The sequence below is a fragment of the Myotis yumanensis genome, unplaced genomic scaffold, assembly GCF_028538775.1.
Source record: "Myotis yumanensis isolate MYYU_CA2020_CCGP unplaced genomic scaffold, mMyoYum1.0.hap1 SCAF_6, whole genome shotgun sequence".
NCBI classification, from domain to species: Eukaryota; Metazoa; Chordata; class Mammalia; order Chiroptera; family Vespertilionidae; genus Myotis; species Myotis yumanensis.
The window spans coordinates 92,987,083-93,057,047 of NW_027223757.1; the positions used below are offsets into that span (position 1 = coordinate 92,987,083).

Sequence of the window (69,965 nt, forward strand, 5' to 3'; positions counted from 1 at the left end):
GGGGCCTGCTCAGCGCCCAGCGCACTGTAAGGCCCAGCACGTGATGCCGAATGAACAGACCCGAAGAGGGAGACCCAGAGAGAGGAAGTGACCTTGTGCCCCAGGCCCCTGCTGCACCAGGAGACTGTGCTGGATGCTGAGGGGACAGACACGTGGACAATCAGAGCCACTGCTCTGAGGGAGGCTGAGGGGGTGGGGGCAGGGGTGGCGTCCTGGGGGAGGGAGCGCCTGAGTTCTGAAGGAGGAAGCCAGCAGGAGCGGGAGAAAGGCCTCCAGCAGCAGGAGAATGTGCAGACACAGCACCGCCAGCCCCAGCCGGAGCTGAGAGACTTGGGGAGGCAGGAGGCTGAGGGGCGGGGGCATGGCTGGGGTGATTCCTGGAAACAGACAGCGGTTGGATTAGCAGTGCTTGTGCCCTGGGCCACAGGGGCTTGGGGTTTTAAACTTAAGCTGCAGGGGCTCCCTGAAGTGTTACCAGCAGGCGAGGTGCGTGATCGGCTTTGTAACAGACTGATCTTGGTGGCTGCCGGCCACACAGAAGAGGGAGAGGCCCGGAGGCCGGACTGATCAGTCAGCCACCCAGGCAGAGCTGGGCTCTGAGCCCAGGAGGTGGCAGAGGGGGAGGTCCCTGGAGACTGTGTGGGCAAGGAGGGTGTGTCCAGGTGTGTATGTCTGAGCAGCACCTGCTGGGACGGGGACGGAAGGATGCACTGGAGCTCAGGGCTGTGGTGGTAAGAGTAGAACCTCCAATCTGGGATGCAGAGCAGGGGGGCCCTTGTGGAAAAAGGGTTCAGATTCACAGGCAGCAAGAGCAGAGCAGTAGGGCACCCGTGAAGCGGCCTGGGGGAGGGGAGGGTGCAGGGGGCACTCTGGCTCACAGAGTCCCGCAGAGGCTCCAAGTCCACTGTCATCAACACCAGCCGCTCCTCCAGCCCCTGGGACCCTCAACCGCCACTCAACCATCTTCACCCGGCCTGGTCCCAGTGGGAGGGGAGAGGAGCAGGCGCTAGAGTGGGGGCCTGGTCCCAGAAGAGGGGTGCTCGGGATGGTCAAAAAGGGGAGCAGGGGGCCTCCCTGGGCCCTGGCCACCAATGTGACTGGGAAATGGCTCCCCCCTCCCGGTGCTGGGAACAGGGGAGGAGCCCCTTGCAGTGCCCTGAGCTGGGGGACCCTCCAGGCCTCCCGACCGTCCTGGGAGGCGGGGATTTTGACGGGAGCCTGGGGCCCCTCCCCACAGTGAGCCAGGGACATGGAAATTATGTAGAGCTGCTCAGCGGTGCTAGCCAGAGCCGGGCCGACCATGATCTGATTAGGGACGCAGGGAGGCCTCTCTGCCGGTGCCCGCGCGGAGCTGGGAAAGGCAGCGAGGCCCAGGGCACCTTGGCTGTGCCCTCAGTGTCCGGGCTAATGAGGCCCGTTGGGAGGGACCTCCTTTGTTTTCAGAGAGTCCTGCCTCTGTGGTGCTCCCAGTCTGCTGAGAGAAACAGGGCTCGCGTGCACACACACGTGGATGCACACACATGTGCACACGCACATCCTGGACAGAGACTCTGAACAGTCCCCAGGAGATTAGCACAGATGCAAATGCTCTGGGACTGGAGTAGAGCGAAGGAGACACAATCCAAGGTCACCAACCAAGGTCAGCCTCCTGGAGGAGCTGCTCACAAGGGGAAGGAGGGACCGTCACAGCAGGAGCCGGGAGGGCATGTTGGCGAGGGAAGCGGCTCTTCGATGGTTTGGAGGTGAGACCGGAACACACAGACACCTCATCTCCCACCACCCGAAAGGACGCCTGCTCGGCAGCCGCTGGCCTCGGCCCCCTCTGCGGGGGTGTCTTTCCCAGCTGCAGGAGGTGAGGGGTGCTGTCCCCCCACCATCCACACCACGCCAGAGGCCAGTGCCACCTACGCCTCCCGGAGGCTCCAGCCGCTGCCCAGCTGCGGGCGCTCACCCTCCACCACCCGGGTGTCAGCCCGAGGTTGCTGGCCACAGGTCACAAAAAGCCCAGCCATTCACCGGAGGGAGTTTAACTATTTCTCTTTACTTAACACCAACACTTCCAGGCACATGTGCAGGATATTTCCAAGGGTTTACGAATCACCGCTTGCTTTTATCCTCACAAGAACCCTGTGAGGTATTGATATTATTACTGTTGATGTTACAAATGAGGAGGCTAAAGCAGCTCTCCTAAGGCCACAGGCTCACTCCCGATGCCAGGAGGCCGGGGACCCCGAAGCTCAGCACCCTATCTGGGACCTCCTTCTGCTCACCGTTCCACGCAGCTTTCTCACGTGCCCGCATGTCTCCCCTCCTGGTCACAGGTGGCTGCACGTCACGCACGCTCCCTGCGGTGCCCAATGTGGGAAGGGGGCTCGCTCCTAGCATCTGCTCTCTTCCTATCAGGGAAGGCAGCCTTTCCCCGCGTCCTTCCTGCAGACGCCTCTCTGTGACTTATTGATCAAGATCGGCTTCTCAAAGGGTCACATCCTTTCATTTCCCAACATTTTTGAAACCAACAGGGGAATTCTAACAAGTGTTAACAGAGTCCCCAGAGGTGCCTTGGCTTTGGTGGCTCAGTTGGTTGGAGCGTTGCCCCAAACACCAAGTGGCAAGTTTGGTTCAATCCCCTGTTGGGGCACATGAGGGAGCCAACCAGTCAATGTTTTTCTCTCACATCAATGCCCCCCCCCCCCCCCCCCCCCCCCCGCCCCAAGCTCAATTCACAGTCACGACTGACTATGATACCTCTGGGGGAATGAAATTGGAGCGGTTTGGCTGTGGCCTCAGGTTTTGGGCAGGAAAGAGCAGGGCGGATGGGTTGGGAAGGCAGGCTGTGGGGAGGTGGGGCAGGGCTCTGCCCGGGAGTGTGAAGGGTCTGGGCCTTTATTTAAGGCAGCGCTACCCGGTGGGAAACAGCCAAGAGGAAGACGACCCCAACCCCACTGTACTTTGCAGATCTCGGCGACTGCTTCCGCCCGGCGGAACCTAAGTCACTTCCCAGCACCTGGCTGCAAGGGAGTCTTGGAATGCAGGCCTAGATCGCCAGGCTTGCAGCACTGGCAGGCACGCCAGTGGAAGGCGTCCTTTTTGTACCTGAGGTCCACTTGGAAACGCAGGTCAGGTAATGTCCCTTCACGTTGCTAACCCATCCATTGCCCCCGGGAGAGAGTCCAATTTCCCAGCCTCCATGGGTGCTTCTCTGTCCTCCCGATGTGACCACAACTACTCACGGTCTGGCTGTTGCCACACTGGGTCCCTGCCAAGCCCCTGCCAAGCCAGGCCGGAGTCCCCTCTTCACCTGACCTTAAGACTCAGTCCTGAACGCCCCCTCACTTCCTCCTGCCTGGCCCACGGCGCCTTCTGCATGCTGGTGGGTGGGTTACGCATCTCCCTCCTCTCTCACCCTCCTCTGCGGGGCTCACATGTGCCAGTGATCCTGATGCCCACGGCACCTGTGTGGCACCTGGATAATAACAGTAACCACTGGCAGGGCACGTATTGTCGCCAGGTAAGGGCTTTATATTTGTCTTCCTACAGCCCCCTGAGGCCCTGCGGAGGCTGCTCCTGCCCATCACTGCCCCGCCTCCTCCTCCCTGGGCTGAGGACCAAGAGGAAGAAGCAGGGCCCGAGAAGCAGGTGCCGGGCAGTGGGCGAGGCAGGGGCCGTGCGGGAAGGGAGGGGTCAGGGCGGTCGCAGCTGCCCGAGGGCACGGGCTGTGTGGGCCCCGGCAGCCTTGGGTGGTGGTGGGGTCGACACAGAGTGGAAGGTCCGGGACAGAACCGTGTGGCGAGGACGAGAGGAACCTTGGTGCTCATCTGGCCCGGCCCCTGCGAGGAAGCAGCCGGGAGGGGTGAAGGGGCATCTAAAAACCCCGGTGTTGGCTTTTTTCTTTCTTTTTTAAACTCCAGAAGATGGCTGTGTGGCGCGCGCTCAGCCCAGACCCACATCTGGAGCCCAGGAGGCCAGGGCAGCCCCGCGTCCTCCGACACGTGCCACCATTCTAACTGCGCACGCCATGCACAGGGAGCACAGCCCGCGTGTGAGCGACGCGTTAATTAATGAGCCAGCCGCTCGCCGAGAGGCGATGGCGTAATTGCTGTTCGCGGTGGATAAATGCTAATTGAATATTAAGAACATATTTGTGCAGAAGGAGTCACTTAGGAGCAGCCGTGCCCTTTGTCAGCCAGATGTTTGGGCTCGTTATGGAGGCTGAGTCATTGGCTGGAGGCGCCCTGGCATTTGGGCGCTGCTGCTCCTCCGGGGAGGGAGGCAGGCAGCCCTGGCAGGTCTGGCTCCCGGCAGGGAGCGGGGACGTCGCCACACACAGGCCCGGGAGAGAACAGCGTCAGCAGGTGACAGACATGCATGAGGTTTGACTGGGGCAGTTCTGGATTTAAAACCCTTCTTTACAGCCCTCCCAGCAGCAGGCTCAGTGCTGCCAGCGAGGCAGGCAGGAGGGCCTGTCAACCCCATCTGCAGGTGGGGAAACTGAGGCTCCGTGGGAGGAGGTGATGCGCTCAGGATACCAAGCCACCGAGTCCTAGTCTCCGAGCTTCCAGCACAGCCTCACCCCCTGTGGCAGGCAGCTCAGGCCTGGGCTCGGACCCCTGGGCAGCCGAAGGGCGACGGCCACCTTCCCTGGGCCTCTGCGGTCCCTGAGCCTGGAGGCTGACTGGCCCTCCCCGTGGTTCCAGCTCTCCTGACGGCTCTGCCCGCCAAGGCAGGGAAGTAAGGCACACAGGCTCTGGACACAGAATTCTTGGATTCAGATCTCATCTTAAGCTCTTACGTGCTGAGAAATCTGGGGCAAATTTCTTAGGTGCTTTGTTCTCTGTGCCTCAGATCCCATGCTTATAAAATGGAGCTACTAATAGGCCTACCCTCGTTAGCAAGGGCAGCCGACAGCCCGAGTGTCCAATACATACATTTGAAGCGGCTCCCCCTTCCCCGCCCAGGCCAGCAACACAGAAGCGCAGCATTCGTGCTGTTCGGTGGGGAGGACGTGGGACAACCTGTCCAGTGGCACCCAGAAGCCCAGCGACAGGGCTGGGAGGAGAGCAAGCAGGTCCCTCCTCCGCAAGAGCAGGCAGTACTGCCCACAGCCCACAGCCGACAGCCGCTGGGGAAGGGCTGATAGACCGAGTGGACACGCAGACAGGAGGCCGGAGGCAGCGCCTGCAGAGCCGGATGAAGCCCGGCCTGGAGGCCGCAGGGGCTGGAGGAGCCGCCCTCCCCGCTGCCCCAGTCCAGCCTCCCAGCCACTGGCCGCGGGAGCTCCAGGCCACAACCGTGCGGACTGGTCATCTGGGCTCCCCGAGGCAGGCCCTGCGACAAGCGCGCAGATCCCACAGATCAGCTCTAATTGGGAAGCGATCTCAGGGAGTGAGACTCCATCCCTCCCATCACTTTCCAGGTGCCCCCAGCAGGCCCGCAGGGCGTCCTCCACTGGAGGGGCCCCGGAGGAGAGGGGACGGTGCCCAGCCTCCAGGAATCCAGTCTGATGGGTGGACCAGCCCCGTCCTGGGCAGCTGTGTCCTCTCCCTTCCTGACAGGGTGGCAGGGTCTGAACCAGCCACACTGACACTTAGGAATGTCCGACCAAGGGCTGAGCGGGTGGCGGTAGGGGGGCGCGAGGAGGGGTGCCTCTGTGAGTGCGAGGAGAAAGCTTGTGTCGCCCACCCAGAGGGAATGGGCCGGGTCCTGGGGACAGGACAGGCCATGCCAAGAGGGTGAGGCCAGCGCAGCAAGCGCCAGGGGCCACCTGTCTCTCACCGCAATGGTTGTCATTACGGACCCATCTCCCGGGTTGGTGGGATCTAAACGAGGTTCCCCTGCCCAGGACCCCCAGGAGGCACCCCAGAGCTGGCACAGCCCCTGCACCCGGTGGGACAGCTGAGTGATTGGAGGTGATGTCCTAAGGGCCCCTCTGTAGGCGCCTCAGAGGGGCTCTATCTGAGGCCTGCGCAGCCTGGGGCGCGGGTCGGGCAGCCAGCGGTGCTCGGGCCAGACTGCCCGAGGCTGGCCCCTGCGGTGTGTTGGGCCAGGTCCCGGCCCTGCAGCCTCCTCACCTCAGGCCCTGTCTCAGGCCAGCTCACACCAGCTAAGCTCTCCTGGGAAGCCAATGCCATCAGAAGTGCCCCGGGAAGCCACTCGCCCCGGGCGACAGACGGGCCTATTTATAGGAAGAACCGTGCACCCTGTCAGCCTCCAGCTCCACCTGCCTTCTGCTCCCCGCGCCCGCCTGCACCGGCTGCTGCTGCCTATATCAGGAGCCTGGCAGATGGAAGGAGTGCCCCTCCCCACGACCAGGGCTCTGAGAGTGCCAGGGCAGCAGAGCCACCTTCCTGGGCTGCCTGCACCTGCCTCAGAGCCTACGGGGGACTCAGTCCCGCTCTGATTCTGGGGGAACAAACCAGGAAACCCACAGAGAGGGGTGCAGAGGCAGGGAGCAAGGAAAGGGAGGAAGGAACAAAGTATAGGCAGGGGTGAGGGACTAAGGAGCAGGGAGGAGAGGTAAGGGCTGAGAGGGAGACGTGGGGAGCAGAAGAAAGAGGAGTCAGGGGTCTCAGTGGCCCACGGTGAGTCTTGCCAAATAGGAAAGGCGCCCTCTGTGGGTTGATGAATTAGAAAAAGGTTTTAGTCCAGTGTGTCTCTGTGTGAAGAAAGACAGCCTTCTTTCCAGAGGAACTGGCCCCATGCCAGGTCACCCAGCGTGGGGAGCAGGGCGTGGGCCTGAGTGCAGCCTCTCATGACCTGAACAGCTGTACCTGGCAGCCTGGTCCTGAGCTCCTGGCAAGTGGGGGGCTGAGGGAGACAGGCCTGAGCTGAGAGGGGGGCTGCTGTAGGTGGACCCCAATGCTCTGCCCGCCAGCACCAGGTCTGACCACCCCAGAGCAATCCATTTCACTGTGTTAGAAGCTGATAAGCAGTTCTTGCCACCTCCCAGCTGAGGCTCCTCATATCTCCCAGGCTCACCAGGGAGACCCGGGCTCATTAGGCAATCACACGGCATGTTGCCCAGCCAGGCCGAGAGCAGCCGGAGAGGACCCATGACAAGCTCCAGCCTGGTCTCCCTGGGGGTGACGTCTAGACCTCTGGCCCCCACTTGCGGCATCAGTGGCTACTGCCTGTCCCAGAAGCCCTGGAGGCAGGAGGAGCCTCTGGGTCAGCATTCCAAGCCCATCTGGGCCCTTCCTTGCCCCCTATCTTCATACACCTGCACCGTCCTGGCTGCTGGGGGGGCGGTCCCCCAAAGCCTTGATTCCTGATTGTGTTCTATGGCTTTGGCACTCTGGAGGTGTCAGAGACTGAAGTGCAATTTGCATTTTAATAAAGAAAGTTGTATTTCAGTCATTTGCATTTAAATAAGGTGTTCTTCCTCCTTCTCCCTCCCCTGCTGGCGGCACCTTTGGGAGAAGAAGGCTCCCCAGGCCTGTTCCCTGCACACCCTCCTCAGCCAGCTTCAGCAGGGTGATGGAGCAGCGGGATCCTCCCCCATTACTCACACTCCCTCCACAGAGTTCTCCAGCACACACACATGCACATATATGCACACATGTGCATGAGCATAGCATGTGCTCCCACACACCTCATGCCACCAGGTGTACATGCACACACGCACAAACACCTACACTCAATACACGCTCATGCACACACACGCACATACAAACACTCATGAGTATGTATGCACACACACTTAGTACACACATTCACACACATGCATAAGCATGCACAAACACCTAGCCACCCAAAGTGACGAGTTGCCCTTCTTGCCCTGCAGCTACCCAGCCTGCGTTAACCAGTCCTCGGCCTGTAGGCACCCTCTGCCTCTGGACTCCAGTCAGGAGGGATTGGATGCTTGGAGTGGGCTGTGAGGCAGCCTGGAGAGAGGGCTTCGGCCTGGAGGCGGGTGTCAGGGCAGTGCCGTGCGTGTCACTCATTGTCCCTGGGAGCCCACTCCTTGTCTCAGCTTTGCCGCCAGCCCTGTGGCTCCGAGTGTGCAGATGTGCCGGCAGCTTCTTTCCCCCGCTGCCAAGCCTTGTGGCTCCCCGGCTGGCTCCGCAGTGGCTGCCAGCTTGCTTCTCCTGAATTAGCCACCCGCCCTTGCCTCCCTCCAGCATCCCAGACTCCCCAGACCTGCAGCTTCCACAGGCACATTCCCTCCCGCTCCTGCCTCCTCTCCGTCCCGGCCTCCCTCCCCATCGGGGCTGCAGGGGGAGAGCCCGGATTGTCAGGTCTCAGGGACCAGGCCGACTCCTGCTGCTGGCTTGGTTCTTCATATCTGGGGCAGGACAGGACAGGGGACAGGGGACAGCCCTGCCTATCCCTAGACTTGTGAGGGTTAACAAGTCCCAGAGTCAAATGCTGGCACATGGTCAGGGCTCAGGGCCTGAAGGCTGGTGTCCCTGCAGACCCCGAGCCCACCGGCATCCTCGCTGAGCAGAGGAGTGAGGCAGACTATCTTGGGGCTCAGCAGAAGGGAGGGAGGACCGCCAGAGAGCACGCAGCCGGCCACACCCACACTCAGGGGACACCTGGGTGCTTGTCACAGTCCCTGGGAGGGTAAAGGGCCTCCCTCCCTCCGAGGACGGTGGGGGAGCTGAGGAGCACAGTGGAGGGCGGGGCGGGAAGGTGGGCTGGGCCTCTGAGGTCCGGGAGGGATGGCACCTCCCCGATGGAGACCCCAACCCCAAACATCACATTCTCTCAGCAGCAGGGCCGCGGCAGGGCCACCGTCATCCCAGGGCCCTCCTCAGCATGCCGCCCCCGCCCCCCCTACCCCCCCCCCCACCCCCGCCCCAGTGCCTGGACACCACCTCTGTCCGCACAGCCAGCCCAGAGGCCAGTGGTACTGTCCTGTTTACAGACGAACAGACTCGGAAGCCAGGCCTTTCCCCTGGGGAGAGAAACAGTGGCGGTGACAGCTGTGGACATGCGGATTAGACCAGAGGCCCGGGCTCCCTTGTCCGCGTTCACCATGGCGCACCCTGCGGAGGTTGTCATTCTGTGTGTGATGGGAAGCAGGGCCCCAGGTGCCATTGAGGCCTCCCTGACAGGACGGGCAAGGGTCTGGGCCCTGGGATGGAGTCTTAGGGTAAAACAGGGGGAGTCAGGTGCAGGCCAGTGGGATGGACCTTGGCCAGTGGGGCCAAGTTTGTCCCAGGCTCTCACAATCCCTTTCCTTTATTTTTTTAGAAAATTCTTTTAAAAAAATATGTTTTTACTGATTGCAAGAGAGAGGAAGGGAGAAGGAGAGAGAGAAACATGGACAGGCTGCCTCCTGCATGCCCCCTACTGGGGATGGAGCCTGTAACCCCGGCACGTGCCCGGACCAGGACAATATTCAACCAACTGCGCCACCGGCCTGGCAGGGCTCCTTAATGGTCTGTCCCTGGTGCTTTCCTGGCATCGCCACCCAAAGACATGGCTCCGTATTCAGGAGTTAGGGTGTTGGAGGGTTCTCTCTCCTGGGACATGATTAGACTCCCACCCACCCCTCAGCAGGAAGGCTGGGCAGGCGCGCCCCCAGCCCGGCCACGATGGACAGCCCTAGGCTCGGTGTTCCCAGGCACTGCGGTGGCCCAGCCCTGGCAGCCTGCCCGGTGTGCGGCTGTCTCCTTAGCACGCCCTGGACTCACGCAGAGGGAAAGCTCTGTGGACTCCCTTTGCCTTCCTGGCTGAGCAGCCAGATCCCTGGGCGAAAGCCTAGAGCTGGGGAAGCCGTGGCATTGACCCAAACACGTTACCATTTCCTGAGCGTTCACTGTGCACCAGGCCCTGTACCCAACATGCTATTGTACCTCCACAGCAACCACATGAAGCGGTTATAACTGTCTCCATCTCACAGATGAGCAAACTGAGGCTCTGGGAGGTTCATGATGTACCCAAGGCTCCAAGTTGAGCATGTGGTGGAGCCGGGATCACCGGGGCACTGGCTCAGGCGCTGCTCCCAGCACACAGCTGTATGCACTCCGGCTGCTTCCTTCACGCTCTCCCGCCCTCCCCCCCCCCCCCCCCCCAGCCCCCGGCTCCCGGCCCACCTGCCTGCTCCTGAGCTCCTGCACAGAAGTTACATTCTAGAACGGGGGCTCTGCACTGTTGCTATGTCATGGGCCCCTCTGACGTCGGGACCCCTTCTCGGAATAACATTTGTAAATCTACACAATAAAATGTATGAGATTCAAAAGAAGCCAATTATATTAAAATGCAGTTATCAAAATATTAAGAAACACTTGGATGGAGTACTGCACGTGCCTCTTCATGAAGGCACTGAATAAGGTCGGCAGCGAGTCTAACAGGACGAGCAGCGTTTGGAAGAAGGGTGGAGCATGAGTGAGGACGCGCTGCCTGCTGCAGTGGCCTTGTGCTGTGAAATGGCCTGCACTTTCTCCGTGCGACAGAGCCACGGCTCTGTGACGACTGCCCTACCCTGGTGTGTTGCTCACGTGCACAGTGGGAGGAAGAGCTAGGTGGCGATGGAAGATCAGGGAAAATAATGACATGAAGCTTTTTTCTAACCACATTCACAGACCCTCTGACTTCTATCCAGGGATCCTTCCACCAGATCTCAGACCCCAGGCCTTTCCCAGGAGCAGGGGACAAGCAGGAGACAGATAAACTAGCCGGGGGGTGAGATGCAGAAGGACAAGAGGCGGTCGGTCAGGAAGGAGCAGTCACGGAGGGGACACCTGCAGGCGGTGACGACGGAGGGACAGAGGCCAGTGTGCTGGTGTGCACGAGAGGGGAGAGGGTGGTGGCCATGAGGCTGCGATTTCGAGCCGTGCTAAAAAGTTTGGATTCACTCTAGGGATAGCAGGGCTGTGGGACCATAGGGACCAGCGAGGACGTGGTCCTGGTGACGTCATGGGCAGGAAGACCTGTGGGGAGGTGGCTGCACTCTCCCGGAACCCAGCCAGAGTGGGAGCAGTGGGGGAGGAAGTGGTTGGGGGTGGGCACATGTTTAAGGCAGAGCAGGAGGATTTCTGGGGAAAGGAGGGGTGCTGATGCCTGGCCCCTGGCTGCTCCAGCCGGGAGGGGGAGCTCCCCAGCTGACAGGGTGCCCTGTGGAAGCCAAGGCGGGCGGCGGGGGTGGTGGTGGTGTGGGGTGGGGGGAGCACCCAATAGCAGTCAGATTGCAAACACACCTTGGCTTCTCAGAGCTAATGCCCTCTCCATCAGTCAGCACTGCCTTTAAGGGCGCCTTCCCGTGGCCTCCATCGGGCACTGGCTTCGCTCAATCACCGGCTGTGCCCACACCCAGAGGTTCCCTCAGGGGACGACTTACCGTCCCTGACACGGTGTCCTGTTTGTCCACGTCCCAGGCAGCTCGGGACATCCTTGGTGCCCACCACACGCTCCCTGCCGCCAGGGACTAGAGGCTTTGTCTCGGGCTGAAAGCAAGCGCCCTCCGCGGATGCTCAGAGGTGTTCGGAGGCTGAGAGGCCGAGGTGAGCAGGTGGAGGAAGCCCGCTCTGCTCCCTCCAGCCACTTCCTCTTGTTTTCCTTGGAGAACCAGGGCTGCGGCCACCCCCTCGCGCCCATTTTGGATTGTCCATGCCCTGCCCTGAGCCAGCCGGGCATCAGGAGAGCTGGTGGCATCCCTCTTTGTCTGTCTGTCTGTCCTGATGCCCATTCGCACCAGCCTCTCAGCGTGCCATGGGCCCTCTGGGGAAACAGGTTCCCTGGCTCCTAGTTTGCCCTTCCCTTCCCCACAGCAAGGCTGCCTGGTGGGACTTCAGACTCCCTCCCCAGGGGTCACATCCCAGGAGAGGTCGCTTTGGGGTGCCCAGGGAGGTGCAAAGATTCCTAAAGTCTAGATCAGAGGCTGCCAGGCTGCGCCTGTGGGCCACATGTGGCCTGCCACCTGTTTTTGTATGGTTTGTGAGCCAAACTGGTTTTTCATTTTTAAAGGAGGGAAACAGAATTCTTAGATAGGACAAGGGTTTCAAGGTTTGAGGCCATTGTTACTAAATGCTGTATTACTTGCTAAATGTTAAACTATAGCACAGTATTTTGCAGATGCAGCAGTAAACAGGATGAGCTGAAAGGAACCCAACCAGAAAAAGTAGCCAACTACAAAGCAGAAATTAACATGTAATTGACAAATATATATCAGCAACGGCCAAGCCTCCTTCCAGGAGACAGAGCTCTGGGCAGGAACCCCTCCCCCCTTTCCTTAGACCTACCGGTGACGACCACACCTCATTGTTGAATACAGCACCTCAAGTGGCAAACCCCTTGAGTGCAGTACCAGAATCAAAATAAGAACAGCATTTTGCCATGTAAAAGTACAGGAAATGAAAATTTCATTGTCTACGAATAAAGTTTTATTGGACGTGGCCATGCACGTTCATGTAGGCACTGTCTATGGCAGCTGTGCACCACGGTCGGTCGGCAGAGTCGGGTGGTTGTGACACAAGCTGTGCGCGCCCTGCAAAGCTAAATGCTAACTCTTTGGCCCTGTACAGAGCAGGTGTGCCTCCCGCCTGCAGCCCGGCCCTGGAGCTGGCCCTGGAGCCGGCCCTGGGGCTGTGAGGCCCCACCCACTGGCCGAGTGATTAGGCCACCCCTGGGGTGAGTATTTTCCTGTCTTTGAGTCCCACCTCCCACCAAGAGCCTTTGGGAATTCCATGAGGTGGGCTTGAGTGGCATCTGGCCTTAGCGACGCTCACACCGCAGCTCACACCGCAGCCCCTGAAAGAGCCGCTAAGAGGTGAGGCTCCTAGGCAGGCTCGGCTCATTTCATCCTGGGGAAAGCGAGCACCCGGCCAGGATGGGCCAGGCCAGCACGGACCGGTCAGCACAGGAACTGGAAGGCCCCTTGGCCTTGGGCTGGGGAGGAGACCTGATCGGCTGGGCTACTGCCTGGCTGAGGGGGTGGGGGAAGGAGAGGGCATGAGAAGCATGGTTCCTGGGATTTCGGCAAGCCCCCCCCCCCCCCAATCCTGAGACTATGCTCTATTGGCATCGTGGGAAGGCACTCACCCCCCCCCCCCCCCCACACCTCCCCAAGGCCTGCGGCTGGGCAGACCCCTAGCACTCTCCCCTTGGCATCTCCTCCCACCTCCCACCCATCTATTACCCGTGTCCACCTGTCCCCCGCAGGGCCATCTGTGGGGCTGGACCAAGGGCCCCGCAGCCAGCAGCAGAGCTCGCCCAGCCGGGCACTGAACCCTCCCTCGGGCCTCCCACAATTGCTTTATTAATTGTTTATATTGAAGTCTGTTAATTGGCAATAACCAGCATGCTGAGTGTCTTAATCACCCCTCTCAGGCTGTGAAGGATTGCTGGGTGCAATAAAGTGAGAGGAATTAGCAGCCTCTCCAGCCTCTTCACTCTCAGTTAGATAAATGGGTGTGCCCCCTGGTCCTGGCAGGAGCTTCCCTGGTGAGGGATGCAGGCCAGGCCACACTGGGCTGCCCCCCTCTCCCCCCTCCCTGCCACTCCTCCTACCCCGAGGCCCCACAGGGGCTCAGACTCAGCCCCTGTGCTGTCCAGGAGCACCCCTCAGTCCGGAGGCATCTCCTGAGCACCTATTGCGCCAGGTGCAGGGCACCCTGAGACAGGACAATCGGCCGCAGCCTTGAGGGAACTGCAATCCAGGAGGGAGACGGGCCAGTAGCCAGTTGCCAAACAGTAACTTTAGGGCAAAGACAGAAGCCTCTGTGGCGGGTGCCGTGGGCGAGAGGGGCCAGGGCTCTTCTTGGAATACAAGGTGGGGAGTCAGAGAAAGCCCTAGAGTCCAGGCAACCTTACACCTCCCCAGAGTCACACACACAGGCGCACGTGTGTGCCCACTCCACCTGCCAGGGAACCCGGGGTGCCCCATCTGTCCTCCGTGCGGCTCTGGCACACCTGCACTCCTGGGGCTACCGGTGTCTGGCACGGGCTTGGAGACGGCAGCAAGGGGAGCTTTGCAAACAGGCAGGGCCTGGAGCTGGGCTGCTGCCCGGGTGGGAGGCGCTGGGGTCAGTAGGAGGGTCCTAGCACCTTGTCCTGAACAACAGTCAATGCCCCCCATTGCCAGCGTCTGCCATAGAACAGGGTCTGCCTGTCCACCTGAGTCTCTCCCTCTGCCTCCTGTCACATCCCTGTGCTCCTGGCATGAGGCCGGACAACACCCCAGGGCAGGGCAGCGGCTCCTGTTCCGCCTCCCCACCTGCCCAAACGCCCCCCCCCCCCCCCCCCCCGCCCACGCCACCATCCTGCCAGCCCTGCTTGTTGTATTAGGGTGGAGGGGGCAGTGGTGGGGAGAGCAGCGGACAGGATGCGGCCTGTTGGAACCTGCCGGGAGCTGTGTCTGTGGAGACCTGAGGGTGTCCAGATGTGGGGCAGCAGGTCTGGGCCCAGAGCAGGGGGGTCGCCACTCCCATGCCTGCATGGAGAAGGTCTGTGCCTGTTGGAGGGGCCACTGAACTGTCCCATGTCAAGGGCACAGCCCAAAGCTTCCAAGACATGGGGCACCCCTTCCTTCAGGGGCTCCCTGGGGCGGGAACCTCTGTAGAAGCTGACAGACTGCCTGGGCAGATAAACCAAGTGATGTGGCCCTAACCGGTTTGGCTCAGTGGATAGAGCATTGGCCTGCAGATTGAAAGGTCCCAGGTTCGATTCCTGGTCAGGGCACATGCCCGGGTTGAGGGCTCCATCCCCAGTAGGGGCCGTGCAGGAGGCAGCTAATCAATGATTCTCTCTCATCATTGATGTTCCTGTCTCTCCCTCTTCCATCCTCTCTGAAATAAATAAAAAAATGTTAAAAATGAAAACAACAAAAAAATAAAAGTTGATGTGCAAAAAAAAAGCCATGGCCAATATGGTTCAGTGGTTAGAGCGCTGGCACTAGGACTGAAGGGTCATGGGTTCAATTCTGGTCAAGGGCACATACCTTGGTTGCAGGCTCAATCCCTGCCCAGGTCGGGGCAGGTATCAGAGTCAACCAATTGATGTGTTTCACATCAATGTTTCTCTCTGTCTCCCCCTCCCTTCCACTGTCTGTAAAAAATCAATGGGAAAACTATGCTCAGGTGAGATCAACAACAACAAGGAAAGTTGATGTGACCATATTTGCACCAAGAAATGGCTCCTTCTGTGCCATCACTGTCTACAGAGCCACCTCCTCTTCCAGACGGTGAGCTCCCTGAGCACGGGACTGGGTGGTATTTGTCCCCATGTCCCGGGCCAGGGTCTAGCACCAAGGGCGAGCTGACATGATGGCTCCACAGTCATCCCTGTCACCCTGGGCCCCAAGCAGAGTGGGAGCCAACACTGACCTCTGGCCTTGACCCCGCCAGGCCCTTTCCCTGCATAGCCCCCCTCCCAGGGGGCCCATGACCTCTCTCCCGGCTGGGCTCCCCAGGTGACCTTCTATAGCTTAAACAAGTGGGGGCATTACTGCACACTTGACCAGGCCGGGCAGGCACCTGGGAGGAAGGATGGAGCAGAGGCCCCTCCCCTTGAGAGCAGCTCTGGGCCAGCCAGTCTGCACATCCGGGTACGTGCACTGGGCACCTCTGATGCCTGAGCGACAGACTGGGCCAGGCTCTTCCAGCTGCCTCACTGGCCAAACTAGCACCCTAGGTCTGACTTGCAGTGTCCCCTGGAGAACTGCGGCTCCGCCTCGCTTATGGAATGGGAGCCCAGTGTCTCCTGTGGGCACCCAGACCCCAGGGGCCCCGCTGCCTTCCGGTCTGTCCACCTGCCTGCACTCGGCCCCACATTCCATGGGAATTCCTGGCTGTTTCCTGGATGCACTGCTCTTCCTGCTCATTTTGGCTCTTTCTCAGTCTAGCACATAGATGTTCAATGGTGCGCCACAAGAATTGTCAAACATGCAATACCTGTTTAGTCAGGGGCACGGGCCCCTCTCCCTTAGATTGTCAAGTAAAAACATGACAACAATCAACACAACAATAGCCATCCAGTGTGAATGAATCAAAATTATATCTATATTTTGTCAGATCAGCAAAAAATATAACATTTTTTGGTGCACTGGGGAATTTTAGTAATTAGTTTATATGTGCCATGAGATGGAAATTTGAAAATCTCTGCTCTAAAATGCTCTTTTCTGTCTAGCAAAACTCTGCTCATCCTTTAAGACTCAACTCTTGGTCTTTCATACCCTGTGCACATACCCTGTACCCTCTCCCCTGTGGCTCCCTGCCTGCCATGGTCCCTGTTACACAGACACCCTCTGGAGCAGCCATGTCTCATTAGCTCTGCGAGCCCAAGTCATGCGTAGAATAGGTGCGCCCACACCTGTTAGCCAAGGGGTGGGATGGCACCGGCGCCCTCTGGGCCCTGCTTCGCTGCCTGCCCAGCTCCGGAATCCTGGTGAGGGTGGTCTTCGTGTATATCTGGGAGGAGTGGGAGCAGCAGTGTGGGAATAGGGAGGTGAGGGGAACTGTGTCCTTGGGGGGTGGGCTCAGGCCATGGAGCTCCATTATGAGAGTCACAGGATTAGAGTGTGAATTCAATCCTATATAATAAAAGCTTAATATGCAAGTTGTCTCCTAGTCTGGGAGTTCAACCGGAGTTCAACTGCTCGCTATGACGTGTGCTGACCACCAGGGGGCGGCACAGAACATGGTGGGCGCCAGCGACATGGTGCTGGCAGCGAGCGGCAGTGGAGGCGCTGCCGGCCCTGATGGACCTCGACGAGAGCGGGACTGCAGGGGGATGGTGGAGCAGGTGAACTGGCGACGCCAGGCCAAGGCAGGTGTGAGCCGGGCCTGATCGCCCCGCTGATCACCCCACAGATGGCAACCAGTAGCGGTGACAGGGGGCAGGGGCCCGATAACTCAGGCAGAGCGAGGCGTTCGGGGTCCCAGGAGCCCAGGTGCTGCCCAGGGCCCAGAGGTCAGCTGGGACCTGCCCTTCCACTCCAGATGCTCACGCTTCGATTGCCAGCCAGGCCTAGGGACTGCACTCATGCACAAATTTTGTGCACTGGGCCTCTAGTAGAATTATATTTGACAAGGAGGAATAGAGACAAAATATCAATAAATTAAATAAGGTAAAAGTGTATTCCTCTTTCGGGTAAAGTAGTGCAGGAATGACACAGCAGCTCTGGCTAAATAGTCCTCAGGGACTTGGTTTTCCCCCTTATTACTCTGCTACGTGTGCTCTCCACTCCAGGCTCACCTCATAGTCCAAGGTGGCTGCTGCCGCGCCAGCTCTCTCATCCTCATTCCATCGGCAGGAAGGAAGAAGGGACTCCTAGAAGAGGCAAAGCGTGTATGCCAATTGTCTTTAAGCAAAATTCCTGAAAGCTCAGTCAGATGACCACTCCTAACTGCAAGGAAAATGCCTTTAGCCCGGCCGGGTGGCTCAGTGGATTGGAGCGTGGTCCGTACATCAGACAGGGTTCAGATTTGATTCCTGGTCAGGGCACATGTCCAGGTTGCAGGTTCACAACTGCTGGATGTTTCTCTCACATCAGTGTTTCTCTCTCACTCCCTCCCTCTCCCTTCCCCTCTCTCCAAAGTCAATCGATAATTAAAATTTTTTTCATTAGCTTTAATGAAAAAGTTACGATGTGTTCTATCTCATGCCAAGACACTCGACTTCTCACAGATAGAAAACACAGTGATTGAATAAGGAAAACAAGTTTATATACACCAGAAACAATGACTTGAAATTCAGTCAGTACTATGATCTGTGCTAAAATGTAAATGACGAAGTTTATTTTGCCGGCACAAGAGGGGCAGTGCCCTGCGCACCTCTGAGGACGGACTTTCAGGCAGAGCCTTTGGGGCTCCTGGCGATCTTGCACCAGAAAACAAAGTCACGGTGGAGAACAGTGACCAGGAAAGCAAAGGCTCGCCAGAGGCGCTTCCCTGCAGATGGACACGCTGTGCCGCAGCAGCCCGGGGGGCCGAGGGAGATGCCCCCTCGTTCTGCACCGCCTGGAGCATGACCACAAAGCAAAACAGTTTGGTCCTTGCAAACGTGCGCCACTCAGATGTGTTCCACGCGAGACTCTCTGCCCAGGGGCGGCAGAGTCCAGGAAACAGATGGTGAGTGTCTTCGTCTGAATCTGTAATGCAGCAACGGCTCTTCGCAGGCTGTATCTAATTAGTGCGTGTGGGGCCAAGTGTTTGCACAGGCAGCCCTCGTTCCCTGCACCTGCTCATCGTGCTTCACAGATGCTGCACTGTTTTCTTGGTTTTGTTTTGTTTTACAAATTGAAGGCAAAACTCTCCACCAGCAGAAAGATTGCTGCTCACTTTATTGCAATGGTGGAAGCAAACCCACAGTGTCTTCAAGGCGAGACAGGCTAGTCAGCCAGGACGAGCGGAACAGGCAGACAGACAGTTAAACGGCCAAGCTGTTCACAGCCATCCAGTAAATCGCAAATCCTGCCGTCCCTCACCAAGGACACTTAGGAGTAAATGCTTTACACCTCTCCTCCCAACCAGAAGGTAAATAGCTTAAATCACCCACTCAGAGAGGCAGATAGTAGAAATCAATTTAGTGACATTTGTGCCAACCACACCCCAGGACGGCTGAAGGGAAGGGAATAAATCTCTTGTTGGTGCATCAGCATAAAGCTGACGAATATTCTATTGAGATCCTCCCCTAAACTCCCAGCTATTAAAACTCCCAAGAAAGGATGCAGGGCACGCTCCCCTTCCCGGGAGATGCCCACACCTCTTCCCCCACAGGCGCGTCTCCTAAACTCTCAGGTCCCCATGAGGCTTGCAGCCAGGGGAGCAATGGGCAGCGGTAGCTTGTCCCGGGCTCACTCCCTGAACCCGTCCCCAAGGCCCCCTTTCTCTGCCTTCCCGGTGAGCTAACAGCAGCCCCGCCTCAGCTCATTTCTTCCCTGTAACATGTCTGGAGCCAGAGCAGCCCTGCCGGCTCTCCTGTTGCTTCTTCTGTTCTAAATCCCTCCCGCTCCCCTGTCCCCGGCTTTAATGAACAGACTCTCAGAGGCACCTGGGCTCGTGCTGTGAGACCTTTCCCGCTTGAAGTCAGGGACCCACACTGCAGGCCGCGTGGTGGCCGAGGGCCAGGCAGTCAGGCTTTCTAGGGCCCGTGGCAGGACCTGTCTCCTCCAGGAGCAGCGTCACTCATTCCAAGCTTCGAGGCTCCCCTGGGACATGGCGCCGCACTGTGCCCTGCCCCGGAGGCCGAGGCCTGGGCAGGGGCGGGGGCACACGCCTGCCCCACAGCCCGGGCCCTCAGAGCCTCCCCTGCTGGGGCCCTCAGAGCTGGACGTCAGAAGCGGTGACCTGGGGCTGCCTTCAGAATCCAAAGACGGGCCCCTCCCTCCCCAGCACTTGCCTCCTTTGCAGAGGAGGGGGCCACTGCTTCAGTGAAGAGAGTATCCCAGCAACCTCGGAGCACGGGCCTGGGGTCCTCAGGGAGGCACAGGCCCTGGGTTATGTCACCCACAGCACCTGGATGTTACAACTCCTGGGGGGCGAGGTCCACCGACCCAGTGGAGAGTGGCTTTGGTGGGAACTGCGTTACCCCGAGTTCCAGAAGCACCTCTCCTGCCTGCAGACCATGTGGCCCTCTGTCCTGGGACTCAGTCGCCAGCACTGCCGTCTCCTCAGCCCCCTGTGCTCGGCTTCCCGGGTGCAGGGCCGTTGGGTGCAAGACCCCGCGCTCCGCGCTGTCACAGCAGGTCTGCACAGGGCACTGGCCACCTGCATTCGCGAGGCGGCGGGTCCCAGTTACAGGTACTGGGGGGAGCCCCTTATTCACCAAACCCAGAGGTCTGGGTTGTAGACTCGGTGAGGCCTCAGCGAGCTGCGCACTGGTTTCATCCCCGGGACCCTGATCGATGCACAGGGGTTCTGCCCCTGGGAGCCTCCCATAGCCCCCTCACTGGCCTCTGCCTGTTAGAGGGTGGCCATCCCCCAGTTTCACATGCCGCGCCTGCGCCGGGCTCTGAGCAGCCACTCTGCCCCAACTCCTGGAGGCGGCCGCGAGCCACTGTAAAGATCTGGGAGGCCCGCCTAGCGAGGGTTTGACGGCTATTGGCCATGTCTCACGCGTGGCCCTGGAGATGTCATGCCTACTGCTGTGCCCGTAATTGACTGATGCCCCCTGGCTGCCCTCGGGGTTCTCCACCCTTCCCCAGGCTGCTCCACCTGACGGGCCTGGCAGGGGACCGGCCTGTTCTGTGAGACGCGGGCCTCTCTGACCCTTAAATGTGGCTGCACGGCCTCGCTGCTGCCTGGGACCTTCCTTCCCACATCCTCCCTCCGTGCTGTCCTTCCCGTTGATCAGGCGCCTGGTGATCTGACGGACCCCCTTCCCCGCACGGGTGTTTTCTAAGCCCATCTTGACGTCTGCTTCCCGGAGGATTCTAATGCACACATTTCACAGCTGCAGTGGATAAGAGGGTCCCGGATGTTGCATTCCTCTTTACACCTCCCGAGTGTCTGAAATATGGTCCTAATTTTTGACTGGAAAAGGCAAGATTATGGCCCTCTCGGGACAGCGTCCCCTGGGGCGTCGGGAGGAGGCTGCCCTGCAGCGGAGACGCACTGGCACTCCTGCTCCGGTGATGCCTGCCTTCTCCAACGCGCCAGGGCTTTTCTGCTCCTTTTAGCCAATTAGTGCGGATCGCCATTCGGTCCAGATTCTCATTAGCGACTTCTGCGAAATGTCAGAGCTTCTGCCAGCTGCCCGAGAGGGCAGCCGGGATGCAAATTCCTGGTGATGATGCGCATTCCAACAAACACGGCCAGTCCCCGCTCCTGTGCCTCCGGCTGGAGCAGGGCACCTCCGTCCACGGCCACACGCTTTCCTCAGACCCTGGAAACAAGCAGCAAACCCCTGCAGTGCTTTCTGGGTATAACTCTTCTCTCCCCTTGACTCTGCCTTGTCTCACCTGGACCCCGTGGAGTCGGACCCGGCGTGTTCCAGAAGAACAGCGAGGGGGGGTCACGTGGGAACTCCAGGGTGGGACAGTGAGCTCTCGGGGTCAGTGTCCTTGAGTCGTCGCCGTCCCCAGGTACCGCCATTCCTGTCGGATGCTAACGTAGCCCGACAGGCCCCTTCACAGAGGGACCAGTGAGGTGTGGATGCAACCGCCCCTGTAGTTCAGTGACTTCACACTCAGTCTCTGCGTCCAGTCCTCAGCAGCTTCACTTCTGTGCTACGCCGAGAAGAGGTTCCTCCCAGGTCGCACAATGGCCCTGAGTTGTATGTGGGCCTGAGGCGCACATCCTGACTGGAGCCAGTTGTTTTCTTGCTTTGAGTGACCCAGCGGCAGGAGCACGTCCAGCTCTGCCCAGCTCCAGCGCCCGCACCCCGGAACATGCCCGCAGCTGCCGGTGTTTCCCTTTCAGAAGCGCGTGGCCCGGTGGCCGGAGGGCAGGGGATTAGCTGCTCCGCACTGGGTACCATTGGGTCCTCTGTTCTGCTAAATAACAGGAACCAGAGTCCTGCTGATCCTGGCCCATGGAGTTATGAAAACCAGTTCCAAGTAGCTCACATATCCCACGGAGTGTTCACGAATCCCATGCCTGGTACTAAATTTTGAACAGGACTTATTTGGCTGTAAGAACCAAAAGTTGACTGAGAAAGTTAAATAGGAACAGGGGCTTTGTTTATGTATTTATTAGAATAGTTTATTGACTTTTTTTATTTTTTATTTTTTAGAGAGAGAGAGAGGGGGAGAGAAACATCGATGTGAGAGTGCAACATGGGTCAGCTTCCTACTGCAAGACCCTTTCCCCCCCAGCCACCGGGATCCAGCCCACAGCCGTTGACTGGGAATCGAACCGGCAACATCCTGGTGCATAGGATGACGCCCAACCTGCCAGGGCAGCAGGGCTTCTCTGAAGGGACAGTGCAGCAGGTCACAGAATGGAGGGAAGTTAGACAGCGGCCTCAGGACGGGCAGGACCTGGAGGCTCAGGGACCTGAGTAGCAAGACTCTGCCACAAGATGCCTCCGTTCTTGCCATCTCCCATCCCGCCATCTCCACCAGGGATACAGATTCTTGAGAGATTCTGACTGGGCTGGACGGGGTCATGGACCAAGCCCTATGGCGAGGGACACAGGCATAGTGATTGGCCCAGAAGAATACGGTTGCCAGGGGAGCTGTGGCCCCACCCCCTGCAAGGAAACGATGCTAACAGACAAAACCAGAATGTGGATCTGCACACCTTGTCCTTCCAGTCCTGAGCCTTTCCAAGCCCCGTCCCCTCTTCCTGGGGCCTCTGCTCTCCTGTGGGCCTTGAGGGGGTGTCACCTCCCCTGGGAGCTTGCAGGAGGTCCCCACCTGTGGGAGCCCCCTTCCTGAGTGATTTTACAGCTTCTCTCCCTGTAGTCTGTCTGTTTACTTATCTGTCTGTCTCGCTGGATTGTGAGCTCAGCACAGACACCTGCTTCCCTGCTCCCCTGGGGGCCAGGGGGTCTCTCCTGCCTGCCCCTTGAGCTCCAGGTCCCGCCTCTCGTCTGTTCATGGATGCCAGTGGCCTGTCTCTTCAGCCTGCGTGTCTCAGTCGGGCTCCCGGGAGGCAGACTGAGATGAGTTTAGCGTGTTTATCGGGGATGTTCCCAGGATCGACACCTGGTGGGGTAGAGGGGAGGACGCAGGAGTGGACAGAGGAAGGGGTTGGGTTCTACATGATCCCCAAAACATCCTCCGCCCATCTCGTGGGAGCTCTGGACCTGGAATGCGAGGGGACCAGGCCTTTAACCTGGTCATTGGTGTCTGCTGCCCAGGAAGGGGGCGTGGCTTTGTCAAGACAGCTCTCTTCAGCAGCCCTTCAAGGGGGACAGCGAGAGGCACGCGAGTCTCCGATGGGCACTTCCCACAGCGGGGGGTAGGGGGTGGGGGGGCATGTCCTTCACTCCAAAGGAGGGTCCGGGCAGCCTGTCCCAGCGTTCCCTGCTTGAGACCATGCCCCAGGCTTGTTCAAGTTCCTGAGAAAGAGTCTGTGTTCCCCCTAAAGCCAACGGGCTGCGCTCAGGCAGCTGCCAAGTCACTTGGGACAAACAGCCCTCCAGCCTGCAACGGGAGGGACCCAGAAGAGGTGTAGGGGAGCCTCCAACGTGGCCTCTGCAAGTTCAGGGACAGGCGGACGAGATGGCTGGGCCCGGGGCTCAGAGCAGGGCTAGTGAGCCCAGGAGAGCGTCCGAGTGAGGACAGGAAGGTGGTTGAGGCTGCGTCTGCCTCATCCCAGAGCAAGTCTGGAGACGGGCCCTGAGCTGGTGCGGTGGCTAAAGGTATCGCTGGGGAGGGGCTCCGTCACATTTAGCATGTTGACCTCGTCCTCATCGTCACATGGTGGCTGCTGCACTTCTGGCCACCACACACGTGCTCCCCTCGAACCAGGCGAAGGGGGAGGGACACCAGAAAGGAGAGGGAAAGAGGGGGGCAAAGACTCCTGCAGCGGCCACTTCACTCGGAAAGGAACGGCTGCTCCCGGCTTCCAGCTCCTGCTCATTGGTCACAATTGTGCCCCAGGCTGCTTAGTAGCAAGAGGGGCTGGGAAGGCGCGCCTTTCGGCCTTCTAGTCGCAGGATCAGAGAAGGGAGGGACAGGGGCTTGGGATAGCATTCGGATGGCTCACCCGCCGCCACCTACTGCTGCGTGACCTTGGGCAAGCCACTTAACCTCGTGTCCCCGGCGAGAAAGAGGAGATAACCATAGTGCCTACACTGTTAGGCGAGTTCACGCCACAGCCCCTGGTACATGGGGAACTCACAGTGAATGTTAGCCGGCTCTTCAGGACTGATGCTCAGGACCCGGGGGCGGCACCTGACTGGCGGCATCGGGGGAAGGCGCCGACCTGCCGGGCTCTGCCTCGGATGGACGGATGGACGGATGGACGCACAGCTCACCGAGGAGTGTGGGGCGTGCCCTGGGGAGGCAGGGGGGACAGGGTTTGGTTCAGTGTGAGGTGTTTGGGGTCGGAGACAGGGATCAGGATTTGGGGATGCAGCTGGGTGTAGCTATGTCCCCAAGCCCTGGGGTGGGGCAAGGCAGCCTTTGGCTTGGGGCTGGGGCCGCTCAGTGGGAGGGTGAAGGTGGCAGGTGACAGGCTGGCTGGGTCCCTCTGGCTGGCGGTTTCATTTTGGTGAGTGGAATTTGGCCCTGAGGCCCAGTGACTCATTGCTCTTCTCCACTGTTGGGGAATCAGAACCAATCGATTGTGAGCAACTTTAATAAACGGATTCAATTTGATGAACAAAAGAGGTTGAAGGGAGGGAATATGTATTGCTTCCAGCCAGAGGCCAGTGGCTAATCTTGGCTCATAACCCTGTCTGGTGGCGGCTTAAATAAATGAGTGCAGCCCTGGCTGGTTTGGCTCAGTGGATGGAGCGTTGGCCTGCGGACTGAAGGGTCCCGGGTTCGATTCTGGTCAAGGGCACATGCCTGGGTTGCGGGTTCAATCCCCAATAGGGGGGTGCAGAAGGCAGCCAATCAATGATTCTCTCTTATCAGTGATGTTTCTATCTCTCTCCCTCTTCTTTCCTCTCTTAAATCAATAAAAATATGTTTTAAAAAATAAAATAAATAAATGAGTGCAATTGGCCTGGCTGTGGATGCGCCCCCCGAGCCGACAGAGGAACCACAGCTGTGCGGTCAGTGCACGCTGCTCCCCGTGAGCAGAGGCCCTCGGGGGCCAGGGGCAGTGTGGCCAGGCACCGGGCTCGGGCTCACAGGCGGCCCCTACACCTGCGACACCCCACGTACCCCAAGTGTCCAGGGCATCCGTCAAGCAGGAAGCCCTCCCACCCAGCTCTGGGGACCCTCCCCATCCTCTACCCACACTGGCCTGAGAAGCTGCCCGGCCCCTTCTCTCCCCACGCCCAGCCTCAGGCCCCTCAGTAATGTGGGCACAGGAGCAGCCTCTGAGGCCTCAGGAACCCGGGCCAGCTCTTGGCGGCCGGCCTTTGGTGGGGCTGGAGCGCTTGGCTCTCTCGCTCTCTCTCGGAACCTGCACTCCCTGGCGCTGCCTCCAGTTGGTTGCCTCTGTCCTCCCCCAAAGGACCTGCTGGAGCCTCTCTCCTCACAGGCCCCACCCGCAGGCACCTGGCTGAGGGGTTAGGAGCCCGGCTCAGAGCGCACTGCTGCGTTGGTGCGATCTTGGGCCCGTTACGGCACCTCTCTGTGCCCCAGTTTCCCCATCTGTGAACTGGGCATCACAGTTGGGCCCCTGAGTGGTTGTGAGGTTCAGTGAGTGAGTGATGAGGGGGCGCTGTGCCTGGGAAGTGAGTGAGTGATGAGGGGGCGCTGTGCCTGGGAAGTGAGTGTGTGATGAGGGGGCGCTGTGCCTGGGAAGTGAGTGTGTGATGAGGGGGCGCTGTGCCTGGGAAGTGAGTGAGTGATGAGGGGGCGCTGTGCCTGGGAAGTGAGTGTGTGATGAGGGGGCGCTGTGCCTGGGAAGTGAGTGTGTGATGAGGGGGCGCTGTGCCTGGGAAGTGAGTGTGTGATGAGGGGGCGCTGTGCCTGGGAAGTGAGTGTGTGATGAGGGGGCGCTGTGCCTGGGAAGCGAGTGTGTGATGAGGGGGCGCTGTGCTTCCCGTAAGCACGGGAAGTGCCAGCACTCAGGAGCGGCAGTGGGTGCTGGGAAGGGGGTCCCCGCGGCCAGGCAGGTGTCTCAGCGCTGCATGTGGGAGCACCTGGGAAATGAACCCTAACATCCCAACAAGGCCTTCGGGTGCGGGGGGGTCCGGAGGGGTGGCATCGGGACCATGACTCTCAGGCACCGGTGTGACCTCGCGCTGTAGGCGGAGAACCTCCGGGCTAGAGAAGGATGCGCAGGTGACAGCCCGGCTCAATGGAGGCCATGCGATTCCCAGCCAGGCATGACTGCCAGGGGCTTCCTGGATGAGGAGCAGAAGAGGTGAGGGTGTGGGGTAGGGGTAGGCACAGAGGCTGAGGTGGGAGGGGGCTCTGAGGCACAGGTGGGAGGGCAGGTGGCAGGGGCGGGGGGGGGGGGTGGGGAGGCACCTCCTCAGCTGTCTACCTGCTGCCCCACCCCCCCTCCAGGCCCTGCCAGCTGCTGCTGCCTTCCTCCCTCCTGTCCGGCCCACGGGCTCCAGCTGCTGCCTGCCTCCTTAATAAAGGCAGATTGCTGCTCAGCTCGGCCCAGCACTCCTGACGGGCCATTAATATTCCAGGAAGATGAGCTCCCCTCTCCTCCCTCCCCTGCCACCGCTGGGCCCTGCCTGACGGAGGGGGCCTCTGGCTTAGGAGTCTGCCTGAGGTCACCTCTGTGGCGTAGGTGCTGTCCTGTCTCTGTGGGCCCTTCCGGGGTTCACAGGTAGACCATGAATGAGAGAGAGTGCAAGGGAGGCTGAGTGGAGTCCTCCCGGTGCTGGGTGGCATGAAACCTAAGGGGTCCAATCCAGCCCTTCTGGTAGGCTCAGAGCACGCAAGGGACCTGCCCATAGTCGTGTGGCAGGAGTGGAACCCCGTGATTTCTGCATCTGGGACCCCAGGGTCCACACTCCCTCCTCAGAGGCCTCCTGCTTGGGGTGGAGGTGGGACAAGAGCTGCCTCTGGGAGCTGCAGGGGAGGAGGCGTTCAGAAGCCCTGCCCTCCTCACCGGGACCCCCACCCGGACCTGCTGCCCTGTGAGTGGGCAGCGAGGAGGGACATGGGCAGTGAGGAGGCCCCAGCCCAGCCCTACTCCTCCCCACCCCCCCGTGGGGCCTCTGGTGACTTCCTCCCTGCCTGGCGCCCGCAGAGGCTCTGCCAGAGGAAAGTGGGAAGCAGCCGGCAAGGGACCCAGACCGCTGGAGACTGATTTAGACACACCCTCCCGAGTCCCACATTCTCTGCCAGCTCCAGCTCCCAACCACGTGCAGACACATATGTCACCCCACTCCCACACTGCTCCTGCCACACAGCACACACCACATAAACATCCCCCATAACGCGCAACACGCACTGCATAGGCCCACGCATGCCGCACACACACTTGGAGCGCACAGAGCTCACCCATTCCCGGGCTCTCAGAGAGTGGACGCCGCTGCTGCCCGTCTGAGCCTCTGAACGCAGCGCTGGGCTCCTATCCAATCAGATGGCCCGTGAGCCCTGCTTCCTGGTAGTCACCCCTGCTCGTCCTCCCTGGGCCTGCGCTGGCCCAGCCCACATGGCAGCAGCGATGCGCGTGGCTTAGCAGCTGGTGCCTTAGAAGCCTGGCGGCTTCTGCAGGGTCTCCGGATGCTCACTCCCGGAGACTTCTGGGAATGCGGCCTCCACGCTGTGAGGAGCAGGTAGGGGCCTGACAACAGCCCCTGCTGAGCTCCCAGCCCGAACCACCTGCCAGGCGGGAGGAAGTCGCCTTGGACGTCCAGCCCCATCGAGCCTCCAGACGACGCCTGCCCCAGGGCCATCTGACCGCAACCTCATGAGGGACCCTCAGTTAGAAATGCCTGGTGAGCCCGGCGAACCCATGAGAAATAGAGCACAGTGTGAAGCACTCGGTTTGGAGTTGGCCATAGACAATCGGACAGTATGAGCCGGTGAGACGTAAGGCAGAATGGCCTGGGTTTGCAATCCCGGCTCTGCCAGGTCTGTGGGTTGCCTGTGGGGCCACTCTCAGGGGGAGGGTGGGGGTGGGAACCAACACTCACCCATCCTGGCCACACAGGGACCTGGCAAGGAAAGAGGACGTGGGACTGGGTTTCAGACCCGGGTATTAGGGCAGAACCAGCGCAGAGAGCAGAAAACCCTCAGGGGGTTGCTCACAGTGGAAGCATGTCCTTGTCCGCGTGACGTCCAGAGGTGGGCAGAGGCTGGCATGGCGCTCCGGTGCAGGCTCAGGCACTGCTCGCACATGCTGGGTGCCTTTCGCTTTGTGTTCTGCTCACTGCAGAATGGAACGTGAAGTTGGGCAATGCAGGTCCTGTCGGGCTTCTTCTATCTTCTTGCTCCATCGTGTGCGGCTTCCATTCCCGAGGTCACTCCCACTTCAGATCCAGGGTTGCTGCTGGAGCCCAGACATTACACCTGCATCCCACTGTCAGGAAGGAGGAGCAATGAGGCCACATCTCCCCCCTTCTTGGAAAGACCCTGCCACTTGGGGTCCAGACTCAGTCCTATGGCCACATCCAGCTGCAAGCAACGTTGGGAAGGCATGACATGCCCAGCTGCAAATCGGGAGAGGACAGCAGAGAGTGGGGTCTAGCAGACTCTGGGGCGGGGGAACCCTTGTTCTCTGGACGCGGGGATCGCTGGGCCCAGACACCAGAAGGGGGCGGAGGGCAAAGCCGGGATGAGGCAGAGAGCCAGCCCGGAAGACACCCTTTGGTGTGTCATGTGATGCGATCGTTCCCAAACCTCAGGGGCTTGTTGAAAGGCACAGCTCTCAGGGGCTGTCCCGTACTTGGAACAAGACAGATGGGGGGTTCCCTACATCAGGGGCGTGTTTCACAAAGAAGGGCCGCTCCCGAGGACACGGAGTCCACACCCTGCTTTCCCAGGGGCAGGCCCTGCGCACAGGCTCTCGAACCCAGCGTGTCTATAATGGACACCTTGGCACCGTCCCTCCTCCCCGACAGAGTGCTTTCCCGTCTGCAGGCTTCCCCCGGGTTCAGCCCAAGCCAGACACCTGGAGACATGCTGGACTCCTCCATCTCGCCGCCCCCCAACCCGTCACCACGCCCCGCCCCTCACCATCTCCAGCTCCTGGCATCTTGCCTGGATGACTGCGGTCACAGCAGAGTGACTGTCCTTGTCTCTCCCTCCTCTAACCCAGTCTCTGCACGGTCCCCAGGGCCTCCGCCCTGGCAGCGCCAGGCCCCCAGGGGTTCTCACTGGCTCCAGGGCAAGTAAAGTTGCAGCCCCAAGACACAGGCCCCAGGAGCCGTCCCGCTCCTCATGTCAGCTGCACTCAGCCTCTGGGAGCCCCACCCCTGCCTGTGGCTGCTGGTCCCTTCCCGCAGGTTCCTGATGTGACACATTCTCGCTAGTCCTCGCACTCCTTTTTGTGTCCTCACAGTTTCATATTTTCGAGCTCAATGTAAAGAACCTCACCCGTTTTTCCTAAGGGACCCAGCTCCTCTATCCAGGTAAGTGTTTACCCTCCCGGGCCTCGGGGCCTTCACACGCCTTTCCTCACACTGCAAGGCCGCTCCTTCTCCCCTGTTAGGTCTCAGCTTAAATGTCATTTCCCCAGAGAAGGTAGAAATGGTGGGACTTTGGAAAATAAAGGCTTTTTTATTTTTAAATTAAAATTTTTTGAGAGAGAGAGAGAGAGAATATCATTGATCGGCTGCCTCCTGCACGCCCCCTACTGGGGATTGAACTCAAAACCCGAGCATGTGCCCTGATGTGGAATTGAACCAGTGACCTTTTGGTGGCCGGGATGATGCTCAACCAACTGAGCCACACCAGCCAGGATGGAAAGAAAGTCTTTAAAAAAGTTAAATTTCCCGTATGACTCAGCAATTCCACTCCCCAAGAGAGGAAAACACACAAAGACGTGTGTGTGAAACGCACACAGCAGCTTATTCATAAAAGCACCAAAGTGGAGGCAGCCCGAGTGCCCCCGCTGGGACTGATGAACAAAGCGGTCTGTCCGTTCAGGGGAGAGCTAGTCAGCCACAGAGAGGCTGGGCGCGGGCACCTCTGCAACACGGGCCTCCAAAGCCGGATAGCCGACGCTGTGTTATAATCTGTTTATATGAAATTTCCAGAAAAGGCAGATCAGAAGCAGAAAGTAGATTAGTAGTCGCAGGGAATGGCATTGTCTGTATTTGAGCTTAAGGAGTCTTTTTGGGGTGAGGAAAATGTTCTAAAACTGTGTTGTGGTTGATGGTGGCAGCACACAGTAAATTCACCAAATATTGTCCATGTGAGATGGTGAGTGTTATGATCTATAAAATATAACTCGTTGCTTTGCAGCTCCAGCCCCAGATGCCCCGGAAGAACCAGTTGCCATTTATGAGCTTCTCTTCAAGGAGGGGGTGATGGTGGCCAAGAAGGACGTGCACATGCCCAAGCACCCCGAGCTGGCGGACAAGAACGTGCCCAATCTCCACGTCATGAAGGCCATGCAGGTAGCCGGCCGGGCGCTGCTGGAGTGGGTGCCGATGGAGGGGTTTTCGGTGGCTGCCCAAGGCCAATGCCCAGGAGGTCAGGACAGCCCGCGCTGCTTGCTGCCTTGATGGGCCGTGAGGTAAATGCACCTGAACACCTGCCTACTGCGCAGCCAGCTCCCCATGCACCGCGTTCCTAGCGTCAAGCCTCCAGTTAGGTCTCAGCCGCAGTTTTCTGTCTTGCAGTCTCTCAAGTCCCGGGGCTACGTGAAGGAACAGTTTGCCTGGAGACACTTCTACTGGTACCTCACCAACGAGGGCATCCAGTACCTCCGCGATTACCTGCACCTGCCCCCCGAGATCGTGCCCGCCACCTTGCGCCGCAGCCGCCCTCCTGAGACTGGCCACCCAAAGATCTGGAGGGGGAGTGACCTGTGATTCACAGGAGGGGAAGCTGTCAGAGACACTCACGGAGGGAGAGTGACGGGCCCCTCCCCCCACCTGCCAAGGAGAATGCCCAGGCCAGGGCCGGGGCTGGGTCAACAACCAAATTCCGCACAGAGGCGGATTTGGTCATGGACGTGGTCAATCCCTCAGTAAAGTTGGAGGGGTTATTTTATGTTAAATAAAATTATGGCCAAAACATTAAAAAAACCCAGCTCATTAAAGCTGTAAAATAAAAACCGGTGTTAAAAGAATCACGTCCCCAGAGCAGCCTTGCTGACCAGCTCCCCAGCCCCTGCGAGGGCGCCCTCCGTGCGGTCTCCTGGCCCCGGGCTTTGCCACGGCCCCGTGCCCATGGGAACTGTGTCTGTGATCTGATTCCTGCAGACCTTCTCCTCCAGAATGGAGCCCCCGGGGGGAAGGGCCTGGCTCTACTTTCTTTGAAGCAGTTTTATTGAGATGTAATTTATATGCCATACGATTTATCCACTTAAAGTGTAAAATCCAATAGTATGAATTAGAATATTCACAGATAGGCGCAGCCATCACCACAATCAATTTCAGAACATTTCATCACCTCGAAAAGAAGCCCTGTTCTCTTCAGCTCTCGCCCCATCCCTCACTCCTCTCAGCCATAAGCAACCACGAACCTACTTTGTTTCTGCAGATCTGCCTAGTCTGGAAATTTCATGTAAGTCACATAACATGTGGTCTTTCTGGTTGGCTTCCTTCATGAGCATGATGTTTTCAAGGTTCATCCATGTTGTAGCATGGAGCAATACTTCATTCCTTTTTAGGGCTGAATACCATTCCATTGTACAATATACCATATTTTATTTTTTTTACATTTATAAATCAGAGGGATTTTAATTGCCTACATTTATTCTTATTTCTTATACAGTCATTTTCATAGGCTTGGAGGGTGTATGGGAACCTCAGAAGTTATGTGGTACATCTTTTCATCTCTAGCTAAACTCTCTGAGCAGATGACCAGCTGTGTATGGTCCATCATTATTGTGAATGTCCAAGGACCAGGTCTTGCTCAATACCCACCAGGCAGAAAGTTTTGACTCATATTCAACCCAAATTGCACTGCGTTAGGAGAAATGTAGGAGAATAAGTTGCCACCCTACCTACCATGACCCTTGCCATGTTAACCACCTTTTGTTTCGGTTGAGTATCAGTGTGGGCTGTGCGCCTTCATCTGACCTTACATTCTTGGAAAGCCGAGAGTCAGGGAGGCGATGCCAATCAGCATTTTACCCATTGTCAAGCTCAGGAGCCAGACTTTCTCATGTTATGATTTCTCCTCCTGTGAATTCTGGGTTTTTCCCCAGAGAAAATAAAACATCGTCCTCAGTATTTACAACATGGAAGGAGTTTTGGTCACATGCTCCAAAGCACATTGTTCCTTTTCTTGGTTCATTTGTTGTGCCTATAAATTCATGTCAATTTTAAATAAATGTGTCATCCCCGTTGCAATGTAAGCTCCATGAGGGCAGATTCCAAGTCTGCGGTCCAGCAGCACATTCCGTGTCCAGCGTGATACTTGGGACACAGAAGGCTCTTTATTCCTGGAGAATTGACAAATGCCTTTCAAAACTATTACAGCCCAACACTCCTATTGAAAGGATATAAAAATTGAGTCTGTAAAAGTCATTCTTAAAAATGACTTAACCCCCCCCCCCCCCCCAAAAAAAAAGCCTAGCAGTCTTGGCTCAGTGGATAGAGCATTGGCCCATCGACTGGAGGGTCCTGATTCCTGCAACCAAGGGCACTTACCTTGGTTGCAGGCTCGATCCCTGGCCCTGGTTGGGGTGCGTGCAGGAGGCAACCAATAAATGTTTCTCTCTCTGTCTCTTCCCCTCTCTTCCTCTCTCTCTAAAAATCAATAGAAAAATATTCTCAGGTGAAGATTAATAACAACAATAAAAAAAACACAGAAAAAAATAAAAACAAACAAACAAAAATGACTTGTTCTAGATTATGTAACTTGTTAATGACAGAGCCAGGATTAGAATTTTGTATTCTGATTGTCCATTCACATTCTCAGTCCATTACGTGAGAGAGGCTTTTATACCTAATTGGAGGCCCGGTGCATGAAATTCATGCACTCAGAGAAGGGGTCCCATAGCCTGGATTGCGAGAGGGCACAGGTCAGGCCAAGGGACCCCACCAGTGCACAATCGGGGCTGGGAAAGGACGTGGGAGGTTGTACAGCTAGGGAGGGACCACAGGAAGGCTCCAGGGCATGTCCAGCCCATCTCACTCAGTCCCGATTGGCTGGGCCCCAGCAGCAAGCTAACCTACTGGTTAGAGTGTCAGCCCCCTGGGGGTCAGTGCATGTCATAGTGACTGGTCAACTGGTCAACTGTCTGCCCCCTGGTGGTAAGTGCACATCACAGTGAGCGGTTGAGCTACCTTAACATATCATTAGCATATTACGCTTTGATTGGTTGAATGGCCAACCGGACGACCAGACACTTAGCATAGTAGGCTTTTATTATATAGGAAACCCTGGGCAGACAACACTACTGATGAGTAAGGCACAGAAATGTTTGATCTAGCATTTCTTGCAATGTTGGTTTGGTCACTCCTTTAGCCTTTTTTTTTTTTTTGTCTGGGAAACTTCACTTTACCATCTATTTTGAATGATAGGCTTGCTGGATAGAGCAGTCTTGGTTTCAGATCCTTGCTTTTCATTACCTTGAATACTTCATGCCCTTCCCTTCTGGCCTGTAGTTTCTGATGAGAAATCAGCTGAAAGCCTTATGGGATTTCCTTGGTAGGTAACAGGTTGCTTTTCTCCTGCTTCCTTTAAGATACTCTCTTTGGCATTTTAATTATGATGTGTTTGGGCATAGGCCTTTTTTGGTTCTTCTTGCTTAGCACTCTCTGTGCCTCCTGAATTTGTGTGCCTTTTTCCTTCACCAGGTTAGGGAAGTTTTCTGTTATAATTTCTTCAAATAGGTTCTCTATACCTTGCTCAGTTTCTTTACCTTCTGTTACTCCTATGATGTGGATATCATTACATTTGTCGCATAGCTCCCTTAAACCAGCTCCCTCAACCTTCCTAATGCTGCGTGACCCTTTAATACAGTTCCTCATGTTGTGGTGACCCCCAACCATAAAATTATTTTCGCTGCTACTTCATAACTGTAATTTTGCTACTGTTATGAATCGTAATGTAAATATCTGATATGCAGGATGTATTTTCATTGTTACAATTGAACATAATTAAAGCATAGTGATTAATCACAAAAACAATATGTAATTATATATTGTGAAATATTTATTTCTAATTACAAATAAATGAAATTTTGTCTTGAAGCATGGTGTAGCATGGATAACAGTCTTAATATAACAACAGTAGATTACATTGCTACATTTTGCGACAGTATGAGTAAAAAGTCAATGTCAGTGCGAAGGTTGAGATTGCTTCTTTCTCACCAAATCAGAAATTCTTGGCGCAGTCTTTTCAAGAGCACAACAAAGATCATCTTCCACAACAAGTCTACTTCTGTATTTAGACTTGATAACCAACAAGCTGGAAAACCCTGTTTCACAAAGATATGTTGTTGGAAATGGAAGAAGAAGGTGCAACAGTCTCAGACAGAACAGGATATGACTGCAAACACTTGATCCAGAGTTTTGTAACTGGCATTGTAGAGAAATCAGTTCTCACTGCATTGTTGTTAATAAGTTCAATGAATTCCTCTTGTGCTGTCTCAGGAACATCTACAACTTTGACTGTGAATGGGCTTCTGGCAAGTGCAAATGGGGTATCAGGTAGATTTGGAAAGTACGATGAAATTTCATCTGCAAGCATGTGCAAGTGTTCTTTCACAGAAATTATCATCATAATCCTTTTGTCTGGTTCAATGTCATGTTCCTCAAAGAAAACAGATAAGGTAGGCAACATGTAAATTTTATTTTCATCAATTTTTTTTGCCAAAGCTGAAGTTTCATTTGGAGTGATCAGATCTTTTCAGACAAATCGAGGCATGTTGCATTTCATTCTTGCAGTGATAAATTTAACTCATTCAAGATGGCAAAGATGTCAACCAAGTAAGTTATTTTCTGCAGTTCACCTTTATTGCCAAAAAGTGCCTCGAACTGCAGTCTTGCTTTCTGATTAAAAAATGTTTTTGAGCCGAAACCGGTTTGGCTCAGTGGATAGAGCGTCGGCCTGTGGACTGAAGGGTCCCGGGTTCGATTCCGGTCAAGGGCATGTACCTGGCTTGCGGGCACATCCCCAGTAGGAGATGTGCAGGAGGCAGCTGATCGATGTTTCTCTCTCATCGATGTTTCTAACTCTCTATCTCTCTCCCTTCCTCTCTGTAAAAAATCAATAAAATACATTTTAAAAAAAATGTTTTTGAGCCCTAGCCAGTTTGGCTCAGTGGATAAAGCGTCAGCCTGGGGACTGAAGGGTCCCAGGTTCGATTCCAGTCAAGGGCATGTACCTTGGTTGCGGGCACATCCCCAGTAGGGGGTATGCAGAAGGCAGCTGATCAATGCTTCTCTCTCATCAATGTTTCTAACTCTCTATCCCTCTCCCTTCCTCTCTGTAAAAAATCAATAAAATGTATATTAAAAAAACGTTTTGAGTTCATCACGAAGCTCAAAAACACGTTTTAAAATTTTCCATCTTGACAACCATCTCACTTCAGTGTGAAATAGCAGAGCATTGTTCAGAGCATCCAACTCGTTGCACAGTTGCAAAAACAGTCGACTGTTTAAAGTGCTCACCTTTACAAAATTGACACAACTTATGACGCTTTTCATTACTTCTTTTAACTCTTGTGGCAGCGTCTTCGTTGCTAATATTTGCCGATGAATCATACAGTGAGTTCCTATGACTTTTGGTGACTCATTCAGTACCAAATGTCGAAATCCAGATCAACATCCTAGCACAGCTGGAGCACCAACTGTGCAAACACCACAAACCTTTTCCCAAGAGATCTTATGCTCTTTCAGAAATGAACCAACGGTGTCAAATATATCATGTGCAGTAGTTGTCATTTCAAGAGGTTTGCAAAAAAGAAACTCATCTTTAAAGTTGCCATCATAATATACCTCACGTAAACCAGTAACTGTGAACAGTTTGCAACGTCTGTAGATTCATCAAGCTGGAGACTAAATATTGGAAGTGGAGCAGATTTAATTTCCTGGATTACCTGATCAAGAATATCAGCAGACATGTCATCTATTCTTCTGCGGACAGTGTCGTTAGATAAGGAAATTGCACTCAATTTTGTAACAAATTCGTCTCCAATCATAACTCAAACAATGTCTTTGGCTGCTGGCAACAATAAATCCTCAGCAATGGTGTGAGATTTCATAGCTCTGTCGATTCTGAGTGCCACCAAATATGAAGCTTCAACAGCTGCTACATTTTGTTTGTGGTATTTGCCACCAGTGTCAAGTCTGGCTTTCTTGAGTCCATCAGCTTTGCTTCTAAAATAGTTGGTATCCTTGCTGACAAAGCTCGGATGCTTGCTATCAAAATTGTGTTTTAGTTTGTTTGGCTTCACAGATTCGGCTGATAGAACTTCACAACAAATAACACATTGCAGTTTCTCAATTCCTGCTGTAATTATTGAGGTAAAACCATACTGTAAAACAATCCGCATTATATTTTCTTTTCTTAATGTTCTTCTCTACATGATCCATTGTCATGGGATGGTTTGCTAATGAAAATAATATATAACAATAGCTTTAATAATACAAAAGATGATACATGGCATAGTTAAGTCAATACAGTTCATTAAAGTGTCCTATGATTTACCATTCTGTGTTGTTGTTTTTTACTTACCTGTTACTATCACAAGGGGGCAGTATTCACATCAACCACAGCTGAATATAAAAAGACCAATCAGCATCCAGATTAAGTTCCCATGGTACAGATATTTTTTTTGCAGTAGTTGATGATTTTACAGTACATGATTTTACATTTACCCAGTAATTATAATTCATGAAGTGTCATTTTACCTCCAATACTGCTGCTTTCAACACAGTAGCTGCTTTTAACAGAGTAGCTGCTTTCAACACAGCAGCTGCTTTCTACACAGTAGCTGCTCTCTACACATGTGTGACTGGTCCGCATAAGTACATTATGGCACCAACCCTGTCACATACACCTGTATTTGTACGGGGTGTATGTGATGGGGTTGGCGCGATGATGTCATCACGCTGGGTATTCATATGTGGGTGTATCTGCATGTGGGTGGACCCGCCTGGAGATGGATAGAGGAGCGGTGTCTTGGTTCCTAAGACCATCAAAAATATGTGTTTTCCGATGGTCTTAGGCGACCCTTGTGAAAGGGTTGTTCGACCCCCAAAGGGGTCGCGGCCCAAAGGTTAAGAACCGCTGCCTTAAACTGTCCCTCATGTTCTTTGCTTTTTCTTTTTGCTTCTCTGACTGATTTTTTTTTCTACCCTGTCCTCTAATTTGCTGATCTGATCCTCAGCTTCCTCTAATCTGCTGTTTATTCTTTCCAATGTATTCTTTTTAAAAAAGTATTTTTATTGATTTCAGAGAGGAAGGGAGAGGGAGAGAGAGATAGAAACATCAATGATGAGAGAGAATCATTGATTGGCTGCCTCCTGCACACCTCCTACTGGGGATTAAGCCTGTAATCTGAGCATGTGCCCTTGACTGGAATTGAACCCAGGACCCTCCAGTCTGCAGGCCGACGCTCTATCCACTGAGCCAAACCAGCTAGGGCCAATGTATTCTTTATTACTGCTATGTCATTTTTTAATTTTCAACTGGTCATTTTTCATAGTTTCTATATCTTTTTGCATGCCGTTGAGCATTCTTGTAATCATGATTTTGAACTCTATATCTGAAAAATTGCTTAACTCCATTTCATTTAGCTCTTCTGGAGAATCCTCTTGTTCTTTCATTTGGGGCTTGTTTTTTGTCTCTCCACGTTGTCTGCCTGTTTGGGTTTGTTTCTATGTATTAGATCTGCTAGGACTCCCAGTCTTTTGGAGGGTCTCTGGTGCAGGACAGTGTCACACGTTGTTTGTGACTGCCCCTGAGGTCCCTGTTTGGAGCTCTCAGCAATCCACAGCTTGTGGCTCCCTCTGCTGGGACTGGGTGCATTTGGAAAGGACCAAGATGTGCACCAAGGTTTGTTTTCCTAGACCCTGGTCCAGAAGCAGATCAGGCAAAGACTCAAAACACCCAGAAAACTGCCTTTGCCTGCAGGCTGATTGTTATGCTCAGTCTCTTAATGAGCATCAGGCTGTAGATCATAGCAAGGCATAAACTCCACAGGGTAGGGTGAGAGGTTTTCCAATGGGTGGGGCAACTGCTCACCCCGAGGCACAAGCTGCCTGGATGGTTAAGGTCTGCCTGAGAAAGATGTCCTCTGCAGTATGGGGAATGACTCAGCACAGGAATCCAGGCGGCGGCCCTCCAAGCTCTACCTCCAGAGCCCCCAACCCTGGACTCTCCTCACACAGCTCTAGTCCACTCTGCCCTCTCCCTGCCACAGCCCAAGGTGAATGGCTGCACATGAAATTTTGTGTGTTGGCCTTTTAAGAGGGTGCCTGCATTTCCAGCCATCTCTCCCTGGCAGACAGAAACCCCATTGCTTTTCACAGCCAGATGTTATGTGGACAATTTTCTCAGTTCTGGTGCTCTGAGCTGGGGAACCCAGTTTCAAGATTAGACCCCAGAGTTCTCATTGGGAACCCCCCACAGCTGAGATATCCCTCCAGGACTTCAGCTGCTCTGTGGGAGCCTGGCCAGCTCTCTTGCGTCTGCACTTCCTATCAGTTTCCATGTGATCTCCACTTTACATCCTTGGTTATCAGTGTTCTCTCCAGCCAGTCTTCAGTTGATTATTAAGGACGGTCTTTCTATAATTTAGTTGTAATTCCAATTTGGTCCTGGGAGAGTGTCAGTGTAGCTTCCACTTAATCCACTGCCATGTTGGAATCCTCTACCACAATTTCTTTATCCCTTTATCAGTTAGACAATTGTGTTGTTTCCACCGTTGGCTATTGTAAATAACACTGCCATAAGTATTTGTGTACGAGTTTTTATGTGGACACTAGAGGCCTGGTGCACAAATTCGTGCACCAGTGAGGTCCCTCAGCCTGACCTGCTGGATCAGGCCAAAACTGGCTCTTCAACATTCCCTGAGGGGTCTGGGATTGTGAGAAGGCGCAGGCCATGCCGAGGGACCTCTGGTGCATGATTAGGGCTGGAGAGGGATGTGGGAGGTTGGCCAACTGGGGAGGGGACTCGGGAGGGCTCCAGGGCATGTCCAGCCTGTCTTGCTCAGTCCCAATTGGCCAAACCCCAGCAGCAAGCTAACCTAAAGGTCGAAGTGTCTGCCCCCTGGTGGTCAGTGCACATCATACTGAATGGTTGAGCAGCCTTAGCATATCATTAGCATATTATGCTTTGATTGAACGGCTGACTGGTTGATCAGACACTTAGCATATTAGGCTTTTATTATATAGGGCATGTCTTCATTTCTCTTGGATATATATACTGTTAATCATTTTAATGCCAACCAGGATCCTCAATTTGAGGTGTGGTGAAAGAGACTTTTAGTGCAAACATCTCATTTGTGGTACAGCATGGTTGTGAAGCAGCTCTGGGGCTGGGTGATCTTGGGGCAAGGCGGCTCTCTGACTAGACAGCTCTGCTCTGTGCCAGTCTGCTCTGCTCCTGTGCTAGTCTGCTTTACTTTGGCAAGACATCTTAGGCAGAAGCCCTCACCCCTGGTTGTGATTTGTGCATCCTTATGCAAATGAGGACTCCAAATCTTTGCAGCTTGATTGGTCCAAAGGTACTACTCTGACTTGTCAGAATGGAGTGGTTCTGATTGGTCAGTGAAGATGCAGGGATATAGCCACATAGCTCCAATTGGACAGGAGGAGTCTCAATCCTATTGGTTGAAATAGGATTCCAGGAACTCTTCCATAATGGCTGGCTCAGGTGGCAGGAACATGTGCAGGCAGGCAGTTCAGTGCAGAGGCAGATCTTCAGGGCAGGCTTTTTCCTGAAGTGCAGTTAGCATGAGAGGCCCCTATATAGAAATGACTGCTAGGCTCGTTTTTGTTTTAAAATTTGGCCCAGTTAGCCACCAAGGAGCCCTTCTTAGTAGGTATCTTCTTTCTCAGGGCTCACAATACCTAGGAGTGGAATTGCTGGGTCAAATGACAACTCTGTTTAATTTTTTTTTTTAAATCCTCATCCAAGGATATTTTTCCATTGATTTTTAGAAAGTGGAAGAGAGAGGGAAAGACAGAGAAACATCAATGTGAGAGAAACACATTGCACATGCCTGAACAGGGCCTGGGCCAGGGAGGAGCCTGCAACAGAGGTACATGTCCTTGACCGAATCAAACCCTTGACCCTTCAGTCCACAGGCCCATGCTCTATCCACTGAGCCAAACTGGCGAGGACTATGTTTAACTTTTGATGCCAGACTACTCTCCAAGTGGCTGCACTATTTTACATTCCCACTACAAGTATTTGAGTGTTCCGATCTCTCCAATATGCTCATCAACCCTTGTTATCTGACTTTTGATCATAGCCATCTAGTGGGTGTGAAATGATATCTCATTGTGGCTTTGGTTTGAATTTCCTGCAGACTAATGATGTCAAGCGTCTTTTTATGTGCTTATTGGCCATCTGTATATCTTCCTTGGAAAAAGATCTATGAAGTCCTTTTGCTCATTTTAAAGTTGTCTTTTTATTGAGTTGTAGGAGTTCTTTATTTGAGATACAAGTCCCCTATTGGATATTTGATTTGCAAATGTTTTCTCTTATTGTATGGGTTGTCTTTTCACTTCCTTGATAGTGTCCTCTGAAACACATACGTTTTTAATTTTCATTAAGTTCAATTTATTTTTCTTTTGTTGCTTGTGCAACCAATCTATTGTCAAATCTGAGCTTCTGAAGATTAATCCCTATGTTTCCTTTTAAGAATTTTATAGCTTTTTAAAAAATACGTTATTGATTTTTTTTACAGAGAGGAAGGGAGAGGGATAGAGAGTTAGAAACATTAATGAGAGAGAAACATCAATCAGCTGCCTCCTGCACACGCCCTACTGGGGATGTGCCCACAACAAAGGTACATGCCCTTGACCAGAATCGAACCTGGGACCTTTCAGTCCACAAGCCGGGGCTCTATCCACTAAGCCAAACTGGTTAGGGCAAGAATTTTATAGCTTTAGCTTTTAGATTTAGGTCTTCAATCTATTTTGAGTGAATTTTTGTATATGATGTGAGGTAAGGGTCCAACTTCATTCTTTCGTATGTAGCTATCTAGTTGTTCCATCACCATCTGTTGAAAAGATGATGCTTTCTCTCCATTGAATGGTCTTGGCACCCTTGTGGAAAAATCAATTGATCATGGATGCATTTTATTTCTGGATTCTCAATTCTATTCCACTGATCATATTGTATGTCTATCCTAAGCCACACAGTTTTGATATTCATGGCTTTTCTTCACTACCACATCGCCTGGAACAGTGTAGTTCAAGTAACTGTTGGATGTTCAAAGCCCAACAGCCAAATGCCACCAGGAACACAGGTGTAATTAAAAAAAGTTCGGTTTAGCCTGGCCGGTTGCTCAGTCCATAGACCATCAGCCGGTGGACTGAAGGGTCACAGGTTCACTCCCTGCCCCCAGTCGGGGTGCATGCAGGAAGCAACCAGTCAATGTGTGTCTCTCATGTAGATGTTTTTCTCTCTCTCTTCCACTCTCTCTGAAAAGCAATGGGGAAAAACACCCTCAGGCCAGGATTAAAAAGAAAAGTTTGGTTTATTTAGCTGCAGCACAGAGAGCACACCCGGAGGACTCAGGAGCAGCTCAGGAGGAGGGTTCTGAGAGGGGCCGCCTGGAGGATTTGGGGTGGTGCTCAGCGATTGGTAGAGGAGGGTGGGGAAGCAGAGGCCAGTCTGGGGTTGGGTGCCTTTAAGAAGGAGAGCAATTCAGTCACAGGGATCTTCATTTCTATCAAGGAGGTGGGAGGGTTAAAACAGTGGTGAACTGTCGCTGGTAGGGAAGCGCCATCGCTCAGAGACTGGCCTGGAGTGGCCTTGTGTGTGCTCTTCTGTGCATGGTCTCTGCTCCTTCGGGAACTTCTTGGTCTGATGGTCAGCAGGGCCGTTTTCTACATTTCGGGAGGAAAAAACCATCTCTGTTGTAGAAAAAGTAGAAACAGCGGGCCAAGACCTACCTCGCCTATCCTGGGACATCTACTCTGGTTCTTGCTTTAGGGCCAACACAGACGAAGGGCTGGTGGGGAAAGGTAAGAGGCGCCCTCAGTGTGTGATGGCCAGAGCCGGGACCCCACCTCACTGTGGCTGGGCCTAGTCACTTACAGATTAGGAAATGGGCCTCGTCTGTAATGTAGGCAGATCCAATGGGACCGGGCCTGGGCCTCCTTCCAGGTCCTTAGCCAGGATCTGGCCGTCTCCGGTGCTACTTCAGAGAGAGGAACTTCTGCCCGTCATGTCCCTATTTCACCGTCCCCTCCCGCACTCCCCACACACTGCTGATTCATCAGCCTCAAGTCCCTGAGTCAGCCTTTCAGCTCAGCAGCTCCCAGACATTTGGATTTTTTACTCTGGCAATATTTCTGAAAACCATTTTTAGGACCTCATAGGATTGCCAATGTTTTACTTTGTCAAATAGGACATTAAACATCACAAGCACTTCTACCTGTTATAAGCATTGTGTTATCAAAGGATAATCAGATAGAGGGTAAATGAAAAGGTCGGACTCTCAGATTGCCGGCTTTCCCCTCATTTCTCGGGCAATGGTGGAATGTCCCGTCGGACCGGACAACTGCTGTCCTTGGGGATGGCTGCTTTAGCTCAGGCTCTGCCTCCTTAAAATGTAAATCCCAGGAGAACACCAACCTCAACTGTCCCTGAGGCAGCGGAGGGGCTGGTGGCAGGTGGCATGGGCTCGGGAAGAGCTCAGATCGGGGCTCCGAGCACCAGTCTCCAGCAGCTCCACTGACCTGGGAGGGAAGGACGAGCACCCACGCCTCCAGGGCATCTCAGCAGCGGCCCTGACGGTGAGGTTGGAAGTGGGGGCGGGCGGGGAGAAGGGGCTGGGAGCAGCGTGGCTTCCTCAGAGAAAGGCTGAACGGACAGTGTCCCCCCAGCCCTGAAGCTGAGCCCTCTTACACCTCCCAGCTGCACCTCTTCTTTTCAGTCATTCCCACCCCCAGTGTTTGCCCAAAGCCTGAGAGAAATCCCCCCCCCCCCACCACCCCTTCTCTCTCCCTCCAGTAACTGCCATGAATGCTTTTGTGGGAGGCAGGAGTGGAGATTAGGTTGTTCACCCCAGAACAATGTTGTGGGTCTGTTTTCTAGCTCATTGGAGCACAGGACAGTACGTGGCGTCCACAGTTCATCTGTCTGGACTGTGAAGAGCTGCATTCAAAAAGGGGAGCCCCCCCCCCCCTTACACACCACAGCCCATTCTTCCAGGGCTCAGAGATACCTTGCACTACTGTCTCTTTAAAAACTGCTCTGTGTTACTGAAGGAACCAATCAGCAGGCAAGGGGAGGAGCTACTTGGGGGCCTGACCACCAGTTGTGCCCAGAAAGAGTCAGTGGGACTCCCCAAGAGTGACAGCCTCCTGAGGGAGCCTGGCAAACCCATTTAAAGGGACAGCAGCCCAGATGGGCTGCTCAGATGGTGCTAAGAGTCCAGAGCCCCTGAACTGACCACGGAATCCTCAGGTGGCTGCAGTGCCCCCTCCCCTTCATTGCTGGGGAAGACGGGTGATTTATCTGTATAATTGGGCTTTTATTTGCATTTTAAATCATGCTCTTTTGCTAAACTAATGGGCCCCCTATTTATAGATGACTCCAACACAAAGTGACTACTAATTACTGCAATTAATATCACGTTAAGGCCTTGCCAGCCAACTTCACAGCAACTTGTATCGCCTACTCATTTTCAATTAAGGCACATTGACAGGGAGAATACGTGGTTATTAAGAGCGGGCCCTGGGGTGTAATTACTGCTCACAAGGTCATTAAGCAACTCCCCCGCAGGGCTGGCAGCTCGGAGCCTGGGGGCGTGGGCCCAGATCCAGAGTCCTACCCGCCAGCCACAAAGGCCAGTGCACCGGGCAGATGGGGCCTGGCTCTGAGCTGCCTGGGGGTGGAACAGATGATGCCAGGACGGCTTGGGGCAGGGCCGGGAGAGCCAGGCAGGGCAGTTGGAGGGGCCGTTCCACCCTTTCCTGAGACCGCAGGCCCTGGCAGCCAGGAGAGCTGGCAGAGCTGCCGCCAGCTCAGGCAGCTGGGCAGTGTCTATGGAGGCTGCCTTTGGAACAAGTGGGGGGCTGGGGGGTTGAGGGAGGGTGGTTGGCAGCAGGGCTGAAGGATTGAGAGGATGAGAGCCCAGGAAGGAGTCAGCTGTGGAAGCACCGTGTGTGTATGTGTGTGTGTGTGTGTGTGTGTGGCGGGCGGTGGGGGGGTGGGGGTGTGGGCGGGGAGGCTGGAGGGGGGTCAGGCCACAGAATCCTGCTCCAAGGTAGAGAGAATGGGCTTTGGGGCGGGAGGAGGCTTGGGCTCCGGATGCTGGGGGCTGGTCCCTCTGACCAGGAGCAAGAGAACTTGAAGGTGAGGAGAGGCACGCAGGGGAAGTAGGGAGAGCAGGATAGACCTGGGGGTGGGGTGGGGGTGGCAGGAGTTAGGGAACTGGGGGAGGGGAAGCGAGCGCCCCCAGGAGGTGCTCTTCTCTACAGGTGCCGGTGGCTGATCTGCTGGACAAGGTGCGGCTGGTAGGAGGCTCCAGGGCCCCGTCCCCACCTTCTAGGGGCCAAACCCAGGCCAGAAAGCTGTGGGCTCGGGGCCAAGACACATGGTGAGGGCAGAGACCCATGGCTGGTGCTGAGCCCCTGGCAGGGTGTGCTGATCAGAGCCAAGCTCCCCTCCCAGTTCCACCCCAGGCCCTCGGGGGGTGTGGGGCGGGGACTGGCCACGGTGGAGGTAGAGCATTTACCAGAGAGCTGGCTGTTAGACGGGGCCAGCCGATGAGGGCTCTGGCCGGGGCGGGCAGTGTGGGCCTTCCTGGAGTGTTTGCACATGAGCAAATGTCATATGCACAGTAGGACTCTGTTCACTGAACTCAGTTCAAAGAGGACCCAGTTGGAAGCCTAATTCTAAGAAGTGAGCCACGTGGACGGCAGGGGCTCCCAAATGAGGGGGGAGCCCCATGGTCACCTCTAGACCTGATGTCTTGATTTGGGAAAACCTTAAGGTCTGGAGATTCATTCCCTCCATCCCTGCTAGCCTCAGGCTCTCGTCAGAACCCCCCCCCCCCCTCCCCACCTCTCCCCAGGCCAGCATCCCACTCCCACCAGCTGCCTCATCAGGAGGGGAATTGAGCCTTGATGAGCCAGTGGGTGGTTGGACGGGAGGGGGGTGGGTACTGGCTCTCCAGGGGAGAACTGGGGCAGTCGTGGGATGGATGTGGAATTCCTACTGCCCTTGCTCTTCTGGAAGGTTCTGCCCACCACCCTGCTCTGACAATCCTTTGCCTGCACCACCTGTTACCTCGGCATCCGCTCCCTTCCTAAATAGTCTCCAGCACCTCGGTCCCCTCCCCTGTTCTTCCCGAGGTAGGTGCCTCATCAGTGTAGGTGGGAGACGGGGGAGGAGAAGCAGGGAGGCTCCTGGTGCCGCAGCTCATGGTTAGGTTGGCCTGAACAGAAATGATGCTCTAGCTGAGACAGGCGCTGCTCTGTCACCTGAGGTAGGCAGCCCAGGGCTGGTTCCTGGCGGTGCCGGGGCCGGGGTCAGAAGTGGCAGCCACCAGGTGTCCACCTTCCAGCAGGGAGAGGAGCAGCGTGCCCCGGTAGGTGCTTCCTGTAGTCCACATGTGGCAATTGCGCCTGGCCCGTCACATGGCCACCTGGCTGCCAGGGATGACTCAACTGCTTGTTTTCCACCTAAAAAGCAGGTTCTATTACCAATAAGACAGGGCTGCAGGCTGCATGCCACAGTGGCTGTGGTGCCCAGACAGTCTGGTGATCAGTGCTGGTGAGGGTGGGAGGACTGACCCAGGGCAGCTGCTGCCGCTGCCCCAGCTCTGCTGCTGTCCGAGGGACTGGAGGTGGTGGTGACAGTGGTCAGGAGGCTCTCAGGACCTGGGAACCTGGGAGCAAGGGTGTGAGGTGGCCCAGAAAAGCGGCGTAAAGGACAAAGAGAACCAACGATTAAAGAGGAGAGAAGGAGGGGAGTTTAATGTTGCCTTCTCAGGCGAGACCCACCAGCCCAAAAGGTGGGGCCAGTGAATTCACGCCCCCAGGGAGGGAGGGGCTTCTTTTTTATACAGGTGTTTGGTGAGGGGCGGGGGGCCTGAGCTGAGGAAGTCCCCACCGCAGTGGGTGGGCAGGGTATTCAGGAAGGAGTCAGTATCTGTGTGGGGGTCGTTGTGGATTCAGGGAGAAGCTGGTATTTGTGTCTGGCACGTTGATCTGTTAGAAATTCCAGGGAGGGTCCATTATCTCATCACACATCTGCATGTATCTGATCCTGGGCTTTCTCTGACCTAACATCCTGGCCTTTTGGTGATAGGGGACAGCGACTCGTTCTGACTGTTTCCAGCTGACCAGGGGCGATGTGGGGGGGGGGGGGGGGGGGCGGTTAAAGGCCAGGGTTAGGCAGAGGCAGGTCGGAGGGGAACCGAGTGTAGGGATGGAGCAGGAGCTGATTCACAGTCACAAATGACATCTCCGTGATCCAGGAGCAGATGAACTTGAGGAGGCAGGGGGCTAGGAGGAAAAAGACACAGATGAGAATCAGGGGCCCTATCATGGGTAGGACCCAGGTAGCTAAGGGGCTTTGGAACCAGCTGAAAGGAGAGCTGTCCTGGAAGTGTCTTGCACGTAGTTCTTCACTCAGCTTAGTCAGGGTCTGCACGTTTTGCTCCACTACTCAGGACTCGTTGATGTAGTAGCAGCATTCTTCCTGAAGGAACATGCAGGTTCCTCCTCTTTCTGCAGTCAGAAGGTCTAAGGCACGCCGGTTCTGTAAGGCTACTTGGGCTATTGATGTTATCTGTCGCTGTAGGGATGCTAAAGAAGCAGTAGTAGACTCCAGGGCTAACTGGAGCTTGTCATTAAAGTCCTGAGCCATGACCAGACTGTTCCCAAGGGCATCCCCCCCGCCCCCACGAGGCCTATTGAGGTAGCAATACTCACCCCTAACATGACAGGGAGGAAGGCGGCCCAGCGGGTCCGGGGGCGGGATGGAGGGAGCAGCCAGGCGAGCTCCGACTCTCCATATAAGGTTAGTTGGGGAACTACTGTGATCACGAAAGCAAGGGCCGGGGTCAGAGGAGTTCATGCAGTTGCTTAAGGTGCCGTTGCACCAAAAGAAGGTACCCGGGTTGGCCTTGGTGAGACTGGCTGCGGTGTGGTTTGGGGTGCAGTTCCAAGTGACTTGTCCTCCAGTTACTGGATTACTGGTCTGATAGCATATCCGTGGGGGCAGGGTGGGCTCTGGAGTTTTGGGTTCCCAAAGGGGAATGCTAGCCACGGGAGGCTGACATTCTCCTTGCCCCTGGGATCTTGGAGAAGTCATGAGTGGGACAGCAGCCAGCAAAGACCTTTGGAGAGAGGCGCATAGAAAGCAGTGTGAAACATTGGGCAGGGTGTGGGTCTCGTTGAGGAATAGTAGAGTGTGTTGAATAAGTCGGAGCCATGAAGATAGGACTTCTACCCCAGGGGGAGTCAGGCAGCTTCCCTTTAAGGAACTATTTGGCCTGTAGGATGCTTTTGGCTACCTGGACTTGGGCCTCTTGGGCCAAGACATATTCCCGGGAGATGTGAATGGTCCCTGAAGGGGTTGAGCTCCAACTACTCCAGTATAGCTTTTTCACAACACCCTTCACTCATCGCTGGTCCCAGGGATCCCGGACTATGATGTGGAAGGCCCCATTTTCCCAGATAAAGGAGCCACCCCTGTAGGCATCATTGACAACACAGTCTCTCCAGCGGCAAATCCCATAGGTATTGACATCTTGATTACACCTGTCTGGGTCCTCTTGGTTGTAAGCAAAACAGGCATAGGGGCGGCCACCATTGTACACTGACCGAATGTTGACAGTCACCCGGATCTTTGTCTGGCATCCGACCAGAGGGCAGTCCTGAGATCCTACCTGCCGGGTGACTTGTTTGCCATTCTGGTAGTAGGTTTCACGGACCTTGAACCTCCACACATAAGTGGGTGGCGGTTGGTGTAGGTTGCTCAGGGCCGGGAGGAGAAGAAGGAGGGGGAGGGCGGCTAAGGCAGACCTTAGTGGGACCCAATACATCACATTTATAGAAGTCATGCTGCTCTGGGGTCCTCTTGAGCCTGGAGAGGTGGTGCCACGACAGGTCACCGTGCAGCTTGGCCGCGGTGGGGGTTGTAAGGATCACAATGTGAGGTCCCGTCCTCCTAGGCTCCAAGGCTTTTGGATGTCGATTCTTAAGGAGGACCGAGTCACCAGGATGAAGGGCGGGTCCTCGGGAGTCCTGGTCAGTTGGTTCTGGCTTGGGCAGGAACCTGTCAGCCTGTTCTCGGAGCAGCTGCCTGATTAAGGACAGATATGGAAGATAAGTACCCAGGGGAGGAGGATCAGTAGGGAGACGATGGTTGAGCAAGAAAGGTCTTCCATATAGAAATGCAAAAGGACTTAAGAAGGTGGGGCTCCTTGGTGTAGCCCGGATTCTGGTTAGGGCCATGGGCAGGAGGTCCGGCCAGGAGCTGCGAATTTCTAGAGGGAGTTTAGTTAGATGGCCCTTAAGGAGGCCATTAATCCTCTCGATCTTACCCGATGACTGTGGTCGGTAGGGTATGTGTAGTTTCCAGGAGATGCCAAGAGAGGTGCTAACCTGCTGGACGACCCTTGATATAAAAGCTGGGCCATTGTCTGATTGGATGGAGGTGGGGAGGCTGAACCTTGGGATTATGTGTGGTATTAGGGTCTCAGCCACCACTTCAGCAGTTTCCTTGTGGGTGGGAAAGGCCTCTACCCACAGTCAGGGTGTCTACCATGGTAAGCAGGTACCTGGTCTTTGTGTGGGGAGGCATGTGGGTGAAGTATACCTGCCAGTCCTGCCCTGGGAGGTGTCCCCTCATTTGATGGGTGGGAAAGTTGGGGCACATCCCTCCCTGGGGTGAGACAGCTGCACATGTGGGACAGGAGGAGCAGGCACTTGTGATTGCCTCTCGCAGTGTGGGCGAGGTGAAGAGGGGTTTGAGGAACCTCCAAAGTGCCAGTGGTCCAATGTGCAAAGACTGGTGGATCTGTTGGGCATTGGCCCCTGTCTGGGCTCGAGGAAGGGCGATTTTGTTATTTAAAAAGATCCATCCCTCAGGACCGGGTGAGCCTCCCCGCTGCAGGAATTTGTTTCTCTCTTCTTCTGTATATTGAGGGGAAATGGAGGGAAGAGAAAGGAACAGGACCGGGGCTGGGGACCCTTCACCCCGAGTTAAGCCTCTGGCTACCGCGGCTGCTTGGGCGTTTCCCCGCATAACCAGCGAGGAGTCTGTCTGATGGCCTCCGCAGTGCATGATGGCTACCTGGGAGGGAAGCTGTAAGGCATCAAGTAATCGGGTTATGAGTCTAACGTTGATAATAGGTGAGCCTTTAGTAGAGAGGAAGCCCCTCTCCCTCCAGATAACCGTGTGGCAATGGGCTATCAGAAAGGAATATTTGGAGTCTGTATATATGTTTACTCTCTTCCCTTTGGCCAGGTGTGGGGTCAGTGTGATGAGCTCGGCCTTTTGAGAGGTGGTGCCCTCTGGGAGTCGGGCTGCCTCCAGGGTCCGCTCGGGTGTTACTACCGCATAGGAGGCTTTCCGACGTCCCTGGGGGTCCAGGCAGGAGCTTCCATCCACAAACAGAGTTAAGTCAGGATTAGAGAGAGGAGAATCTGAGAGTCCTGCCCAAGGCTGAGTGAGGTAGGGTAGGTGGTTGCAGCTGTGAAGGAAAGAGGGCGCTGTATGGAGACCCTGAGGCCCAAGCGTGGAAGGGACCCACAGGGGATGGACCCAAGGCCAGGAAGCAGGAGGGGGCTTAATTGGCAAGAGCCCAGTTGCAATGAGGACAAGGAGTGGGAGTGAGTGGAGTGGGAGCTGGGGGCAGGTTCAGAGGATGGCTGGTCTATGCAGAGGAAATGCCCAACGCGGCACCTTGCTCTGTGCGGACAGCTGTGTGTGTGTGTGTTGGGGGGGAGGTGGGCGGGGGGCAGCGGGGAGGCTACAGAAACCCATCCAATTCATGATACAAGGGCAAGGATGGAGCCTCCAAAGCTCCATGCCCACTCTCATCGCCTGGGCCCAGACACCAAGCCCTCATGTCCTCCAAGGCTCAGACTTGAGTGATCTTTGGGGATGTGATGGGATGCTGTGGGCCCTCCGTTAGGGGTGAGGCCAAGGCTGGGCAGGCACAGAGGACATTGTGAATGCCGCATCCATCTGTGACTAGAGTTCAGGATCTGAAGAAAGGGCCGTGCACAAATGAATAGTAGACAAGAAATATGAATTTAGAAGGCATGGGGGGCCAGGTGGAAGCCTTTCTCTAGGGAGAGGCTCTCTGACTTCTGGGTCCCGGCTGCTTTTATTCACTTGAATACACATCTGCCCTTTAGGAATGCATACAGGCATATCCAAGGATAGTTGGTAAACAGTAAAAGGATTATCAGGTTAGGGGATTGCCTTGAGCCATTTGGCCAACAGTAGGGCAATATTATGCTGATTTTCAGCCCTGCTGAATATCAAAGTCCATTAGCCTTCTAGTGGGACTTTCGAATTAATATGCTAACTGCTGTTGGTCTTTGCTTTCAACAGGACATGGTGGGTAAAGGGCAACCTGCCCTCCTGCACCTTGCTCTTCATGTAATGTTGTCCACCATTCCCGGAGGACACGTTTGTATGGGAAGGGCTCCAGCCCCAACTATTCCCATCCCCATGGATATGAGCTTGAGGTTCCTCTTCCTCACACTCAGATATTTTCTCTCTGAAAAATAAAGTTTTGAGCTCCCTAGCAAGTATGGAAAGAGGGAAAGCGCCCCTTAGAAGAGAGGGAAAGGCTTCGTCAACCTATTCTAGAAACCGCGTGGCCTTTAGTGAGGTCCCGAGCTCCTCGCTGAGCTCCCCAGCGCCACCCCTGCCTCCGCTTCTGACGTTTCCTGCCTGAACTTGGGTGGTGGGACCCTGTGGGCCGCAGGAGAGTCTCCAGGCCCACGGTAAGGCCGCTTCCCCAAGGACTGTGACCCCTGTGGGCTCGCTGCACACAGCCACACCTCGCGTTTCCATCACCCCTGTCCTCAGAGACCCCCGCCTGGGCGGGGGAACAGAATGACACATTTTCGGTCCTTCCTTTCCAAGGGTTCAGGTTTAATGAAACAGGTCGCCGCCCATGCATGCCATCACCAGGGAGTGAGGACTGGCGGGCCCGGCCCATATGCCCTCTCTGCCAGCTGGCAGCTCCCTGGAGGGGCCTGGGAGGAGAGTCAAGGAGGTTTGCCATGGCCCATCCCACCAGAGACCTGGTGCTTGTCCCTATGTTGCCATCCACCCATTCATTCATTCATTCATTCATTCAACAAATACCTATTGAGTGCCCTGTGTCAGAGCCCATGGGAGACGCGGAAGGGACGGCTTAGCCGAGGGCGACCAGAACCTGCCTGCACAGGGCCCCCTTCCTGGGAGGAGATACAGACACCACCATGGAAGACGGACAAGGGAAATCCAGGGGTAAGTGATAAATCCCGGAAGAGAGCAGAACCAGCGGGGACGGGGCAGCGTGGTGGGGAGGCCCTGAGCCTGGTCTCAGGACCTTCCCGAGGGGACACGGAGCTGAGCAGAGGGGGTGAGGCAGCAATGTGCAGAGGAAGGTGCTTCAGGAGAAGCCAGACAGCGTCTATCACCTGGAATCGATCGGGGTGGGCAGGAGCAGGAAGGGGTGAGCACCGAGGCCTGCTCCCCAGGGAAAAGCTGCTCCGGAGCCCGCTGCTTGGCGTCTGCCGGGCTGGTCCCTGATGACAACCTGGCTCCCACCACCCCACCCTACTACCTTCACTCATACCAGTTGCTACGGAAGAGGAGGTCGAGCCCTGGCTGAAATCACACCGGGCCCTCTCCCCCTTCCCCTCCGCCCCTCCCTGAGAGGTGAGAACCTTGGAAGGGTGGTTTATCACGCCCACGGTTGGGTTCAGTTCGGCCTGTGTTCACTGAGCACCTGGCTGCTCCCTGCTTCCAGCCCCGGGAGCCCTGGGCCCTGGGAGGGACCTCCTTCCCTCCCCTCCCTGCACCCCAAACCTGATCACTCCCCTCCACAACCCTCCTCTGAGCGTCCTAGTTGGGACAGGACTGATTAAGGGGCTCTCTGGTCCCATATACAAAGCAGCAGTTCCAAAGCGCAGCCCACCCACTGTCCCTGCTCAGCCCCGTTCAAGTCCACACCCTTCCCACAGGGCCTTCCCTTCTTGGACCCTCAGCCCCACTGCCTCACCCCCACCGCCTCAGCCCTTTCTTCACCCCACCGCCACCCCACCCCCACCCCCACCGCCTCAGCCCCTCCCCCACCGCCTCAGCCCCACCCTCACTGTCTTAGCCACATCACAGCCTGCAGCCTGGTCACCTGAGCTTTCCCTACATTCCCTTGGTCCAGAGAGGGTCTTAGGTATCAGCTTATTGCCCTTGGAGAGCTCATTCCCCCCCTCCCCCCCACCCCGCAGACCTCAGCAGCTGTGGGAGCCTGTGTTGCCTGCAGCTCATACCCGGGGCACTCAGTCCCTTTAATCCTGAGCTATCACCACTGGGGCACAGGCAATAGCACTAGTAAATGTTCAGAAACTAAAGGAATGCAGGGTCAGATCCATCCTCAAGGAGTTTATTATCTTGATAGAGCAAAACGCCTACGAAACTCTTAGGGAGTAAAACAGCTGAGCTGCAAATAGCGCAGAATAAAGCACTAAATAAAAGATGGGGTCTCCATGTTGTCGGAGGACAGGGGAGGCGGTGCTGGGCTGGAATAAACCAGGAAAGCTTCCAGGAGGAGAAGGCCCAGGCAGGCCTCAGAGAGCGAGTGGAGGGTGATTGGGGGGCGGGGGGGCGGGGGCGGGGAGAGCTGCAGATACCTAGATACCAACTAGATACCAAAGTCAACAACAACAGAGCCCAGCTCCCCTGTGCGACAATACCCGTGCGTCCCTGGGCCCAGTCCATAGGGATCCTTTGGAGGCTTGTTCCCTCCCATCTGTTTCCGGGGTGCTTTTCTGAAGGTGGAGGTTGAGTCCCGAGGCCTGAACAACTCCTCTCTTTGGCCAAGAGACAGAGCAGCTGAGGCGGGTGGGTGGGAGGTCTGTTTGCTGGGAAAGGCCTGGCAGGGAGGGACTTGCTTTATTTGGATTTGGGGGCCTATGATGGGGGGGATGGGGGCAGGGGCGGGGAGACAGCAGTGCATGGCCCCCTCTGTGCCCAGTGCCGGGGCACTTCCAGCCTTGCTGGTGTGAGAATAAACAAGTAATCTTTTCTGTCAAAGAAGGGAGTTTAGGCAGCTGCTATTTTGAAATGGCAAAGGTCAACTCCTCCCTTTTTCCTTTAAATTAGCTAATTGTGCAAGAATGTGAGCCTAAGCTCTGACCAATCCAGAGTGAGGGACAGCCTGCGTCAGGTATAAAACCCGACCCGACCTCCTGCTCGGTGCGCGTGCTGCCAGCCCCTCAGCAGCACATCTCCTGCAGGAGGAAAGATGCTACCTTCGTCTGGCTCCCAAGTGTCCTTTGTGTTCTAGCAGGACCCCTGGTTTGGGGCTCCCCTTCTTTCTGACACTGGGAGGGGCTGCCCCAGGACAGTGCTGTTGGTGCAGCGGGAGCCACGCCTCGGCAGCAGGGGAGAGGCTCTGCCACGTTGCCAATGATTTGCTGGTCTGTGGTCCCCAAGGGTGGCGGCCCATTTCCTTTCTCTGCTTCCAAGACCCAGAATGCCCGACCAGGTCACAGGCTGGCAGAGCGTCCTCCCCAGCACGAAGCTTCGTGCCCTCCCTCCTCCCCCCAACGCTGGGCTTCTTCAGCCACCCCCTGGGCCTTATTCTCTCCACAGCACCCCCCTCCCTTTTTAAAATTTCAGGTGAATTTGCTTTTTATGTTGTGTTTGCATTTGCATCCAGCTCAATATCTCAAAGGAGTGATTATTTCAGCATGTAACGATTTAGTTCTTCTCTTGGCTGCCCCAAACTGTAAGGGGCAGGAATAGAATTGTGGGGACCAGCTATGGTTATGGGGATCTAGTAACATGATTGCCTTGTGTTGGTTAAAGAAAGGACATTCTAACCTGGCTGGGAGGTTTGAGTTTTTTTTTTTTTAGGGGAGAATGGTAATTTTTATTTTTATTTTTAAAATATATTTTATTGATTTTTTTTTACAGAGAGGAAGGGAGAGGGACAGAGAACCAGAAACATCGATGAGAGAGAAACATCGATCACTGCCTCCCGCACACCCGCCACCAGGTATGTGCCTGCAACCAAGGTACATGCCCTTGACCGGAATTGAACCTGGGACCCTTGAGTCCTCAGGCTGATGCTCTATCTACTGAGCCAAACCAGTTAGGGCCTGGCTGGGAGTTTTACATGCCCATCCCCCCACCTCTGTCCCTCACTCCCCCTGCTGTCCTCCCCCCCAAAATCTGACAACCTTGGACCTGGGAATCAACCTTAGAATGTGGTCCATTCTTATTCAAGAACAGCCTATTAGCATGGAAAGATTAACAACCTTGTTGCCCAAACAATGGGGCCCACCCTGCATTGCCTACTTCCCCTGCCTGTAACCCCTACCTCCCCATGAAATCCTTGTCTTATAGCTGGCTTTGGCGGGGGGGGGGGGGGGGGGGGGGAGGCGGAGGACTGCAGAGCAGATATTTGTGGATGACCTGCTGCTCTCCCACACTGCAGGCAGGATTGGAATAAACACTCATATATGATTCAACCCTGTCTCCACTGAATTGGCTCAAATAGTGACAAGTGAGGACCCAGTGATTGTCTGGTTTCAAAACCACCCACATTATAAAAGTAAAACCATGGATTGTGTCGTGATGCTTCATAAATCTACCTGCAGGAGCCAAGGAGAGGCACGGAGCGGCTGTCACGCGCCCGGCGTGTTCCGGGCAGCGGCTCTAGAACATGAGTGTGTCCGGGATGCATAGCCTGGGAATTGTACACCGGAAACCTGTCATTTTACTAACCAATGGCACCCAATAAATTCAGTAAGAATAATTGTTAAAAGTATGGCTTAACCACTACTGATTATGCAACTTACATTTCTGCCAATATCATTTTGAGGCTGATTTATGCCAGGCAGGACTATAATTCCAGTCTTTGCACCAATTATCAAAAATACACTCTGTAATCCTGAATATATTATTTCCAGAGAGAAAAGAAACAATGGGATGTTACGTTGAGTCTACGTTGCAAACCCTGTTGGAGCCCAATCCCTTTTCTAGAACCTCTGACCCCCATCCGCCCGCACAGGTGCTCGCTGCTGTCCCCTTATCTGCCCCTCCCACGGGTGCCTGCTGTTCCCTTTCATCCCACACTCCTGCTGCTCATCTGGTCCAGTTGCACAGGAGGACGCGGGGCCTCTGAGACCGAAAGGAACTCGCGGGGTGGCTGAATGGCTCTGAGTTGCGGGGCGTGGGACTCAGATGGAATCAGGGGAGGTTTTCAAATCAAAGCAGAGAAGACACCCATCTGATCAGCATCAAACTGCTGGAGTTTGGATTGGTTTCTGCCACAGGAGTGGCCAGAGGGAAACGTGAAGGGCTCGCAGGAAACAGGGGCAGCCGTGAAATTCACCCCCGTAACCTGGCCCAGCACATGGCAGAAAAGCAAAGACGAAGTGGGTGCCTGTTTCTGCACACGTCACCAGCAGAGAAATCACCAGCAGAGAAATCACCAGCAGAGAAATCAGCCGCTGCCTGGGAACCGCACGGCTCCAGGGGAGTGAGTGCAGGGTTGCGAGGAGGCACCGCTGGGTGGCAGGCAGCTCTGAGGAGCGGAGATGCCAGCAGGCAGAGCATGGGAGTTAAACGGGGTCTGCAAAGAGTCGTCACCGCCATAGCGGACTTGTTTTCAATAAGTAAATCTCATCTCACTGCCACGCGTGCCCCGAGCTTTCTAGAATGCTGTCTTTTCCAGGTGCACCACTTTCCAGATCACGAGTTCCGCCTGTTCCTGTCAGTCAGTTGCCTTTTCACTGCTCAGGATAAAACTCGCCTCTCCTGGCTCCCTCCCCTGCTGCCCCCTCCTCGGCAGGCGGCAGGCGGCAGGCGGCTGCTGGGTAAGTCTCCCATTCTTAAAGGCAGGAGGCAGGCTGCGCTCCTTCTCTGAAGCCACTGGTCCGAGTGGGAGGGTCCTAGGGCCTCACCAGGGCTCTTCCCACCACGAGGACGTGATCTACTGCTCTGGGTGCAGGGGAGGCCCCAGAGATGCCCTCGCCACGCCCCCCACCCCCCCGCAGGGTGCACAAAGGAACAGGATGAAATGTGGCCATTGGTAAGGGAAAAGTCAAAAGGAACTGTTTAAAGAGCAAAAACCTCCCAGGAAGCCAGAAGTGTATTGTAAACAGGAAGAAAAAGCATCAACCCCAAGCAAACATACCTTGCAGAACGAAAAGTCTAGACCCCAGCCAGATGCCTCCAGCAGCCAATGCAGCCACCGTGGCCAGAGGGCACCGGCTCCTCAGACCTGCGGGCCCCACAGCCGTCACAGCCCACAGCCATCACACCCCACAGCCATCACAGCCCACAGCCGTCACACCCTACAGCCATCACACCCCACAGCCGTCACAGCCCCACAGCCATCACAGCCCCACAGCCATCACAGCCCCATAGCCTTCACAGCCCCACAGCCGTCACACCCTACAGCCGTCACACTCCACAGCCGTCACACCCCACAGCCGTCACAGCCCCACAGCCGTCACAGCCCCACAGCCGTCACACCCCACAGCCGTCACAGCCCCACAGCCGTCACAGGCCCATAGCCGTCACACCCTACAGCCATCACAGCCCCACAGCCATCACAGCCCCACAGCCGTCACACCCCACAGCCATCACACCCCACAGCCATCACACCCCACAGCCGTCACACCCTACAGCCATCACAGCCTACAGCCATCACAGCCCACAGCCGTCACAGCCCACAGCCGTCACACCCCACAGCCATCACAGCCCACAGCCGTCACAGCCCACAGCCGTCACACCCCACAGCCATCACAGCCCACAGCCGTCACAGCCCACAGCCGTCACACCCCACAGCCGTCACAGCCTACAGCCGTCACAGCCCACAGCCGTCACAGCCCACAGCCGTCACACCCCACAGCCGTCATAGCCCACAGCTGTCACACCCCCACAGCCGTCACAGCCCACAGCTGTCACACCCCCACAGCCATCACAGCCCCACAGCCGTCACACCCCACAGCCGTCACAGCCCACAGCCGTCACACCCCACAGCCGTCACACCCCACAGCCGACACAGCCCTACAGCCGTCACACTCCACAGCCATCACAGCCCACAGCCGTCACAGTCCCACAGCCGTCACAGTCCCACAGCCGTCACACCCCACAGCCGTCATAGCCCACAGCCGTCACACCCCACAGCCGTCACAGCCCACAGCCGTCACACCCCACAGCCGTCACAGCCCACAGCCGTCACAGCCCACAGCCGTCACACCCCACAGCCGTCACAGCCCACAGCCGTCACACCCCACAGCCGTCACAGCCCACAGCCGTCACACCCCACAGCCGTCACACCCCACAGCCGACACAGCCCTACAGCCGTCACACTCCACAGCCATCACACCCCACAGCCGACACAGCCCTACAGCCGTCACACTCCACAGCCATCACACCCCACAGCCGTCACAGTCCCACAGCCGTCACACCCCACAGCCATCACAGCCCACAGCCGTCACAGCCCACAGCCGTCACAGCCCACAGCCGTCACAGCCCACAGCCGTCATGCACAGGAACTAGAGAACGAATGGGGCTGCAGAGGCTTCCATCGGTGACAGGCAGCGGGCGGGACGCCCCGACCCAGACATGCGCTCTTGCAAACTGATGACAGACATGCACTGGGTCTGTGGTGACACGGGCGAAGGAGGAGGACACTGACCACGCTGTCCAGTCTGGCCCCCTCACTGGCTGCCTAGGAGCTGCGGCCAGGAGAGAGGCTTTCATTCCTCCTGCCCTGTTGTAGACGTGCCCTGGCCAGTGCTTTGAAAAATAAAAGGTGCTCTGTACCCATCAATGTTGTGGGTGTAACCCATGGTCAAACCCTCCGAGCCCCTCTTTTTCTGGTCCAGACACTGTGAGACCTGAAGAATGCTTGCCCATAACCTCCAGCAGGGAACAGTCCCCATTCCGTCCAGCAGCCTCAACCCTGCAGGCTCGAATCTCAGGAACTGCTGTCCAGGACGTGTGTGCCCTCGGCGCCCACACACTCACGGGCTGTGACACATCCAGACTTCTGGAACCGGTACCCCCAAACTGTAAAAAGGCCCCAGCAGCTGTCTCACGGGGGCCTTCCCCTGCCCCACCTCACTCCCCTCTTTCCCAAGGTGTCCAGGAGTGGGGGTGGGCCTGGGACCCCAACCCACCCAGAGCCCAAGACTTAGCCCTCAGCCTCCTCCCTCAGTCCAGAAACCCCCGCTCCTCCCTCTCTGAGGCCACAGGCAGCCTCCCTCCCCACCTGGGGCCCCGCAGCGCCAGCACCATGCTGCGCCAGCACCAGCCTTGCTAGTCCTGGCTCACAGCGCAGGTCTCCAGGTGGCGTTGACATGGTCACAGGTGCTCTGTGTAGACTGGACTTCTGGGACAGCCATTTCCTTAACTTCCCTCTTCACCACGCCTCTGCCCTGCAGTTCTCCCGCACCAATTCTCTTCCCGTGCTGGCCCCTGAAGCGTCAACTTTCCTCAAGTTCAGGGTTAATCTCCTTCCCTGGGCCCCTCCTCTCAGCAACACCACCATGGAGGCCCCCACCTCTCCCTCCCTGGTCCCACCCCTCCCCCGTTCAGGCTTCCTGGCCAGCCATTCCCCCTGGGGGCCGGGAAGAGCCTCAGAATCTCAGGGAGATGCCTCTTTAATAATAAAAGCACATTCAGACTTTACATTGAGAAAACCACCGAGGTTTCCACAGTCCAGACTATAGGTTAGGCGTGAGCAGAGCAGGAACGATAGCCCAGGGCAGGACGTCCCGGTGCCCAGCAATGGGCAAATCCAGAGAAAGGAACTGTTACAGGAGGGCCTCGCCCCCTCCCGCCCCTCGTCAGCCATGTGGCTTAGGCCTCCTTAAGAGGCAGAACAAGGGGCCGGAGAATCGTGTTGTGCGACCCTCAGACAAGGACAGGAGACAGCAGGCCCCGGTCGGCCAACCTAAAGGAGGAGGTAGTTCAAAATCCAAACGTTTATTTACAGTTGCTTTTGAGAACTAAGCTGCCCCGAATTTTACCTTCCCTCTTGCTCAAGTTCTTTGTAGCAACAGTTCATTAAAATTTAGTTATTAATAAAAATAGAAAAAGGAAGAGTCGGCCCCTCCCGACTAAAGGAGCCCTTGCCAACGCCCAGGGCAGCCTGGAGCCACCTGCTCGGTTCTTTGGAGCACACTTTGCACTTCGCACTTCGTGTGGCTCCCTGAATAGACTCTCTGTGGCACTAGAGTTCTTCGCTGTGAATTCTTCCGTAGCCAAACTCAAGAACCTTGGTTCTGCTGTTGCCGCCAACAAGACCATACAATGTAGAGGTCCACCCCGCGGACCGGGGAGGCGCTGCAGAGCGAGCAATCTGCCCTCCTGAGCAGCCATGTGCCCACTCGGGCGGGCTTGGCCCCCACACTACCCTGGAGGCCCTGTCAGAATTTCCGGGTGTGTGAGCACCAGGTGTGTGAGTTTACCAACAGGAATCGTGAGCTTAAGAAGTGGGGGAGGCACACCGGGGAGGACTGTCCCAGCCAGGGAGCTGCAGGAACGAAGGCGCGGCTCTGACTACTATGCCGATGCTGCAGAGAGAAGTGTAAGACCTGGAAGGCTTGAGACCTGAGAGGGCGGCTGTGGAGAGGCAGCCCACGTCGGCCACACCAGTGCTCCTGCTGCGCAGTGATCTTCACCTCCTGACCTCGGCCGGTGCCTCCTGACCCACCGGGAGCCTTCCTGGTCCATTCAGGCCAGCCTCCTGTGCCAGCGCCAGGCGGAGGAGCTGCCGCGGGGGTTGGAGTGAGGCTCTGGAGAAGAATGTGGATGGGAGCAGGGTGAGGCTTCTGTGCCATCAAAACATAAAGAAGGGGCGAGCTCTCGCTGGCACTGCCATAGGCACCAGGAAGCAAAACCGGGCGGACCGGGCGGGTCCCCGAGCCGCCACACCTCCCCTTCCTCGCCCGCCTTTGGTGTCGGAATCATCACCCATTAAAGCCCACTCTCGAGAGGACCTTGTGCTTGACTCCAGGACGGCTGGGCAGGATCGCCTAGGCCTCCCTCTGCGGCCCACCCAGCCGGCCTTCAGCTGCGCTGCCGAGGGGGAAAGCTGGACTGGCAGCTGGGAGAAGACGGAACAGGCGGGTCGCTGGGGCTGGGCTTTAAGGAGGAAGAACTCTGAGACAGAAGGGGTGCCAAGTGTGTACAGATTAGAGCGATGATCACCAAAAGCAAAACTCAGAGGCAGCACTGAATGTGTATGGTTCTGCGGAGAACAGTTCCCAGAGGTGGTCTGTGCAGCTGACCTACTGACGTGCTGGGAGCTGTCCCCCTGAGTGGGAAACGGGCCCCAAAACTCCAGTGACGCCCAGCCCAGTAGCTAGACTCCCGTCTATTGGTGGTGGTGGTGGTGGAGGGAGGGTGTGGGGGTGGGGTGCGGGGTGCGGGGGGGGGGCGGGGGGCGGCCTGCAGAAGCCAGCCCTTGGGGAGCAGAGAAGTAAATGGACAAACATGAGCTAGTGTGCGTGGTGGAAGCACGGCTCCTGTGTGCCCTGGATAAGGACAGTGACCGGCTGCTGAGCACAGGAGGCCAGAGAGGGCGGAGTCAGCAGCAGAACAGAACCTTAGGACTTGAGCTGACCGGGAGCCGCAGCACCCCCACCTGAGGCCAGCTGGCGGCTCTGCTGGCTCCACCTCAAGCCAGACGTGCCCGGCTTGTTCTAGTCCAGGGAAGGGCCAGGAAGCTCCAGCGTTCTCAAAAGAAGAGGGCTGAGCTGGGCTGCCCAGTCTGTAAGGACACGCCAGCGGAGATCGTGGGTGGCCCCCGGGACCTGTATCAGGACCAGGACTCCCTTTGGGGCTGCAAGGACCCGTTTAGCAAAGCAGAGAGCTCCTCTCAAAAGAGGTTTCCAAGCTGAAAACAAACTGAGTCGGTTCAGATGCTTCTAGAGCATGAGCAGCCTGTGCAAGCCACGGGGGAGCCGGGAGCCGCCCGGGCTCCTCACCAGGCCCGCCTGCCCTTCCCACAGCGTCTTCACTGGCCGCCTGGGCCTGCCAAGTGCGGCCAGTCTACCTCCCCGGCCACGGCAGCATCGCCACCTGTGAGCTCATCCCAGCGAAGAGGTTTGGGCTGTTGGAAACTAGCGTGGTCTCAGGAGAAGGCAGAGCTTAGTCAGCGCGGAGCTGAGGCTGGGAGAGGGAGCCCGCCCTGCACCGCAGAGTTCAGGGTCCAGCTCAAGTCCTGAGAGGAGGCACCAGCCTGGCTGGGAGGCCAGCGGACTGTGCCGGCCTAGAGACCGCGCACGGGCTGCTCTTTGTCCTGTCCACCACATGCCCTGCCACACGGCCCCATCTTCATCCCCCACAGGGGCCCCCACAGGGTTTCTCCGCAGGTTGAGGTGAACACCTGTCCATGGCCCCCATCAACGCCAGAAGCAGTTCTGTTTCCAGCACTTTCTGTGGTCACTCTTCTGCCTCCTGCCCTTTTCTAAGCAGTTTCAAGCTTTTGCCTCTCCGTTATCCTCCCCAGAATTACCTGCGGCCACACCCAGGCGGCCACTGCAGGCAGAGGGCAGATTTCCTTCCCGTGCTCTGGGCCTTTCCCAGCCTCTTAACCAAGGCCATGGCGCCCCTTTTGGTATCCCAAAGACTGAGGGCAAACGAAGAAAAGCCATCTGCAGGAACTCGGCTCCTCTCCTGGCCTTGGAAAGACCCTTCCAGACTCAAAGGGGCGCGTCCCAGGGCAGAGTCTGCGGGGCGTGGCGGGGAGCTGCAGGCCCCGCCGTCCTGCCTGGAGCTTTGTCTGGAATCGGAGAGAGCACAGCTTGGTCGTCAGGACTGCCATGGACACGCCGTGGGTGCCTGGGAGACCCCACACAGCTCCCCAGTAGAGGGGGAATGAGGAACAGACGGCAAGGTCAGCAGGTAGGAGCAAGTCAGAGTGAAATCAATGACCCAGCAGGTGGGAGGGGGCACCCTGGGCAAGGCCAGGGTGTTAGTAGAAGGAAAGGGAGTGGACCCGGGCCATCGGGCCATCGGGTCATCACCATCCCCTGGCTCCGCTGCCCCCAGGCTTCTTCCTCACCCAGGGCTTTAAGGTGGCCTGAGGGATGGGGAAGCATCTGAGGGACCCTAAGACGGGGCAGAGCCAGATGGCTGGGCCTGCCCCAACCCCTCTGCAGCTGGCGTCTCCCCGCCCTGCCTCCTCTCTGCGTCCACACCCTTCTGGCTCATCCTGCTCAGTTCTCACCGGCTCTCTCCTCCTGGGCCCGCCCCCTTTCCTAGCACCAGACCTGGCTGTATTGTCCCCTCTCGTTCCTCTCCACTTCCACACAGTGGCTGAGGGCCAGGATCCAGAGCTGAAGTCTCAGAGGAGTGTCACAGTCCCGGTGGAGCCTCGAGGTGCGTGAGGAGAGAATGCCTGTCCCTTCTGTCAGTCCTGTGCCATCTGTGAGGCCTGAGGTGGGAAAGCAGGCCGGGTGCAAGGAGCAACCACAAAGCACACTAGCTCCTCCTTCACCGCATGTGAAGCCTGCCTTTCCCCCAGCAGGGTGGCTGCTTCCCAGCCAGGCTAGATGCTGGCTTGGCGTCTAACGGCCTCAAGTGCCAGTGGAGGCAGCACTCAGTGGCCCGAGTCCACCCACGAACCTCGGAAACCCTCTTCTGGTGCAGGTGCGGTCTCTAAGGGCAGCGCTGCTGTGGTGCAGGCCCCGGCCGCCCCATCAGTAACTGACGGAGAGCAGACATCAAAGGGCAGAAGGTACTTTTCCTGGGCATCTTCTCAATCCCCAGGTGGCCTCAGTGAGCTGCCAACGGCTCACTCAGAAGAGAAGATGAATTTACTCCCCCTGGCCCCTGACAGGCCGGCGAGGGCAGCTCCTCTCCTGCTCCATGGACGTGAGCTGGGCCCTCAGCCTGGAGAGGCCAGCACCCCCAGGAATGTACCTACAGGCCCCTTAGTGGGTCCCCAGAAGGCCTGATCCTTCCAAAGGTAGAAGCAATGATGATCTGCAAAAGAAGCCGAAACGCCAAAGGAAACTGCTGAGAAAAGCAGGGGTGGGGGTGGGGGTTGGAGGGGCTGGTGGGTAGGGGGGACATCTCCTCTGGGTTGGTCTAGGATCTCCCCAGCACTGACCCCGACTTCTGCCCTCTCTCTGAGCCCCCAACCTGCAGAGGGGGCTTGATGCTGTTCCCAGTGCCCAGCGGGTGCCAACAGTTGCTGCCTGCTGGTGGGGAGGGGTGTGGTGGGTGCTTGGAGTTCTAGGATTCCATGGACACCCCTAGAGTGGCGGTGGGCTGTGGCAGCTTTGCCCAAGCAGCTGCCTCCAGGGGCGTGGGTGGGCTGGGACGGGCTTCATTCAGCGGCCTGTCGGGGGCAGGGTGACCTGTGCAGCCTGTGACGAAGGGAGAGGAGGAGGGAATCCCCCTGGACTTCCCAAACACCTCGTTTCTTCCCTGCCAGGGTGGTTCCAGAAGCCAGGCGGCCTCGCGCTGGGGCTGGCAGAGCAGGGCCGCTGAGGCCCGGGGCCCTGGCAGGGCTCGCAGCACGTGCTCTGCCTCTGGGTAGGGTTCAGTTTGCATTTTTTGGCAAAGAAACATCTTAGCGCACTTTTTAAGCTGCCATCCCCTCCTCCCAAGCCTTCTAATTAATATCTACGCCGTGAATTATTTATGGGAACATGTGTTAGAGTTTAAAGAGCATTGTGTGCAGATCCTTTGCTAATCAATTTATTTTAACAGGTTCTCGCGTTACTACCAGCCAAATGGGAGGTTTCCCAGCCACTGGAAGCCTCTGCCCAACAAGCCTGTGTTGGGAGTTATATCCAGCTCGCCCCAGCCTGCTGCCCCTCCCCCTGGCCTGCCCGGGTCCTGGCCAGGCGGTCCCCTCCTAATCGCATCTGGAGAAGAAGCGTTACCCATCGTTCCCTCTCCAACCAGAAAGACAAACACCAGTCCTGGGTCGTTCTAAACCATCACTCAGTGAGATGGGGGCGTGCCTTCCAGGCTTCAAGTCCATGTTTGCCCAGGTTATGATTAAAATATACCTGGGATGGAGAAGTCAGCCCCAAATTCTAAACCAACAAGGGCAGCAAAACTAAAGAACCCCCCCTCCCCCACTCTGTGTGTCTCTCCAGTGGCCCTTCTCCCTGGGGCAGCCAGGGGACCAGGGGAGCAGCGGGTCTACAGCAAACTCAACGCCAGCCCTGCTCAGTGCGGGGCAGCTGAAAAACAGTTGGGGATGGGGGGAGGGAGGTGGGTACTCTAACGCGCCCTGCTCTCCAGGAGACTGCAGTCCAGGTGGCTGCCACTCTGCACCTGTGCTTTTCTGCCCAATCAGGGCAAAGGACAGGGAGGAGCCATTGTGTTCTTTGCCTCCCAGAGGGAATTCATGGTGCTGGAGGCCAGGGAGACACAGCTGCCTGCCTGCTTCTCCCCGGCCGAGCGGAGGGGACCGGGCTGGGCTGGGCTCTGCCTCTGGCCAAGGTCCAGAAGGAACCAGGACCGCAGACAGGCCTTGCCTGGCCCTGCCCAGTGTTGTCATCACCACTCGCAGAGGCCCCTGGGGGGTGAGCTCCTGCTCCCAGCCCCGAGCCCTGTGGGACCGAGTCCAGAATTCTCTGACAGCTCTCAGGGTGTTTGGGAGGCCTAATCCTGCTGTTCTTATGGTTTTCATGTGCGAGAGCTCATCCGTGGGGGCCTCTATCTGGGCAAAGTGGGGAGTCACTGTCTCAGTGGGCGCCTTGGCCTTGCCCTGTGGGCGGGGCTACCCTGAGCCAGCAGAGCCTCCTGAGTCCCCACGTCTCCCAGCGAACTTTGGGGAGCAGGCAAGGAAGCTGCCTCGTAAGAGCCTGGGATGCGCTCACACTGACACAGCCTGCAGGTGTGGCTTATGGCCCACGGCTGGGCCTGTCCCCTCCGCAGCCTTGACCCCTCACAGCACGAGTCCCTGTGGTCCTGGAGCAGCGATGTTCTTGTAGGGGCTCTGACGCTTAGGCTTTGGGGACCAAATTCCCGCCCCCCCCAACCAGTGAAAGTAAAACCAAGCAGAGACTAGCCCAGCGTCCAGGGCAGATGTGGCCTGGCAGGCCATACACGGCTTGCCTCCCCTGGGGAGGGAGCCACTCTGAGAGCACCAAGGGGGTGGGCCCCAAAGCTGGAGGTTCAAGCCGCCAGCAAGGGCACAGGCCTCACCCAGCTCTCAGGCTCTGGGCGCTGTCGGACCACTGTCACCCACTGTAACCTCCGTCCAGGGAGGAGGCGCAGGTCTCCCCTGACCCTTTCCTCAGGAAGGCAGCCCGGGCTGGTGTCGTCTCCACATTTTAGGGAGTACGAGGGACTTTGGGGCCAGCACAGCAGGGACGTACTGCCATGGCCATGGACAGCCCAGTGCCCCCCACCCCCCACCCCCTTCCCGAAATCCTTTGTGGTTCAGCTGGCTCGTGTGTTTCTAGAAGGCACACAGCTTAATCTAAAGTGTGTCAGCCACTGGGGCCTGCTCAGGCTCCATTCAAAGCACAAATTCAACCTCCTCCCTGGGTACTTTCCGGGATTTACAATCAGCTCCTCAGCCCCTCCCCATCCTGCTGCTGGTATGGATCTTATGTGCCTGTGGTTTGGGCCTTCAAGACCCAGTAAGAATGTGCATTGTCAATGCGGACCATGTGCCAGTTCCCTGCCTAGGGCTGCAGGGCCCCGAGGCAAATGAGGCAAGTCCGCCTCAGGCTGGAAAGTCAGATGAATTTAAGGGGACAGTGCACCTCGGTGGCCTTGCTGGATGTGGCCAATGGCTGCTGCAGCATATCCTGCACCAGGGGGACTGGGCGCAGGCACAGGGCCTGTCCTGCTGTGAGTCTGGTGTGTGCAGACAGCCCAGAGCTGCTGGGTCCCTCCACTCCCTCCCTCCCTCCCTCTCTCCTTCCCTCCCTCCCTCCCTCCCTCCCTCTCTCCCTCTCTCCCTCTCTCCCTCCCTCTCTCCTTCCCTCCCTCCTTCCCTCCCTTCCTCTCTCCCTCTCTCCCTCCCTCCCCCCTCCTTCCTTCCCTTTTGCCCCCCTCCTTCCCTGGCGCATTCTGTTTGTGTTCTGAGAGGCCTGAGGGAGGTCCAGCCAGGCCCGAAGCAACAAAACCCATTTCAAATGAATGGACCTGCAGGGTGTTTGTATTCTGGGGATCATTTGGTCCATTCTTTTGTTCACAATTTTTTTTTAACACGGGAAACTGTTCTGCAAACAAATCGAATGTGTGAAGCAGATCAAAATTACAAAAGGAAAACCAACTGGCCCCATCACACAGGCAATCCTGAACCTCAGCTAACCCAAACCCTGGCTGATGCCCGGTGACCCCCAGGACACCAGAGGACGGGGCCTGCTCTGAGGCCATCACCCACACTTCCTTCTCCCCAGTGAAAGGAATTTTTAGGGGTGAAATAGGCAGGTCTAGGAAATTTTTAAAGATTAAGGGGTCCATGGAAAAAAACACAGGACTACAGAGTTGCAAAAGGGCACATTTCCATAAGACAAGGGAGCTGGGAGCCCAACAGGTACACATTTAGAGAATAAAGGGAAGGAAACCCCTCATTCAAAGAAAGAGGAAGAAAGCTCAGAGGGACTAGGAGCACAATAAGGGAGAAGGAGGGAACTTCAGGTATGTCACCTGAGACTTGAGCTCAGGAGTTGCTACAGTGACCAAGTCAAAGGGGAACAGTGACCAATCAGAGGGGATTCGGAGGCACAAAAAGCTGCAGCCTTTATAACCCCGGAGAGAGGGACTGGGTGGGACTCCCCCCCCTCCACACGGGGAGTCTGTGCTTGTTTCTCAATAAACTTCCACTTTGCTAGACCACCTTCCGGCCCTGGTTTCATTCTTGGGCTCCACGGGATAAGAGCGGAACCGTCCTGCCCAGGGGAACCCCGCGTTTCCAGATGTCCCGTTTCCCCAGGAAAGGCCGCTGGCTGCAGCCAGGGGAGGGCTGCTGGGAGGGAGGGAGCTCATGTCGGAAACCCGGGCGCAGACACGCCTGCTGGGTGCCCACCTCTCCCACAGGCTGGCCGGCTTCTCCTGCCCGCCCCCCCCCCCCCCCCGCCCCCGTGAAGGCGGCTTCTCTGAACATCCGGGCAGGGAGCCAGCTAAGCCCCCAAGTCCCCTCCCTCCGCCATCCCACTGCCAGGCCCCAGTCGGGAGGCGCCCCCAGCAGCTGCGGACTGACCCCCAAAGCTGATGCGAGGGCTGCGCTGGGGGACAGCACCCCCTCCCCCAACATTTCACACCGTGACCCCCACAGTCCTTTCTTAAGCCTTGGCTGGCATCGCCCACCCCATGGTGTGAGCAGTTGAGGGCCACAGCTCTGCACATCCCCGCGGGCCCTCAGCGGGGCTGGCCCGGCGCCCCGCCCGCGAGCGGCTTCCCGCAGCGCCCGCGCCCGCCGGTCTCCAGGCGCCCAGGCTGCCGGGGAGGCGGCCCTGCGAGCTCACTGCACGGGACCGGGAGGTGTAGATGCAACTCCGGGCGGCCCCGAACCCTGCATCCCGGGCGGGCGCCCCCCGCTACCTCGCCGCCCCTGCGACGCCCGCTCCACGCGGATGCCCGCCGCCCTGTCGGCTCCCGCGCCGCGCTTTGCTGCTCCCGCCGGGCGGGACCAGGAGCCTCCGCAGCAGGACCCGCGCCGCCGGGCACCGTCCACCTCCCCTCCCGCTGGAGCCGGGCCTCCAGCTTCCAGGAAGCCCCCTCCCCATCCCCCCCCCCCCCCCCCGCCCCGCTTCCTCCCGCGCCCGGACTCCCGGACCCGCGCGGTGCTCCAGGCGGGTTTGCGCCTTTAAGTCCCGGGCGGCTCGGCCGCGGGGCCCAGGGAGCCGTTGGGAGCGGCCGTTACCCCGAGGCCTCCGCGCGGGGCGGGTGGGTGGGAGAGGGCGCCCTGCCCCACGCGGGACCGGTCCCACGGCCGCCCCGCCCCGAGCTCCCAGCTGGGGGTTCAGCCAGCAGCGCCCCGCCCCGAGCTCCCAGCTGGGGGTTCAGCCAGCAGCGCCCCGCCCCGAGCTCCCAGCTGGGGGTTCAGCCAGCAGCGCCCCGCCCGTGCCGCCCTTTCCGCGCCCCCCGCCCGCGGGAACTCCTGGGGGGTCTCTGCTCTGTGGCACCCCAGGGCCGGGTGTGCGCGGAGCTCCGCCTCTGGGTTTCTGGGGTGTGGGGGATCGGGGGTTGGGGGGTTGAGGACCCGCTGGGAGGGTTTCCCAATAGGACGCGTCCCTGATTTCACGTGTCCGTCCCGTGGTCGGGCGGGGGTCCTCCCTGCCCGTTGGAGAACCGCGCACTCGGCTTTCTGAAGGGACTGAAAGTCACTGGGGGGACGGGGAGCCGGCCGATCCGGGCGTGTTGACCCCCGGCTGTCCCTGGGTCAGGAGCCTCCCTGGGAGCCCTAGACGGCGCCTTCAGCGGCTTGGGCTCGAGGAGGAACCACCGAGCGCCTCCAGCCCCACCTTCCCTGAACCACCTCGCCCCTCTCCATCCGCGTGAGGTCAAAGGATCTCATCTGCTTCCCCAACGAAAACCGAAAACCGAGGCCTCAGTCTCTCCACCGGCACCTCCCGCCCAGGGTGGGCGCTGCACTTCCTCCGGCTGTTCGCACAGTCTTGGATAAGGACCCCTCCCTCCCACTCCGCCCTTCTTCCCAGCTCAGAGGAGCCAGAGCCGGAAGGCCAGAGAGAGGAGGTGACCCTGGAGAGAGAAAGGGGGGCTCAACCAGCTGGAGGTGGTGGCAGCCTGTCCCTGCGCGCGCCCGCCTCTCCCATCACCCCTTCCAAACCACTGAAGAACTTTTTTTAAAATCTCAAATGAATTGGCTAATTTTTGAGGCACCCATAAGAGGGCTCTAAGATCATACCCACTCGTGTTGGTGTACATCCGCTAAAATAGAGTTTCATAACCATCCACGTGTCATTGGTGCCCCCCATCCTGCACCCCCCGCCTCCACCAGATCCACCTGTGACAGTTGCTGCCACAGTCATGCTCAACGGCAAGGAGCCACCTGGAGAGGGATGGGGGGGGGGGGGGGTGTCCGTCTTTAGTTAGAGCTTGGACTTTAAAGTGGAGGGCGACACTGAAAGATGCCAAAAACGGAGGTGGAAAGCCCTGGCCCTAGGCATGTGGTGATGAGGCGAGTGAGTGACCTTGTCCAAAGCCAAGGGGCAGAGCCCGCTGGAAAGAGGAGGTCTGGGGCTAGAAGGAGGTGCAGCTGTCCCTCGTGGCAGAGGGTGTCTAGATGGGACTCCTCTGCTTTGCTGGACTTTGACCGTGTCTAGAGTTTGAGGGGGCGGGGGAGGGGAAGTCACACTCCCAGACCCTTAAAAGAGTCTGTTTCAGCCCTGACAGGTTTTGCTCAGTGGATAGAGCGTCGGCCTGTGGACTGAAGGTCCCAGGTTCGATTCTGGTCAAGGGCATATACCTTGGTTGACATCCCCAGTAGGTGGTGTGCAGAAGGCAGCTGATCGATGTTTCTCTCTCATCGATGTTTCTAACTCTCTATCCCTCTCCCTTACTCTGTAAAATAACAATAAAAAGAAAATAAAAAAGTTCATTAAAAAAAGAGCTCATTTCAGATCACCTGCAGGCAGGTCCTGGGCTCCATTATGTCACATGGCAAAGGGGAGTGTCCTCGGAAACCTAGGTAGCCGGTAGGAAGGCAGCTGAGGCCTTGGGGGAGGGCTACTAGGTAACCAGGCTGGGGGTGGGGAGGCCCCAGCAGGAGGCTCCAGACCATTGCTGCCCAGGCCCCCTGGGAACCCTGCAGCTTCTGGCTCACAGGCTGGGCTTTAAGCCAGGAGGGCAGAACCCAAGGTGCCTCCAGCAGGAAATGAGAAGCTGTAAACAGGACCAGAACCTGTGAAACCTTTGAAAAATCTGTATCTTGTCATTTCTAAATGTTTCTATTTTGGTCAACTCCTTTCTTTGTAGCTAAACCCTTAGCACAAAGAAGGTGGGGAGAGGGGAGAGGGAGACTGTCTAGTCTTGAGTGGAGCCAGATCCCTATCAAAACAACAGCGCTGCACACACACACACACACACACACACACACACACCCATGAGGAGGACTGACCCTGGGGCTGCTGTA

The 69,965-nt window shown here is 56.6% G+C and overlaps 1 protein-coding gene across 1 annotated transcript; it reads left to right on the plus strand.

The window, feature by feature from the left end:
- Positions 1-16,542: 16,542 nt before the first annotated feature.
- Positions 16,543-30,399, plus strand: LOC139012950 (small ribosomal subunit protein eS10-like). Its single transcript, XM_070419140.1, has 3 exons — positions 16,543-16,711; positions 29,828-29,982; positions 30,208-30,399. The coding sequence occupies exons 1-3, from the start codon at positions 16,543-16,545 to the stop codon at positions 30,397-30,399; spliced, it is 516 nt and encodes a 171-aa protein (XP_070275241.1).
- The last annotated feature ends 39,566 nt before the right edge of the window (positions 30,400-69,965 follow it).

Excerpts from the sequence above, each read along its gene's own strand:
- LOC139012950 (XM_070419140.1), top strand. The coding sequence starts at position 16,543 with ATGACGTGTGCTGACCACCAGGGGGCGGCACAGAACATGGTGGGCGCC. Across the intron at positions 16,712-29,827 it reads GCGACGCCAGGCCAAGGCAG|CTCCAGCCCCAGATGCCCCG; the intron begins GTGTGAGCCGGG and ends GTTGCTTTGCAG. Across the intron at positions 29,983-30,207 it reads ACGTCATGAAGGCCATGCAG|TCTCTCAAGTCCCGGGGCTA; the intron begins GTAGCCGGCCGG and ends TCTGTCTTGCAG.